This window comes from Bidens hawaiensis, unplaced genomic scaffold (assembly GCF_021521415.1).
Source record: "Bidens hawaiensis isolate Kalapana, Puna unplaced genomic scaffold, B.hawaiensis_p1.1 tig00041324_1, whole genome shotgun sequence".
Classification (NCBI taxonomy): domain Eukaryota; kingdom Viridiplantae; phylum Streptophyta; class Magnoliopsida; order Asterales; family Asteraceae; genus Bidens; species Bidens hawaiensis.
This window is the reverse complement of record NW_027505713.1, coordinates 35,574-107,150: the sequence shown is the minus strand read 5'-3', so window position 1 is coordinate 107,150 and position 71,577 is coordinate 35,574. Positions and strand designations below refer to the sequence as shown.

Below are 71,577 nucleotides of genomic sequence, written 5' to 3'. Positions count from 1 at the left end.
TCAACTAAACCCATGTCTTTCATGTCAAATCGTGCCTTTAACATGTCTTTTGTAAATTGAACCATTTTATCATTACTCCCAATGATAAGCATGTCATCCACATAAAGGCATAAAATAACATAACCTCCATTTGTGTTTATAACATAAACACATTTATCACACTCATTAATTTTGAAACCATTGCTAATCATGACTTGGTCAAACTTTTGGTGCCATTGTTTTGGAGCTTGCTTCAAGCCATAGAAAGACTTGATGAGTTTGCATACTTTGCCCTTTTGACCAGGGGCGGAGAAACCCTCAGGTTACTCCATGTATATCTCTTCTTCCAAATCACCATTTAGAAAAGCCGTTTTTACATCCATTTGGTGCACTTCCAAACTTCGTAAAGACGCGATTGCAAGCACCAACCTTATAGAGGTTATACGTGTTACAGGTGAGTAAGTATCAAAATAGTCTAGACCTTCCTTTTGTCTAAAACCTTTGATCACTAGCTTCGCCTTGTATTTATCAATACTTCCATCGGCTTTCATCTTCTTTTTGAATATCCAACGATATCCAAGTGGCTTGCAACCAACTGGAAGATCTACCAATTCCCAAGTATGATTTTGTAAGATCGAATCAATTTCATTCTTGATTGCTTCTTTTCATTGAGGTCCTTCAGGTGAGGTCACCGCTTCATGGTAGGTATTAGGTTCACCTTCAACCATAAAGCTTACGAAGTCAGGACAAAAGGATTTTGCAACCTTTTGTCTTTTGCTTCGTCTTAAATCACCATCCTCAGTCTCGGGCCGTTCATGTGTTCCTTCATGAACCAAGTCGTCATTTTGTGTTGACGAGCTTGCACCTACATCATTCGCTCGTGATGATAAGGCCTCATGTGTGTGTCCTAACTTAGGAAACACATGCTCAAAATACGAGACAGTATTGGGGCTCGCCTCCATGAAAGTGTTTACGTGTACATTTGGATTTTTGGATTCATGTACCAAAAACCGATGTGCACTACTATTGTGAGCATATCCAATGAAAATGCAATAAACAGTTTTGGGACCAATCCTAAGAGCTTTAGGAGGTGGTACGGTGACTTTAGCTAGGCACCCCCACACTTTCATGTATTTGTACGAAGGTTCTCTTCCCTTCCATAACTTATAAGGAGTCTCGTCCCTATTCTTGAGAGGTATCTTATTTAAAAGATAATTTGCCGTTAAAATGGCATCCCCCCACATGTCATGGCTCACCCCAGAACTAACCAACATGTCATTCATCATCTCTTTCAATGTACGGTTCTTTCGTTCCGCCATGCCATTTGATTGTGGAGAATAACGAGGGGTTAATTCATGTATTATGCCACTTTGTGCGCATAAATCCCGCAAATGGTGAAACTTATTCACCTCCTCGATCGCTTCTCACACGTTTAATTTTCTTGTTAAGTTGTAACTCAACTTCATTTTTAAACAAGATAAAATTTTCTATTGCTTCATCTTTACTTTTAAGTAAATATACATAGCAATATTTTGAGCAATCATCAATAAACGTGATGAAATATTTGTTTCCCCTCTTGTTGGGCACATTTTTAAATTGCACACATCGGTGTGAATTAAATCAAGTGTTTCGGTTATTCTTTCAACCGATTTGAAGGATGATCTTGTAAGTTTGGATTCAACACATGATTCGTATTTCGAATTTGTATGAATGTGGAATGTTGGTATGTTTTTTAATTTAATTAAATGATGAAGTGAATTGAAATTTCCATGTCCTAATCTACCATGCCAAACATTTGAATTTAAAGACTCAATAATATAAGCAGAAGTAGATGCCTTATTCATTTCATTTCCAATCACGGTTACATCAAGTTTAAACATACCATTGAGGGCATAGCCCTTACCAACATACATTCCACGCTTAGTCAAGACAAACTTGTCCGACTCAAACACTAAACGAAAACCAAACTTATTAAGCAACCAACCCGAAACCAAATTCTTACGAATTTCGGACACATACAAAGTGTTGCTCAAAGTAAGCCCTTTTCCTGAAGTCATCTTCAAGATCACATTCCCTTCACCCTTGATGTCGGCCGTTGCTTGATTCCCCATAAACAACTTAGCATCACTAGCAGCCTCCTTAAAGGTGCTAAAGAGGGTCTTGTCACCACACACATGACGGGTCGCACCCGTATCAATGAACCATCCTTGCGGTTTGTCCCCCACAAGATTGATTTCTTCAATCATTGCCGAGAGCTCGGTGATCATTGCCACCAACGGTTCACCATTTTCATCCACCATATGCGCACGCTCACGCTTAGGCTTCTTGCATTGGTTCACACGATGGCCATTCTCATTACAATTGTAACAAACACCTTGGAAGTTTGAAGATTGAGGTTTCTTTTTCACAACCTCCTTCTTAGGTCCAAGGTTCACCTTTCCCTTTCCTTATTCATTTTACCCTTACCCTTATGCCCCCCCTTAGAAGATTGTCCAAGTTCAACCATGTTGGCCTTAGCCATTGGCTCCACACGAGCTGATTTTTGAGCCGTTTTATTGTCTTCCTCAATTCAAAGACGAACAATTAATTCATCAATAGTCATCTCCTTTCGTTTGTGCTTAAGATAATTCTTAAACTCAACCCAACTAGGAGGAAACTTTTCAATTATGGCTGCAACTTGGAACGTTTCACTAAGTGTCATACCCTCGGCATGAATTTCATGAAGTATAACTTGTAGTTCTTGGACTTGGGTGATCACAGTCTTGGAGTCAACCATTTTAAAGTCCAAAAAACGGGCCACAAAAAATTTCTTTGTTCCCGCATCTTCGGTTTTATACTTCTTGTCTAAAGACTCCCATAGTTCTTTGGCAGTCTTTATCCCACAATAGACGTTATACAATGGACCCGCCAAACCATTGAGCACGTAATTGCGACATAGAAATTCAGAATGTTTCCAAGCGTCCAAAGCACTCACACTTTGGGCATCATCTTGGGCAGTGGGTATGGGGCTATTTTCTCCAAGAACTGTGCTAAGTTCAAGGTTGTCAAGTAAAAAACATTTTCTGCTGCCACCTCTTAAAGTGGACACCCGTGAACTTTTCGGGTTTTTCAGCATGGTTAGCCATTGTGGTCGCTCCCACATTGGCTGGGGTGATCAAATGGACAGCAGGGGTAGCATTAGAAGTGTTTGGGGTTGGTCCTGTCATTCTTGCACACAGAAAACAGACCAAGTTAGTAACTTAAAAAAAATTCAGAAAATTCTGAAAATTTGCCAGATAAATTTATCCCGTGCGAGATAGCTTTATCTCGTGCGAAATAACAAAACCAGCCCAAGAAAGAGCCTTTTCTGATTTCAGAATGCTAAACCAAGAACGAATCTGTCTAAGTCCAACTTTGAAGATCCAATTCTTGATTCTGAGACCAAAACAGAAAAGAAAAAACTGTTTTTAAAACATATACTATTTTGAAACAAAACTGGTTTGGATCAAAACAGAATAGTTTCTGAAAATTTAAACAAAGTTTTCATGAAACGGTTTTAAAAATATTGTTTTAAGATTGTAGGAACCGAATTCGTGAATTGAGTAAATAGACAGAAAATTAACAAACAGTTTTATTACTCATACAATACAATACAAGAATCTGAAATACAATACAGAATCAAAGAAATAAACCAAATACAACACAGAAAAAAAAACGGTTTGGCTGAGGATCGTGTTGAACACGGGGCCCTTAAAACAATATTTCGAGTCTCCCAAGAGAACTCGTTGTTTCCTAGGGTACAACAGCCGGAGCAGTAGTACCGCCGGAGTTAACCGTAAACCTGAAAAAGGTTCGAATAAAAGAAACCAGAAATGTAGAAGAAGAAGAAGTTGGAAAAACCTTGCAACAATGCTTGTGTTGTGTGTAAGGTTTGGTGTGTGTTGCAACTTAGTTTACCTCTCTATTTATAGAGGAAAAACAAGGCACAAGTTTTTCATCCCACCAATGTGGGATACACCACTATAGTATTTTCTTTCAAATACACACAATCACACATCGATATCTCATTCATCAATGTCTATTAGTGTGCATTTGTTGTATCATAACAACCTACTAATGCACACGTAACAAATTTTCCAACAAGTATTCCTCTTAGGCTCTATTGGGGTAATTGCTTGTATCTTCAGCAAGCATATGGATATTTCAACATTATATTATTGTTTTATAAGAGATGGATAATCACAATAATTCATTGCCCCTTTCAGAGTGGCGAAGCTTGAGTTTAGTCACAGCGGTGATTAAAGTCAAGGACCCAATACCTCAGGAATGACCGTGTTTAATACTTATAAAAAGTTTTAGACAGGATCACGTAAATTTATCCTACTAAGCGAAAAACGGCAATGACCAAGCTCACCCCTGGTCCCCATTATGCTTCGCCCTTGAGTCTTTCTCATTGTATTTTTTGCAATATATATTTACAATAAGGTGGCTCCTAATTAGGAATATTATGTCCTCAAATCTATACAAATAATATAAGATATATATACACACCAGATCTTCTATACAAATATATCAATCGATCATGTTAGTTTTGCTACACCTAGTTTGATAAATTGGTCTACCAATTCATTAGGCAAACACGGGTATTTGAATATTACATAGTGCGTCTCTAACTACTGAAAACACTTATTTTACTACATAATATAGTCTATATGTGTTTTAATAAAGATGTGCTTAAAAATCAATAAGGCGTGTTTGAATGCACAAACTTTTATAGTGGTGTAGTGTAATGTGTCACACTCTATATAGTTGTTGGTTTATTGTAATATGTGCTAATGTGTAAATTTTATAGCAATACGCCCAACTTTGTATGTTTTTTACTTTGTTATAAATTGTAATATGTTTTAATGCACGAGTTATGTAACATTGTGTCTTTAACATAATACAATGGCACGTCTAACATATTACAATGACACATCTAGTTTTTTAGGTTCAACTCAATGTTGTAATTTGATTTGTGAAGAAAATCTATAACTTTTTTAGTGCAGCTGATTTAATAGTCTAACGCACCACTGTAAAACAACATTAAGTATAACTCATTATGATGACGCGTCTAAAAGAAATATGGGTAGAGAGTAAGGGTATTAATTAACTGAATCGAACTAACAAGAGCCGAAAATTGATAATCAAACGTGAATATGGGATTTGAATATTTGAATCGTATCCTTCTTTTATTTTTTACATGTACATAGTTGAGAAGTAGTAGTGACATGCTCACATCTTAGTATTATTCAAGAGGAAAAACCTAATAAAAATAAGTTTTAAACAACTATTAAAATACAGGGTAAAGTTAAAATATAATAAGAGACAAAAATGAGAAGTGTGAAAAATATTTGTGACAACATAAAAAACTCCTTATAAATAAAAATAAAAAAAAATCATAACTCAAAATATAAATAAAAAACGAAAAAAAATTTAAAAAACTATAATGTTTCCGCCATCATTTCCGTTAAAAAATTAATAAATAAATAAAAATTGACGAAAAAACACAATGCCGAGATCAAAGACACAATGCCGAAAATGAACAAAAGACCCAATTATAACTAAAAAAGACACAATAGATCGCAAAATATAACACAATGCTTAGCAAAATGTATCGCAGTGTTGAGTAATATAACACAATATAAAGAAAAAAATGGACATAATGTCAAGAAAAAAAATACAAAATCAATGACGAAAATAAACACAAAACACAATGATAAACAAAAAAACATAATGATTTGTTTCACTCACCATTGTGTTTTTTTTAGAACGAGAAAGTCGGTGGAAATATTTTTTTTCGCTTTTTATTAAATTTTGAGTTATGATTTTTTATTTTTTTAGAGGTTTTTTTGTATAGTTACAAATCATTCTAATCTTTCTCATTTTTATTCTCATTTATAAAATAACTTGACCCTTAAAATACATTCGTTTTCTGTTATTTCATTTACAACATTATCAAAAACCTTCAACACGGTCAAAAAATATTTCATAAGACTGTTTATTCTATAAAAGGATGATAAAAAAATAGTTCTTCAGAAAGTTCAAAAGTGATGCGATACAATCCATGGAAGTTAACATCCTCCACCATACTTGCAACTTTTATCTTCTATTGTAATAAAATTAAATAGTTATATAACTATCTTAAAATGCTTTACGATATAATAGTCGATGAGTATAGTTCAGTTCGGTTATTAGCCTCCACCTAATTAACCAATCGGTTTTTGGTTAATCGGTTTGATTTATCTGGTTGGTTTTTTGGTTCTCGATTCGGTTTTAAATATCTCGGTTAACAAACTTAGGCTAAAATTTTTACTTATGAATATATAAAATAGATGCATAAATTATAAATACATGAAATGAATGTCTAAATACATGAATAAAGATGTATACATGAAATGATGATATAAAAGTAATAAACATAAAATACATGAAATGGAAGTATAAAAACTAGTTATATATGAAAATATGAATGATTTGGTAACCGAGTGTGCAAAAAATAATCTATAACCACTTTCGGTTAATTTCGGTTCTGCTTCGTCGGTTTTTGGCTTGGTTAACGGTTCTGTTATCGTTTGCCCCTAATCGACAAATAACTTAGTCGGTGACTTTTCTACACAAACCAACAAAAGAGATTAATTAAGTTGATGAAATCTTTAAAGATTAGTGTAAAGACAAAAGAGCATGTTAAGTTAGGTTTAAGCAAGTTCTTATCCACACCAAACCTAAAGCAAAATAAAGGACAAAAAAGGACAAAGTTGGATCAGCAAGTCCATGATCTCTGGTTTAGACTAAAACACTAATAAATCTAAGGTTAAAAAGACTAAAACCTAACTTGGGTCTCTTTAGTTTTAATCAAGATTTTGTTATCAACCACTCATGCTCCTCCTTCACAAGTTTTTGATTTGATGTTCTTAGTTAAGTACCCCTAATTTGTCTTCTTTCACTCACTAGTGGACAATAATAATAACGACACAATATGAGTGAGTTACTTCAAGGGCAAGCTAGGGTAGTCCGAGTTTAGTTCAGGCTCGACTTTAGAAATTTATTATTTTTAGGTCGTGCTTATAAGAAGAAGGAATTTTTGGTTTCGGCTTTAGACTGTTTAAGATTGCGAGATTTATAACTAGGTTGCAAGTTACAACTTGGAACAAAGATTGGTTAGTAAAGTAATAGCCATTAGACCAATTATCTATAACGATACAGAGAAAATTAACATGGACCGATGTATCTCATCCTAGGCAAATTTCACATCGATCGTGGACAATAGAGGTTATTGGTTGATAAGGAATGTCATGTTTCTTCAATTGTCGACGCATTTTGGGGTTAATGCTACTGGATGAAAGGAGAACTCCACGTGCAGTTAATTGTGACCTCCTGGGAATCTCCACCTGGACAACCAAAAATAAATATGTGAGCAAATCGTTCCATGAGTACTTTGTTGACAATATTTGCGGTACAAGAGGTCATATGGTACATTATCTTTAATATTGATAATTGGAATATTGGTTTTTATTAATCCCAACTACCGTCTTTTGGTCACTGCCGATCCCAACTAACGAATTGGCTGTTGACGGCCCAACTTTTAATGTATTTGTTTCTAACAGTCCGCGACTAACATAATCCTAACACTGTTAGTTGCAGGTCGCCGAAAAAACGTTTTTGGCCGCAAAACTCACATTTTTTCCCGAAAACTCAACATTTTCATCCCAAATATCTTGGTTACTTTGTATCGGACCACTAGAAACTTTTTTCTAGTAAAAGTCCAATTATTGAGGTTGCGGAACCCTAAAACAATCGTCGGAATCGGTTGATGGTGCTCAAGTGGTGGTGGTTGGTGGCGGTGAGTCAATTGGTGATGGTGGCGGTGTTCAGGTGGTGTTTTCCAACAAAAAATGTGACTTTTCCGGCCAAAAATGTTTTTCCATCAACCTGTAACTGACGGCGTTAAAATTCTGTTAGTCGCGGACCGTTAGGAACAAATGCGTTAAAAGTTTTGACCGTCAGCAACCACCGATTCGTTAGTTAAGACCGGCAGTGACCAAAAGATAATAGTTGAGATTAATAAAAACCAATATTTCTCGATAATTTGATATAGTGTTAGGTTAGAGCATGTTAGGACAAAGAGTATCTTGATTTAACTTTGTAATACGTGATTGGATAAGCTTTTGTACTTACGAAGTACATGTCCAAGCATATAGGGCCCAAATGCACATGTGCATTCACTAAAAGACTAGATTAAGTGTGGGTTAAGTCACAAACTAAAATGATTAGTAGTTTTATCAAAGACTAAAAAGAAATATTGATATGTGCCATCATTGAGTTGTCAACATGCATACCATCATCCTTTTTAGCAACCTTTGCTTTCTTTGTTTTCTTGCTAAACTAGACAACCTTCACTATGTGACAATAGCTTATGGCCAATGGCCAATCATATCATCATGTTAACCAATGCTTGTCGTTTATCTAAGGTTCGGCTCGACTGTACAAAATATATGTTGAAGCATAAAATGTTGGTTCCGCCGACAAGACATCCACTAGCCCAATCAAGTGACTTCTGGTCCGTCTATCTGACTTTCTAATTATGAACGTATAATCCAACTCTACTATGTGTGATTGTGGACATTTTAGAAATCGCATACAGAAATTGTGCCATCATACTAGTAAAAGTAATGTATATATATATTTATTTTTTACTAAAGAAACTAGATTTTATAATCCATTTTAGGCCTTTAAAAGGTTGAGTCGGCTCTATTTTTACCTTTTAACTATTCTTCTATTATTACTATTATTTAATAAGTTGATTGCAAATAAAATTGGGGTTAATAACTTTTCATTCATGAGATGGTATTTAGCAACCATGAACTTGTAATATAGTATAAAATTCTCGAGTTTGATTATGATCAATGACTTTTGTTTACAGTTTACGTGATTACCTCGTTGATATTAACTGTTTCACAGGCTTGTAAAGGTCTTGGAGGGTACTTCAGCATTAAATATATTTTCCTAAAGCGTGTAAAACCGAACTAAATTAATGGAACTCCTAACACGCCAATACTTTAATTGAGTTCACAATATCTTAATGACCCTTTAGAAATCTTGATCATCTAAACAAACCCTAACCCAAATTAATTGTGATTTGTCTTATACATCAACTACATATGGACAAAAGATACCAACCCTAACCACAAGCGGTATTGGTGGCCAAAAGACAACCTTTAATGATTATAGTGTGCAACCACAAATTTAGGACTTAATTTGAGTGGTTTTAAAAGTTATGATTTGATTCTTAGAACCCACATTATTAAAAGTACTGTGTCATTAGGCTTTCATGCACTTACCTCCACAATCTATCACATGGAGAAGATCACTCTTTGTCTGTTATCACTTAGTAAAATTCTTCAAATGCTATTGCCTACTCACATGCTCTTCATTGCCACTTCTCATGTCTTTCTCTTAAGGGTACACCTTAGAATAATATGTGATCGTATCGAATGTCTTACATCCGCTTGTTATGTTCGTATTATATGGTTTGGATGCCTTCGGGACCAGTCTAGCTCTTCTTATTCTTTTTGAGGCATACTTTCTTTTTGAGGTATACTTTCTTTTCTAATCGTATCGTTTTGTTCATCTATATTTGTTAATATCATGTTTGTAGTATCGTATTGTTTCTACTTTCTAACATATTCGAATGGTGAGAGGTCAATGGAATGATTGAATGGTGGTATATTGTTCTACTAGGGTTTAATATATTCGACAGTTATGGATGATCGATCAAACCTTCGATCAAGAGCGAAAATGTTTCCTTTATGAATCTTGAAATAGTTTAACCCCTTAATTTGTTTTTTTTAATTAAATTAATCATCGCTCTCTTTATAGAATCAAATCATAATTTTTAAAGCCACTCACATTAAGTCCTTATGTGATTACATCATCATACAGGTACGGGTTTTGAACGATTGAGTGATATTACATGATTTTGTGAGTCTACACAATGTAGGACTTATGTGATTACATCATCATACAGGTACGGGTTTTAATCCTACCCATATATTTATTTGTGTTGTATCATGTTGTGTCGAGCTCATTTAAAATTGTGGCGTGCCTGTGACGTGTTTCATGTCAACCCGTTTAGTGTTTGTTCATGAATATAAGTAATAGCCAGTGACTTTGTAACAATCTAAGCACTCATTTACCCGTTTATTAAAGATTGACGTGAATAATAAAGCGCGTTGTGTTAGCCAACCCAAAACATTTATTCATTCGTGTTGTGTTTCGAGTCATGTCAGGATTTACCACCCGTAGAGCGTAGCTGCAACCCATAGCACATCCAGGGGCTGCAATTATGTGTTACAATAAATACAGAATTTTAATAAAATCTATAACTTGTATTTCACAACTCACACACTCTAGTAAGATGTGACATGAAAAAATATAATATTTCATTTTTCTTATATTAAATATATAGGGTTTCATAAGTGTTTATGACAAGTCAAAGCTGAAAAACGTGAAAATGACATTAGTTTTTCTTGTTTCATAGGATCCATTTTCATAGGATCCCTTTCTTGGTACATAAAATGTATAACTGTCATGCTTAAACCACCAAATTCAATTGTCAAACGAGTCGTTTTCATGTTTGATACTTATGTTAATCGCGTTGTTTCTAACCTGTTAAACGCGTTAAAACACGAACTGACAACCCTAATCACTACTGAGATTACCATGAAATTACACGACCGACAAAAGCCATTTGTACCCTCATGCCTTGTTAGCAATGTTGTTGGAGGGCCAATCCAGCCCATCATAAAGGGCCTCACCAGATGTTGCACATGTGCTCTGAATGTACCTGAAGATTAAACACACCAAATCAATCTAAACCCTTAATTATATCTATGTGTTTGAATATATAATATCCACTATGTAACGTAATTTACCAATGGCGTTGATGGAGCGAATGAAGGCCAAGCTTATCGGTGATTTCAGCAGCATTCGTGGCATTTGGTTGATCTTGTTTGTTAGCAAAAACGAGAAAAACATCTCTAAGTTCATCCTGAAAATAACGAAAATAACTAACAAATATAATGATATTGTAATAATACTTTTAATAATTCAAAAGATGTAATATCATAATACCGCGTTTAACATCCTATGCAACTCATCTCGTGTGCCTCCATAATGGACGAATCCGATAAACAGTAGAAATGCGCTATTTCATTATGCACACCCGAAAAAAAAAGATTTAAAAAAATTGAATAATACGAACCTTGTCTTGACCACCAACATCCTAGACAGTGAATCTGATGTTCTTATTAGGGCTGTAAACGAAGCAAATGTTCAGTGAACAGAATTTGTGAACTGTTCGGCGGGATGTTCGTTTAATAAATGAACCAACATGAACAAGAAATTTTGTTCAATCAGTTAAACAAGTGAACATGAACATAGCTCCCGTTCGTTTAGTTGTGTCCGTGAATGTTCAGTAATGTGTTAATGAACGTCCGTTCATGTTCGTTTGTATATGTTGTTCATGAAAGTTTTTTGTACATTTATTTATTTTATCTAAACATTATATATTCTTTAATTTATTACCTCTAACGTAATATAGGAAACCATATTCTCTTCTCACATTATTTTTGTATTGTTCTCATTTCATATATCATTATTCACATTTATGAATAACATTAATCACAATCTTTAGGCTTTGCCGAGTTATTAGTGTTCGTGAAGCGTTTGTGAACACATTCATTTCCTTAGTGAACGAACACGAACACCGTCAGAAAACTATAATCTTCTTTCTTGAATTGAACAAATAAACAGAAAAACGATACAGATCTTTAGTTCAACACAAAGTAAGGATATAATCAACCATCACGGAAAAGACTAAACATCACGAGGCTAGTACGCAAATACAAACGAACTCTCTATACAAATTAGGATCATCAACGTGGCGAACCCTAGATTCAACAAGAACGAGGATAAACGTTCGGAGAGAACAGGAGAGAGACTTGCTAAAACGAGTCAGTCATATAAACTTATATACTGGATCAGCCTTTTACTTCAAGCCCAACAACCACTATCTTTAAGCCCAACTTCTAGACCAACAAAGCCCACCAGCTGTTATCCAAGCCCATCAGCTACTAGACCGACTCCAAGCCCATTTATCAATTGTCCAACCCTCGTTAAAGAACAAGAACAAAGAATTAGACCTAAAACATACATCATTTTGATTAAACACAAATATTTCGATTATACGAATTGAACTTAGATATATTTCAACAAACACGCAATGTGTTCTCTTGTAACAAACTTATTTATTGTCATTCAGCTGCGTTAATTAATACTCCCTCCGTCCCAATTTAAATGTCCTATTTTGACTTTTCAAGTCTTTCTTTTGCAACTTTGACCGTAAATATTTTTGTTCGTGTCGTATAATACTTGATGAAAATTATATCAATGTAAAATACATTTAAAACCCAATCCATTCATATAACTTTCATCAATTATTATACGACACGAACAAAAATATTTACGGTCAAAGTTTTAAAAGAAAGACTTGAAAAGTCAAACTAGGACATTTAAATTGGGACGGAGGGAGTAAGTTTCTAGCATTTTATTAACTTGGATGTCAATGTCACTAGTGATCATTCATAAAACTCTATTGATAAATATGATCTTACTATCCCTATGCATGTTTCATACATACAATTATTATGTACGTTACGTGTTCAATAATAACAATAATAATAACTCCTCTGCCAGTTAGTCGTTCAAGATAAAAATAATAATAGAGCTAAACGTACGCCAATGATCTCAATCTAATGTTTGAGATAATACACCAAAACAATTCACTTAGGAAGGTCCATGTTGGGAGAAGGTTTTTTCAGTCAGGGCCGGCCTAGGGGTGTGGCCGGGTAGTCGACGGCCACAAACCCGACACCCCACTAGACCCGAAATTTTTAAAAAAAAAAATTTTTATGTATTTTTATGAAAAATATTTATGTATAAGCAATGTTTCAACATAATTTTATAACCACTAGCTTGGTCTTGTGGCAAAGAGGTATGATATCTAACCAATAGGTTGTGGGTTTTAGCATTAGTTGAGACAACTTTATGTTTATTTTTATACACAAGTTTTTTACATAACTCAAATCATAACAAAGTAAGACCACTTAAAATTAAATTTTTTAAAACCCAAAAAAATGTTTCATTTACTTAAGGTCCAAAAAAATTTTCGCCTTTGGCCCAAAAAAAATTTCGTGTTTTCGGAGCCGACCCTGTTTTCAGTTATTGTTAGGGGTGCAAACGAGTCGAGTTAAGAGATCGGCTCGTGAAAAAGCTCGATCGAGCATATCTTAATCAGGCCCGAGCCCAAGTCTAAAAGTAAGCTCGTTTAATAAACGGGTCCGACCCTGAACTTCATTTATCGAGCTCGAGCCGGATCGCGAGCCTAAATGAGCTTGTCATGTATATAATTTTTTAATATATGTATTTAATATTATTAACTAATATATATACTTTTTATAAAATAATAACTAAATAATATATATAACTTTATACATAGAATTATAAGTAAAAAATATATAAAAACAATTAAAAATATATTAACAAATAGAAAACGAGTTGAGCCCGTGTTGAGCTTGAGCTTCAAAATCTACTCATGAGTCGAGTTCGAGCTTTGAAAATATAACTCAAAACGAGATGAGCTCGAGCTCCATGTAAGTTAAACAAGTCGAGCTTGTTTACACCTCTACTTATGTTAAGGTAAAATAAAGATGATCAAGCGAGTCTGTTCGTGTCAGTGATTCAAATGGTCGAAGGAAATAGTAATAATAATAATAATAATAATAATAATAATAATAATAATAATAATAATAATAATAATAACAACTCAGACGGTACGGACAACGACTCAGACGGTACAAGCAACGACTCGAACGCCACTAGCATCCAGTCCGAATGTGCCAGTAACAAGCCCGGTAACATTTTCTTATTCTTCTTGTATTTAATTTAATTTATCTGTGACAAAGACCTTGTTGAACCACATTTTAATTTTAAATAAACAAAGTTAGAAATTGACTCAAACAAGTTTTGTTACCCGCGCGTTGCGGTGCGGGCGTGTTTGTCTACATGAAGTCGTTAAACCAAAGCAGTTTCAACAATAGTGTTGAAGGAAATTAAATTACATGGAAATGTAAAATGACAAATACGTGTGCGAAAGTGAACATCGGCTTATATCCTCTAAAGCCTGAAGTAATATGTTCATTATCCGATACTTGGTCCTTTACAAAGCTCAAAAAATAACATTAATTTCCTTTTTAACAAATTACATAAACTAATATATTTGGATTCACTTTTGTATAACTACTTTTGTATAGAAGAGATCATTTTCAAATTTTACAAACGTAATGAATATCAAAAACCGAAGAGATACAACAAAGAATGAAAGGTCGTTGGATCACAAATACAGTCAGATACGTCATCATTGCAGCTATCATAAAAACTGATCTATACGCCACCGCCATAGACGGCTTGCATTTTAAACAATAAACAACTTATACGCGTAGGCTCAGATACGTGATCATCATCGCCCGCATCACAGATGGACACATATACGTCTTCATCTTAGTCATTGCATATATATTAAAAAGTAATTATAGCATAAAAAACCATCGTAAGATTTTAATATTAAGCAATAAACCAGCTAAACACATAGGCTCAGATACGTGATCATCATAGCCCTTATCAACCAAACCGCCACAAACAGACAATACACTGAGTCACAACCGCCCGTCCACTTGACATTAGCATGAAAAACAGATGCAGGCCCTGCCCAAACAGAAAAAGTAAACTCCATCTGCAGGCTCATCAGATAATAATCAGGAGAAGAGAGGGTGATCGTATACGTGTAAGGCGGAGAAGAGATAATTTCATGAATAGTGATTTGTGTGAGTAACTCAAATGTTACTTTTTGATATATATATAATTAAACTTTATTTGTCATTCAGTTTTAAGTTTTTAACTTTTAAATGTTGTTGAATATGTGTGTTCATAGATTTTACTTTTTTAGGGCCCAACCGCTCGCCGGATACTCGAGATCTAATAATAGTTATAAAAAAATAAAAAAAGCTTGAAACCGGCTGAGCTTTATTAAATAAAAAAATGATTAATAAAACCCGTTTAGTTGTTAAGCCCGAGTTTGAGACTTTCATTGGAAGATCGTTTAGGTTGGTCGATACTTAACGTGCCTAGTGCATTTTCATATTTATATATTTTGTACTTTTGTGTATTATGTATTATGTACACATGGCACAGCCGAGCTTGACCCGAGCTTTGGCTCGTTAAGGTTTTTCTCAAAAATTATATAAAATAGTTAAAAAATGTGTATAAATTATGTAATAGATAATAAATGAGTCAGGCTCGAGCTTGAGAAAAACGACTCAAGCGCCAAGCTCGGCTCGTTTACACACCGAGGTTTTGAGTTCATTTTTTTTATCATTTAATTTCTTTTTCCTGGAAAATTTTCTCAAATTCAAATTGGTTTCAAAATGTTATATTCAAACGCTCGTCGCTCGAACTCACTCGCCACTCGCTTGGAAATTGCTCGTAAAATGCTTGCTCGTTTTTTCGCTCGATTGTAAACCAGCCACTCCGCTCGGTTTGGTTTGTAAGCGAGCCAAGCAACGAGCAAAGGTTCGCTCGGTTTGGTTCGGCTCGAATATTCTTTATTTATTTTACATATAATTATATATGCACAGATATATAATTCGTTTTTATAATTATTTTGAATATTAAAATATTGAATATTAAATATATTATTTTTGTTTTTATTGTATATCTTCAAGTACTTTAAATAATTAACAAGTAAAAAATAATTGTGTTTTGTAATCAATATTTCAGTATTCAAGATTATTATAAAAATATAAATAAATTATATATTTCTGCATATATAATTATATAAATAAATATCTTTTAATTGTTTATTGTTTTATATACATTATATCCAACTTCAAACTTCAATTTTATAAACATTTGCAAGTTATTACTGGTTTTTCTAAAAACTACTAATTTATCATTGCACTATATATTTAACTTCAAACTTGTTTCTTATAAAAAAATTTAAAGGGAAAAAAAGAAAGAAAAAATAATGCTCAGACACTCACTCGATACTGTCCGAAAAATGCTCGTTTGATTTTGGCTCTGCTCGATTCTGAGTCGATTGGCACAGTTCGATTTGTAAACGAGCCAAGCAAGGAGCAGGCCCTCGCTCGGTTCGGTTCATGAACAGCCTATAATTCAACTAATCAAAGCTGTTCTGATAAACAGTTATGTGTACAAGCATCTCATTATGTTCTTTGGCTTATTTTTTTTAATATTCTGATCATGTATCCAAATTTGTTAACAGGTGATATAACCGAATTCAACCGTGATAATGTTGAAATCTCGTCTCGTGCACTTGTGTCTGGCGGTTTTGGAATGACAACTTTTATGCTTGTGGACAATGTGTCTTGATCAATTACTTTTTGATGCAGAAGAAGACGAGATGTTGTTGAAGTTGATGGATCCAGGTTCTCGTCTCTCGGGAAAGAAACGCGGATCTATAGATACAGGTCGTAAAGATGGAGACACGCGTCTATGGAATGACTATTTTGGCCCTGATCCGAATTTTGATGATTCGTACTTTAGGCGAAAGTTTCGGATGAGTAGAGTATTGTTTAATCGAATATTTGAAGGCGTTTCTAGCCATTCTTCGTACTTTACACAACGATACGATGGGCTTGACAAAAAGGGTATTTCTCCATTACAAAAATGCATATGCGCCATGCGTCAGTTGGCGTATGGCACGTCTGGTGACCAAGTTGATGAATACATACGGATTGATGAAAGAGCTGCAAACAATTGTTTGCAGGAGTTTTGTAGATGTGTTGTTGAAGTTTTCGGTGAAGAATATTTAAGAAAGCCGAATGCTAGTGATATACAACGGTTAGTAGAACGGCATTCAACCAAGCACGGGTTTCCTGGAATGCTGGGAAGCATTGATTGTATGCATTGGGCTTGGGAAAATTGTCCCGATTCTTTTAAAGGTTGGTATACACGAGATGCTGATGAATATCCAACAATTATGCTTGAGGCGGTTGCATCTCAGGATCTTTGGATTTGGCATGCATATTTCAGTGTAACGGGGTCTAACAACGTATAAACATGCTCAATAAATCTACGTTATTCAACCATATCTTAGATTGGGGCGTGTCTAAATGCTCGTTTATAGTGAATGAGACGGAATACACGCAAGGGTACTATCTTGCAGATGGTATATATCCTGAATGCAGTACTCTAGTAAAAAGTTTTACAAATTCTAAAGACCCGAATAGTATAAAGTTTAAACAAAGACACAAGGCTGCAAGAAAGGATGTCGTCAAAGCCTTTGATGTTTTACAAGCTCGATGGGCAATCGTGCGAGGTGTAGGAAGAGCTTGGAGCATGAAAGTAATTAGCGATATACTGTACACGTGTATTACATTGCATAATATGATTGTAGAGAACGAAGGATCAGACGTAACAAATTGGTCGAGTGGTGATGAAGATGAGGATGACGACGACACTGAGGACGACGACGATGATTCGTCGAATTATACACGAGGAGCCGTAATGGAATTTGAACAAAGCCTAAAAAAGTTTGATGATCTGTGTGATATGTCGATGAATCGTGGACGACGAGATGGTTTGAAGGAGCAGATTTGGAAACTTGAAAACTAATTAAGTTTATGTTTTGTAAGAGTTTAGTTTCATGTAATGTTTAACAAATATTTTTATCATTTAAGTTATGTACTGATTTGTCAACCAAATGGATTGTGGCAAGGTTGACTTGAGACTAGATGGTCAACTATGTTTTGTTTAGCAGTTTTGTAAAGATGAGGTTTTTTGTGCCTAAAGTCTAAACATACTTGATTTTGTAGACTTTGATTATGCAGCATAATGTGGGTAGAGGTGCACAAGCTAACCGGTTAGTAACTGGTCCACCACTAACTGGTTTTTACCCGGGTCTAACTGCCGGTTATAAACAAGTTTATATTATTGATCTCCAAAACCGGTTAATTGAACCGGTTTTCTGGTTTTTTTTTTAATTGTTTTATTAGAAAACCTTTTTTTTCGAGTTATTTACCAGTTCGGTCATAATCCCAAAAATAGGTACCGGTACTGGTACCAAAGGCAAAAATTCGGAAAAACACTGGTAACGTACCGATCTCGAAACATAAAAAAGTCGGTATTGAATTGTTACCGATGATACCAGATTCGAGATAGAGTGATTCGTGAGTATCTGACTTGGTTCCACATGAAGGACTATTGAATGTTTGGCAATGGTGTGGACGGTGGGAACCGTTGAATTTGGGAAGACAATTAGAATTTGTAAGTTATATACACCTAAAATATTTTTTTTTTAAATTAATGTTGGGCATATGGGTATATATATAACTGCGTAAACAAGTATGTGTTATCTAAGTAATCGAATCGGGTAAACTCATAATCTCATGCCCACAAAAAATTAGAAAATAATTTTATACCCAATAACCCAACCCTATTCCCTACACAAAGATTTCGAGTTTCGAATTTTCTCATCAGGTTCAAATTTCATTATAACATGTAAATTACAACCTCTAGTCAAAAAGAGTTGACGAAGTCAAACATTCTAAAGTCTAAACCAATCATACATGTATAAGAGTAAATTACATAAAGGTCCTTAATGATGTCTTTTTTTTCCTGACTTTACTAAGACACTACTTTAGATATCTTTAATAAATGAAAGAACATTTTAACATATGTTAATGCTAGACTCATTAGTCATTATTGTTAGTTTGTTACACGATAAAACCACATAGCGTAAATATTTAACTTTTGAAACTTAAACCTCAAAGATGTTACTATAACCAAATCACATGGACTATTTGTATAATTATCTCGCGTAATAATAGAGGCGCGTGTAGTTTGTAATGTTCACTAGCGCGTGTAGTGAACATTTTAATACGTAAAGTATATTAGTATAGATTAATTTATTACAAAAGATTAGAGTTTAAAAGTTTGATACGGTACATTAATCGTCTTGAATGCATCTAGAAAAAATCTTGAAGATATCATTGTTGAAATTTGTTACCCGAGTTAGTTAGACGGAGGGTCCCCGTGGTTTAGACAAAGTAACACATATGGGTTCTAAGGTTTAAAACTAACAAGTTTGAGGTATATGGTTTAACTAGATGTATCAATTATGTAGCTAACTTTATTTTGAGTATAAGAGCTATTTATGTAAGTTATTTAATATTAATAAAATTCATATTTTTTTATGAGAAGTATGGATGATAATGGGTCAGGTTGGATACGAGTTTAGGTGATTCCAACGCCTCACCTGATTATAAACGTTGAGTAATGACCCAAACATGTCGGGTAACTAAGTATAAATCAATTATATTTGAGAATGGCATGAGACAATATGTATATATCGTGAATTGTGGGAAGACAACTAATAAAACAACAAAGAAGAAAGTCACGTCAATTGTATATTGGGTAAACATGTATATGTTAGGTAATCGGGTAAGATAAACTGGTATATGACCGTATTTTATACGCGTCTCTTACCATGGAAAATTTAGAAAATAATTTTATACCTACTTACCCAACCCCACACCCTTTACAAATACTTTGGGTTATGGTCGTGATGCAGTTAAACATTTTAAACCAATCATATCTCTACATGATAATTTACATAAAAAGTTATTAATGATTTTAGTCATTTTCTACTGATTTAAATTTTAAATAACCTTTTAACATATATTAACGCGAGACTCATTCTTGTTGCAAAACATAAACACATAGCCTATAAAATACAACTTTTAAAACTTGAACTCCAAAGATGTTACTAAAACCAAATCACATGGACTATTCGTGTAACTAAGTCACACAATAATAGAGGCACATGTACTTTGTGTGACGTCCACTGGTGTACCAAAATGGGACGTGAGGAAAAACTATTTACCAAAATATATTATTTAAAAACTATTAACCAAAATAATTATTTTTTATGAACACTTTTATCTCTTTTCAGATCTCATTACACAAAAATTAATCTATTAATGACTAAATAACAAGGATTACGATTTATATACACATTGAAATTGCATGAAAACAAAAACCTTCAATTGAAGAAAGCAAAAAACAAAATGAATAATTCAATTGATTACCCGTTTGTCCAAGTGTTTGACGATGATGAACTGAAAAGTAAACCTATTTGCCTGTTAATCCGTGATGATATCAAGATTATACAGGCAGAAGAACTAAAATGGTTTTTTGGGAACTAAAATGTAGTAGTGTGCACTGTGAACGGTTCGGTTTGGTTCGGACACTGAAGTAAGAAAACCGAAACTTTGGTTTTTGAGTTTTTGAAAACTGTTCGGTTTCGGTTTTTTCGGTTTGGGTTTGGTTCGGTTTTGTAATATGAGCTTGAAAATTTGGGGCCGAATAAAATTTGGCTCAAGATATTGAATTTGGGGTGAATCATGTGTAATATTATGATCTTCTTACCTACTTTTTACTCTTTCGATTGAATTAATTTCATCGATTTATAGTTTTAATTTGGTGATGTGTAGTCAGTTGGCGATATTTTCCCACAATTTTTATCTCACTAGTTTTTTTTTTTGATGCATTTTGGATAATTGCTGCGATTTTGGACTGTTTGGGGTAAATTTTGTTGAAATTGGATTAATTTTTGTGTTATGAGATTTAGTGTTTTTATTGTTCGGGCGTTTTTGATTGTTTAATTTTGAGAATTAGATGACTTGAAGCTTTCTAGGGTTTTGATTGTTATTTGATAATGCAGGATATTATTAAGCTTAAATTGGGAACCAAAATGTAGTAGTGTGCACAGTTCGGTTTGGTTTTTTGTTAACACCGAGCCAAAAACCGAAACTTTGGTGGTTTAGGTTCTTTCGGTTCGTATTTTTTTGGTTTTGTAATATGAACTTGAAAATTTTGGGCCGAAAATATTTGGCTCAAAATATTTAATTTATGTAAATCATGTGTAATATTACCCTTTTTACCTATTTTTTACTCTTTCGATTGAATTAATTTAATCAATTTATAGTTTTAATTCATTGATATGTACCCGGTTGTTAATAATTTTCCCCCAATTTTCATTTCACTAGTTTTTTTATGAGTTTTGTTAAAAAAAAATTATTTTTGGTGCAGGTTGTGTTAAAGGTGTTGCATTTTGGATAATTGCTGCGAATTAGCTGCGAATTTGGACCGTTTGGGGTAAATTTCGATGAAATTAGTTTACGTTTTGTGTTTGGCTTTAATCTAAGGTTTTTCTTTGCGGTTTTTATCGTTTGGGGTTTTTATTGTTTAATTGTGAGAATTAAGTGTTGATCGGGTTGTCGGTGGGCGTAAAGCAGATGGCTTGAAGCTTTCTAGGGTTTTGATTTTGTGTGGTGTTTATATATTGTTTTTGTGTTAGTTGATGATACAGTATATTGTTAAACCTAAATTTGGAACGAAAATGTAGCACTGCACACTGTTCCGTTTGGTTCGGTTTTGGGTTAACACCGAACCAAAAACCGAAACTTTGGTGGTTTCGGTTCGGTTTTGTAATATGAGCTTGAAAATTTTTGGCCGAAAAAAAGTTGGCTTAAAAATATTGAATTTGGGTCTAGATCATTTTGTTAATTAGTAATTATTAACAAAATATTTGAGTTACACATATTAGATTCTTATAAGTTACTTAAAATAAAAAATGAAAATTTATAAATTCGGTTCAGTTCGTTTTTCGGTTTTGTTAACATGCAAACCAAAACTGAACCACAAGTTCGGTTTTTACAAAAACATAAAACCAAAAGGCTGGTTTTTGTTTCGGTTTTCTCGGTTTCGGATCGGTTTTTTAGTTATATGCACACCCTTAAAACTGCTTATCTTTGTAATAATAATTGTTTCTAATGTTGTTAACAGATTAAGAGCTCTCATTGTGCAAGACTAAAGGTTTTAGTGAAATGGTACTTTCTTTTGATACCATATTATAAAGTGCTCGTTTATGAATTATGTTTTATAATTTGTTAATTTCATTATCTTTGGTTTCTTCTTGTATGTGATTGTGATTTCTTTTTTTAAGGGTGACAATGGAAATGTTTCTGGTGATGACTATGAGAATAATATCGATTGGGACACTGACGATGAACTTGAAATTGAGAACATCGTCCCTTCGTCTTGTTCAAATGGGGTCGCTCGGAATGGAGAGGCTATTGTTAGTAATGGTAACGGGGAGGTAAATAGTTTGGTGTTAGAATAAACTTATTATGCATTTATGCTTCTGATTATTTGGTTATTCAGAGGCCTAATTTTTTTTTGTTTTCATGTAAAGGCGAGCACATCAAGAGGCGTTTCGAACTCCAAGTTAGTTCAACATTTTCTTGGCATGGGGTTTTCTGAAGAAATGATTGCAAAAGCAATTAAAGAAAATGGTATATAAATATTATAAATTATATATATATATATATATAGAGAGAGAGAGAGAGAGAGAGGATTCTTTCTCCCTCACATATCTACTATTCATTTTACTATTCAATATTTTTATATTTTGTTAATTATTATAACTACTAATTCATTAACCATAATTTCATAAATAAAAATAATGGTTTATATTTTTTTTACGACTAATTAAAATATTTAACAAACTTTATTTTTAACACAAAACTTGGGCAAGTGTGGGTTTTTACATGTTTTATTTGTCGGTTAAACGATTTTCTTAAACGTTGCTTTCATATTTTATATAGTTCTTTTTACAATGACCGAAACTTTTTTCATGATTTAAAATATCCCATCGTCGCACGGTTTTATATCCGTGTTTCAATGTTTGATACCTTGCCTTTAAAATATTTTTATTGGCTTACTAATATATGTTTACGAATTTGTACGGGTTCGCAGCTGTAACGTGCCGGTTTTTTTAGTTCTACATGGATACTTTGTTGTATTTTAACATTGACCGGTTTATTTCTTTTGCTTAGTTTCAATGTTGTTACTTGATACAAAATGAGTTCGCGTCGACTTGTAGTGAGTTTATGGTTTAATGTGTTTAGTTATGTTTTTGTCAATATGTGTAGGGGAGACTGACACAGAATTGATACTTGAATCCCTACTTACGTACGGGGTAAGCATAGTTTTAATATTATTTTTTTTCCAGAAATGTGTTTCGTATTTATGTTGTATTGATTTATTATTACAGGCTCTTGCACTTGAAGAGTCTCACGATGAATCAAACCCGTGTCATATTAACTCACCTCCGCAACAGCAATTTGTAAATAATGGTCAACAGTTGTCTTCTGACTATGATGAGAGTCTTGCTGATCTCTCTGACTCTGATGACAGCTGGTCTGGTGGTGAGGCACTTGTAAGTTAATTCTTGTATTTTATTTATTTATTTATTTTTTATGTATTTATATATGGATTTGGATGAAATTACTAGCTTTTTTTTAAGTCAATAATGATACTTGGTGTGTAACACGAATGGAGGATGTTCGTTTAACTTAAACCGAACAATTAAACAAATGGTGTATTCTTGTTCGTGTTCGTTCAATGAGAAAATGGACGTGCTTGTATTCATTTACGTGCATTTGTTAACAGTATAAACGAATGGTCCAAGAATGTAAATTAACTTACATTATCAAACATATATGAACAAACATAATCGAGTTAAAATCAATTAAAAGTAAATGTAAACCACAATGTTTTGGGCCTAGAAAGTTACTAAAAGTCGACTAAACGGTAATGGGCCTAGAAAGATCTAAATGAACATATTAACGAACGTAAGCGAACGAACTTATGAACCTAAATGAATATAAATGAATTTAAATGAACGTTGGCGAACATAACTGAACGAGATATGTGCTCAAGTTTGTTCGTTTACGTACACGAACATAAACGAACTTCCCGCCAAAAGGGTCACTGAACATTTGGTTCTTTTACAGGCCTAGTGTTTAATATATTATATATGATTGTTTATGTTTTTGTATAGTTTAGTTTTCTAAATATTTGTTAAATTTGTCAACGAATCTTGATATTTGAAATGTTTTTTCTTTTGCAGGAAATTAGCAATTCTTTACCTGCTCATGAGAAAGCAATATTATCTTTATCAAATATGGGGTATACTGTAGAAGAGGCTTCAGCAGCTATAGCTAGATGTGGTAAGTAACTAAGAATATGTTTTTTAATCCGTCATATGTTTACAAAACATACTCTTTTAAAGTTGTAAAGAATGTTTAACGCGTTATATAAAACTTATTGTCTAAATCCATAAAAAAAAATGTTTTTTTTTTCACAGAAAAAAAATGCCATTTCACTTTTGTTCAATATGGAAACTTTACCATTTTTGTGCCATCGAGTTACTAAAAGATGTTTTTTTTGTCCCATTTGAGCCATTGATATCTGTAATTTTCCTGCTGAGCTGGCACCGTGACATTGCGCTTATGTGAAATTTTCTTGATTCGTTGATGGACCAATTTTGCAGGTCCAGAAGCTTCAATCGCAGAACTAACTGATTTTATTTGTGCTGCTCAAATGGCAAAGACAGAAGCTGTATTTTTTGAAGAAGAGGTATTTGTTGTTTTTTTAATATATATTTTAGTTTCCGATACTAAAAACCTCAACACGTCAATTTTTTTGTATTAAAAAAATGTTTTTTTTCCCGTCTAGCGTATTTTAAAGATGGTCAATTTCAACATGTTTATCTAAAATTGAGTTGGTTTGGGTTATATCTGTTACATTAACCGGTCAAACATTTATTTAAAAGAGTTCTTTTTGACCCGTTTGAGATAAGCTACATATTTTTTTTTCTTTTTGTCTGATTTCAGAAACCCAAAATCTCACTCAATGGGGACCTTAAAAAAAGAAAACTATACGAGCTCGAGATGTTGAAACGAAGAAAATGTAGGGGGGCGCCAACCGAAGACGATGAAATGATCCGTCTTCCAAACCCGATGATTTGGTTCGGAACCCCGTTAGAAGGTATTGTACTAAGCCGCCGAACCCTACCTGAAGCCGCCATCGTGCCACCATACTTTTACTATGAAAACGTAGCCCTAGCTCCAAAGGGCGTTTGGGACACAATATCCCGGTTCTTGTACGACGTGGAGCCGGAATTCGTTGACTCCAAATACTTTTGCGCGGCAACTCGTTTCAGGTAATAACCAATAAATATATTCTTATTTACATGTTAATGTGTCTATAATTTGTTAATTGACACTAGAGTGGTAATGAACCATAATGGGTCAAATCGGGTATTTTTTTCGGTCTAATTGAAAATTTATTTCTATAATAATTTATATGTAATTATTAAATTGTATTATATTAGATTACATTATTACAAAAATAAACTCATTTTTTAATAAAAAAATGAAAAAAGTCAAAAGTCAAATGTTTCCACCGTCTTTCTCGCTCTCATTAAAAAAACACACACATGGTCAGTTAAAAAGTCGTCGTGTCTTTTTGTTTATCATTGTGTTTTGTGTTTATTTCGTCATTGATTGTCTTTTTTCCTTGACGTTGTGTCTTTTTTTCTTTATATTGTGTTATATTACTCAACATTGTGCTATATTTTGTTCGGCATTGTGTTATATTTTGCGATCTATTATGTCTTTTTTTGGTTATATTAATTGTGTCTTTTGTTCATTTTCGTCATTGTGTCTTTGATCTCGGTATTGTGTCTTTTCGTCAATTTTTTTGTATTTTTTTTGTATTTTTTTAGCGGGAATGATGGCGGAAACATTTTAGTTTTTTCGTTTTTTATATTTTGAGTTATATTTTTATATTATTTTTTTGAATTTATTTTTAAGGGGTTTTTTATGTGGTCACAAATCCTTCACACTCCGTTTGTATTTTAACTTAACCCTATATCATATTACATTATTAGAACAATAACCTCATTTTTTAATGGAGTGATATTTTATGTTTAGTACATTAAAAAATAGACTTTGTGCAGCTTTCAACACGTTTAAGCGGTTGGAAATAGAACATAACCCGAATCGACCCATCATAAGTAAACGGGTTGGGTCGGGTAGGGTAGGGTCAGGTTGTTGCTAGCTCATTTAAGTTGAACCGCAAGTTTTATTATATACATATATATATGTGTGTGCGTGTATGTGCATTTATTATCTATATATAATTACATATAAAAATATTGAAACAAAAACTAAGAGAATACATTTAATAATTTGAATCTGCCTTTTTTTATAATAAAGCTTATAAAACCTAAAACAAAAACAATACATATAATGTTATAAAAGTATTATAACAGCCCTATATTGGTAAAAAAAAAGTACTATTGTTTTTTTATTATTGTTACAAAAAAAAAACACTTTAGGTGAGGTTGAGCTAGACATTTCAGCTTTGTTATAATAAACGAGCCGAGCTAAGCTGTGGCTCGTTTAAGCACAAGCATAAGCCCCACCTAGGTCTGCTCGGCTCGTTTACAGCCCTATATTGGAAGGATGAATTTTCTAATTTATAGGTCACACGGGTATTAATTTTGTTTATATCAATTCTTGCCAAAAAGCATGTTAGATTGCTGAAAATGTTCGAAATATTTGAAAGACGGTTATATCTGTTTTGACTCATTTTGTAGGTAGATACTGTTGCATATCATCTCTCGGTTTTAAAGGAAATATTCCCAAGGGGTATAAATATGCTGTCTCTCTTCTCGGGTATTGGCGGTGCTGAGGTGGCACTTCACAGGCTCGGGGTCCCTTTAAACAACGTAGTGTCGGTTGAGATCTCAGAAGCCAACCGAGATATTGTCAGGAGTTGGTGGGAACAAACCAACCAGAAAGGCCAACTAATCCACTTAACCGATGTTCAACAAGTGAACGGTGACCGCCTCGAGCAACTGATGGGTTCGTTTGGCGGGTTTGATCTTATTGTCGGTGGTAGTCCGTGTAACAATCTTGCAGGTAGCAACAGGGTTAGTCGAGATGGGCTTGAAGGTGAACAGTCGTCATTGTTTTATGATTATTTTCGTATCTTGGATCTGGTTAAGTGTATTATGAACAAACAATGATCCGGGAGTAGACTTGGTTGCGTGACTAGATCTGTTGGATGTTTCTTTGACTTGTGTTTGACTTTTTTTCGGTTAAATTTGTTGAACGTTGGAACCGGTTCGGGAAATAACTAATTAGAGAGGCTTCTCTAGAATGATAATTTGTATTGGATGATTATAAATGAAGTTCTGCTGCAAATGCAGTGAGTTTCAAAATTCTATATTGTGATGTTTCTTTGACTTCTGTTTGACTTTTTTGGTTAAATTTGTTGAATGTCGGAACCGTTTCGGTAAATAACTAATTAGGTCATGTTTGCGATTCAGTTTGAAAACAACTTATTGACTTATTGTTTTTTTTTTCAAAAAGCAGCAAGTTTAAAAGATGTTTGGTAATCTCAAAAATCTTTTTTATTTAAGCATTTTAAAAATGTTAAAAGTTGTTTTCTAAAAGTCATAAATCCTGTCTTTTCAAAATGACTTTTCGAAAAGCCAGTAAGTCAATAAGTTGTTTTGAATCTCGGTCTCAATCATGCTCTCTCTCTTTACGAATTAAAAGAAAATCACGAGAATAATCACGTGTTTTAGTATTACGTTTTAAATAAGTGTGGTTTGCGGTATGATACCTGATAACATGCACCACACGAACACGACAAACATAAGGGATGTGTGAATTGTGAAGTGTTAAGCGGGTAGTCAAAACGTCACAAAAGTCGTCTTCCACATGAGCTCACCGCACGCTCATGTGATTTTATGGGTTCATTTGGTGCTTGTTCAAAGAGGTGTATATGTGGATGCTTAATTAACATTCTACATTTGTTACATTTATTATATCTTGAAAATTAATTTGCCAAAACGCTTGTTATGGTTTCAATTTGTTGTAAGACTGTTTTTGGGATCATTCTATTGTATTTCGGTCGCTAGTTTCTTGCTAAGGCTTCTTTATATAAAAATACTAGTTTAGAAACCTTTGTATTACACCTGTTATATGAATGTTTTTTTTAATATATATTTTTTATAACATATAATATATTTCTCATAAAATTTATAAAAAAAATTAAAGAATAAAACTTGTGGTGTAATCATATTATTTACCCGATTAAATAAAACTAAAACCGTTATTATTTAGTGAGAGTGACGAAAAATTAAAATAGATTTCAACAAAATTAACTTGTGGTTGAAGAGAGAGGCATGATAACTAACTTTTTAGTGGCCTACAAAACTAAGGGTGATCGAACCAACTCAGACTCATTAATGGTAAAGACTATATTTGGGAACTGATGCTAGTGTTATTTGTTAATACTCGGGTCAGGTTCTAGACAGGTTTCTTGGTTTCTAGAACTGTTTGATAGTATTTGAACCGATTTGTGCATATTCTAAAGAGGCACACAAAAAACCCGAACTCGGAACCGGGTTTTTATACCCAGGTTTTTACTACCTGAACATGTACCCGACCATATCCGTAATGTACAAATAGGGTAGGCATTTCATTACCGAAACCCATACATAGAACCTGACCCGATTTGTATCCGGTAATATCCAATAACCAGAACATGTTCCAAACCCGTAGGATACAAATAGGGTAGGCATTGCAGTACCAAAACTTGTACTTGGAACCAGACCTGACTTTTACTCGTTACTACACGAAAACCGGAACCGGTTCCATACCCAAAACATGGTTTCTCAAATACCCGATCTATACCAGAAATTGCCCGAAAAATACCTAAAAAACGCAGCCCCTTAAAATCCCAATCTATACCCGAAACAAACCAAATACCCCCGAAAATAAGGGTTTTTCAATACCCAAACTCGACCCGGGTATGGCCAATACCCATTTTTCCGATACCCGGTCATACTCAAACACGATTCCATACCCGGATCCCGTTATTAGGAAAAACCCGATTTGTGCACCTCTAGCTATTCCTATAGACCCGGACTCAAATTTTTTAGTATTTGTAGGACCCGGAGCCGGCCATATTGTATTCTAAATATGATCATTTCGTGCTTGACCCGGTTCATGCTCACCCCTAATGTCTACTCAGGAACGAATCGTCATGCTTTCTAATGCACAAGCAGATTCAATGCCACTATTGTATCTCCAGGTATTATTATTATTATTATGTTAACTTTCTTCTTGATCATAATTTGACAATAATATTGTTTATGCACACCAGCTGTTTGTGAAAATGCCATCTTTCTTATTGTATTATTATTATTATTATTATTATTATGCTTGCAAGTTTTATTCTTTGTGGTGATATACTGATATACCCTATGTTTTCAAGTGATCTTGAAGCTAAACTATAGTGTTCTTCATATATTTGCTCAATCATTCACTTCATATCATCATATGTTTCAAGGTTAGACTCATCATTCATATGCTTGAAGCATTCAATACTTTTGTATGGTTTTTAATATTTAACTGGTTCATTTAGTATATTAGTTAATGCACAATCTTAGACGACCTCCAACGCTCCATTCTTGGCTGATGTGGAGGCCGCGTGCGCCGGTCCCTCTATTCATTTATGTTCGTTTAATTTTTAATAAATATATAAAGTATGTTTAGGGCTGCAAACGAAATGAACGAAAACGGACAAGGCCTTGTTCATGTTCGTTTGTTAAGGAAATACTGTGTTCACGAACGCTTACAGAATGAGATTTTATGTTCGTGTTCGTTCATTAAGGAAATGAATGTGTTCACGAACACAAATAAAATCGGCGGAGCCTAGAGATTGAGATCGATGTGAATATTGAGAAAGGTAATAGGAATAATTCAAAAACAGCTTCACCAGTTGTATCCCAGTTTTCCTAGTTTTTGGAAGTTTCCCAGTCAAGTGGCAGCTTCACCAAATTCGTTTCTCGTGAATCATACTGAATTATACGATCCATTCAATGCATATCAAGCTGCTACAACATTTAACTGTTTCAATGATCAGATTGGTTTATATGCTTCAAGTCCTTTCGTGCCAAATGATTTGCATCAACCGCAAATCACTCAGGCGCAGGCGCCACCTGTGCTTGAAAATCACGAAAATGCAAACGGGAGGAAGAGGAAGAATGTTGGAAAAGTTACTATTAGACACCGATGGACTGAACATGGAGACGGGTTTGTTTCCTTGGTGTTTAAATCTTTTTTTTTTATCGTTTTTATGTTTTACGTAAATCTTTTTCTCTTTATTCTTTGAGTTGTTTAGATGTGCGTTTTGAAATTAGTTATTGCAACTTGAAATCACAACAGTCAGTTTTTTAAATGCTTGATCCGTTTTTTATTATGAGTTTCGTATGAACCACAAGAAAACGTGTTGCAGTGAAAAAAACGACATGCATACAGTTGAAGAGACACTTAGGTCTTACGGGTTGTTTGGATTTGCGTTTTGAAACTGATTATCAGGTTTTATGTTTGGATAAACATATTCCACTTATGGATTATGATTATCAAAAGGTATAATAAGATTCCAAACACACCCTTATCATCTAAATTATCAAAATTTGCCATACACTCGATTACCGAAACATGTTTAAACAATAAAAGCACAATTCAAACGCTGTCATATGCTGATCACTCGATATTACCATAACCACTTTGAAAACGCACATCCAACCACCCTTTCATCGCTATTTATGTTTTAAATAAAAATCTATGCTTTCAGTTTGCTGGCGCAGTTGGTGGAAGAATATGGAGAGGGCAGCTGGGCCCGTGTAGCTGCAAAGCTCCATTTGAGGACTGGGAAACAATGCCGAGAACGATGGCATAATTGCTTGAGTCCAAACAATGTGGTACTACTTCTATATGTTATTTAGATTGATATTTTTAATAGTATAGTTTTTTTTAAGGAATATTGGTTTTAAATAATCTCTACTATGCCCTGTTGGCAATAACAGTCCCAAGTTCACTCTTGGCTAGTGGCAGTCCCGACTAAATGTGCATTTTTTAACAATGGTCCGCGACTAACGGAGTTAACCATCCGTTACTCACGAACCGTTAAAAAAAATACACCTTTAGTTGGGATCGCCACCAGCTACGTGTGAAGTTGAGACTGTTATTTGCCAATAGGGCATAGTTGGGATTTTTTACCAATTTTCTCAACTAAATGTGTATTTTTTACCAACGGTCCGTGACTAACATGGACCGTTAAAAAAAATACACCTTTAGTTGGGACCGCCACCAGCCAAGTGTGAAGTTGAGACTATTATTTGCCAATAGGGCATAGTTGGGATTATTTATAACCAATTTTCCTTTTTTTAATCATATAAAATGCTTCAGTTATTTATAAAAGTCAATAAAAAGGTGTAGCATGTCAACTGGACCAGTGTTAAGTTAAAGATCTACAGTTTAATTATAATAAGGTTACTTTTTTGTATATGCAGAAAAACGCATGGTCCGAGGAAGAAGACAAATTACTCATTTCATTACACAAACAACATGGAAATAGTTGGGCAAGCATAGCGAAAAGCATGCCCGGAAGAAGCGAAAACAGCATAAAAAACCATTGGAATTCAACCAAAAGAAAGCGGTACGAGTTTACATCCTGTATTTTAAAAGACTACATCACAAGTCTATCCTCCTCATCCTCCAATAATCAAGTTAATATCCAAGAAAGCTTGAACGCCGAGCCTCAAAACCATGAATCCCAGATCAGCTTAAATGCCAGGCATGTGTCTTTTTCGGGTTCAGTGGTCGGTTTACATGATGTGTCTTCTTCGGTTGATCAACTAGAGTTTGATCCACTGAGTGACATGGATTTTCTCAATTCACTTTTTGACACCCCGGTTATCTGATTTCATGTGATTTATGAGCTGACTTAGATCAGATTATGCTAGGAATTAGAAGAGTTTAAACTTGTGATTTTGTGACATTTTTGGTGGGAGATATAATTGTGTTTTTGAGGTTTGTTTGTACTTGGTTAAGGTTTTGGATTTTTATGTTATGGCTATTGTTTTTGAGTATTTGTTTACATTTAAAACTATTATTAAAAAGAAAACTTTACTTTCTTATTTTAACAAGAAAAAGTGTTTTTACCAAACCAATTTTGTATAATAAACTCTCACAAATTTGGAAAATTCCTAAATATTTATAATGACTTGTTATATCTTAAATAAATTAATTTGAATATATAGTAATGGTATCTTAGTGTATTACATGATGTCCGGATTAAATGGGGTGTGAGTTTCTATTATGATAAAAGAAATAAAAAATATTGATTCTATCTTGTAAAAGTGTTGGTGCAATTTATTAAATTTAACAAGTTTTATCGAACTTTTATTATAACTACTTTTGACGAGTTTGATGGTTATTTTATTTACCCTTTGTAAAATCAATAACGTCGAACCTTTGCAAAACAAACCAAGTCTTTGAGATTACATTCTACCAACGCTTGTAGAAAACAAGTACCCTTAGTTATTACAAACTTGTTTTCTATATCATACAGCTAAATCTCGCTTGTGAATTATTTTATAAAATATATGACTAAGACGAAAACATTACCATGTTGTTGAAATGCAACCTAAAAAAGTTGTTTTTTCTCATTAACATATAAGTATAACCAAGAAGAAACACTCATAATGTTGTGAGATACTCCTACAACTTGCTCGATATTATTCTTTTCTGGTGTATTGTTTTTTATTAATCATAGTTATCATCTTTTGGTCACTGCTGGTCCCAACTAACGAATTGGCTGATAGCTATCTCACTTTTTATCATATTTGTTCCCAACGGTTCGGGAAATAAAGAATTCTAACAACGTTAGTTGTAGATCACTGAAAAAAAAAACGTTTTTAGTCGGAAAACACACACTTTTTTCGGGAAACTCAACATTTTCATTATAAAACATCCTTGTAACGTTAGATCGGACCTTTATGAACATTTTTATAGTAAAAACCCCAAATTATTGAGGTCGTTGAAACTCTAAAACCATCGTCGGAATCGATTGGTGGTGAGTCAGTCGGTGGTGTTAAATTTGAGTTTTCCAACAAAAAAATGTGATTTTTCTAGCAAAAATGTTAGACACGGACCGTTGGTTATAAGATATGTTAAAAAACGAGACTATCGCAGACAATTATGGTTGAGACCAACATGACACTCCAAGTTGGTCAGCCCTAGGGGTGCAAACGAGCCGAGCCGAGCTCTATTTTCAAAGCTTGAGCTTGGCTCATGAGTAGATTTTCAAGCTTGAGCTCGGCTCATTTATTATTTATCAATTAATTTTTATTCAATTATAAGTATTTTTTATATATTTTTTTCAACTATAAGTTTATGTATAAAATAATATATATTATTTAGTTATTTATATTTATTTTTTCATAACATTATACATATTAATTAATAATTAATAAATATATATATTTTTTAAATTTATATAAATGACAGACTCGTTTAGGTTCGCGAGTCAGCTAGAGCTCGATAAGTGAACTCGGGCTCGTTTATTAAACGAGCCTACTTTTAAGCTCAAGCTCGAGCTCGATTAAGCTCGACTCGCTCGAGATTTTTAACGAGCCGATTACGAGTAGCTCGTGAGCAACTCTCGTTTGTACCCCTAGTCAGCCCGACAATCTGTCCACTCTTCAGTAAAATAATAATAATATTTATTATTATTATTATTATATTTTGTTTTAATGGAGCAGCGAGCACAATGTTTACTTTAAATAAACGGTCTGATATTTTTATCAACTCACTCACTCACCGAGTCACCACCACTAGCAAACCCTTGGCCGCCGCTGGTTCGGAATCGGATTGAAGTTTGATTCGATACACATACAATACACACAAAGGTAGCCAGCCGTATATCTATACTCTTTCACTCATTTCATACATACATACATATATGTGTTACACTAACACGATTCTCTGATAGTCTGATACATACATATAAGTAATTTGTATTGTTTGATAGAATTAAACTGAAATCGTATGTATTGTTCGTTATTTGTAGATGAAGTATTCTATTTTTTATTTTGTAAATGAGAATTAGATTTTATTATTATTATTATTATTATTAATCGATTTTTAGGGTTTGCGTATTCTCAACGCTGCCAATTTATGACTTACTGATAGCTGTAGGGCTGTAAACGAGTCGAGCCTGCGTGAGTTTGGGCTCGACGTTGAAATTAAAACGAGGCAGCTCGGCTCAGTTCGAGCATGAGCTCAAAGTTAAACGAGCTTAAGATCGAGCCAACGAGCCGAGTCGAGCTTTGGCTTGGTTACAAAAAATGAGCCAGCTTGGCTCAAGACGTTTATAAAGTAGTGTTTAGACGATTAATAAAATTTCGAGGATTGTAAGCTTGTTTTATGTGGTAATAATTAGTTTATTCATTTCACATAAGTTTTATGATTCTATACTATTAATTGGATTGAATACCTCTATTATAAACTCTATCTATATATTTATATTAATTAAAAACATCGTTTTTCTATAAATTTTGTTTATATCCTAAAAACATCTCACGTCCCATTCTCTATTTCTATCTATATCTTACTCACAAACATTTATTTTATTATTTTGGCTCACTCTTACACACTCACATATCTATATAGAATGATGAATAGTAACTTTTTTACTATTGCTATCTGCTATATATTTTTTAAGTATGAAGAATGGGACGTGGAAGCTAAATAAATGAAAAAACTATATTTTTCTTCATACTTTAGAGATGAAGGGTAATATAGAGTATGGGATGTGAACAGGGCTGTCTCCGAGAATCGTGAAATTTTTTTTGGGTCGAAGGCGAAAAATTAGTTGAGTAATTGGGTTTAAATATTAACACATATATTTTTTTTCAAAAAAAAAGAAAGAATTTTTAATAAAAAAAATTTCGGTCCGGGGCTTTGGATGTGAATACTCTGTTTTACTTTTGTGGTGATTAATTGGATTTAATACTTTTTTATGTTATACAGTATGCATACCTGCAGTGGAGCTATCATGGGTTCACTTCAACAGCCTGCATGGATTAATGAGTCCGGTTATCTTCCAAAACTACACACCGCCAGTGGGTTGACTCGGCGAGTCAGTTTTGGATCGTTTAAGCCATGTGGAATATCCAGAATTGAAGCCAGCTTGGTTACTGGAAAGCAATCAGCCTCTTCTGGACCAGTCACCATTCCCGAAGGAGGTAGTTTTTTTTTAAAATAGATAGATATTTATGGAAATATAGTAATTTGTTAACTTTTAAAACTTTTTTACTTTCATAGGTAATGGGATTAACTTTGTAGACCTTGAATTGAGTAACATTGATCCTGAAGTTAGTGAAATAATATGCAACGAGAAGCAACGCCAATTTAGAAGCTTAGAGCTTATTGCGTCAGAGAATTTTACATCTCGAGCTGTTATGGAAGCAGTCGGGTCATGTCTTACTAACAAATACTCTGAAGGACTTCCCGGAAAAAGGTGAATTTGCATCACTCATTAATTGTTATAACTTATAATAATATCATTGATTTTTTGTTCTTATTGGTTTGCTATACTTTTGCAGATATTATGGTGGAAACGAGCATATTGATGAACTTGAAACACTTTGTCAAAAGAGGGCGTTGGCAGCATTTCATTTGGATGAAAATAAGTGGGGTGTAAATGTTCAACCGTTATCTGGTTCACCTGCTAATTTTGAGGTGTATACAGCTGTTCTTAATCCACATGACCGTATCATGGTGAGTTTTTTTTATCAATTATGTTAGATTAAATTTTTTTTGCATATTATTTTTTTTAACTTTTTCTAATTTAGGGACTTGACTTGCCACATGGAGGACACTTGTCTCATGGATTCATGACTCCTAAACGAAGGGTTTCGGGAACATCCATCTATTTTGAATCTATGCCTTATCGTCTTGATGAATCTACAGGTGCTGTTTTATTACTGTTTTTTTAAGTCTCCGTTTGACTACATAAAAATAATATGTGAAATGTTTGATATGAATGTTTACTCTTCGTGTCTTTATAGGTCTAGTTGATTATGACATGCTTGAGAAAACCGCTACATTATTCAGACCGAAACTTATAATAGCTGGTGCTAGTGCTTATCCACGTGACTTTGACTATCCTCGTATGAGAAAGGTGTACTTTTTAACTAAAAAGTCAACGTTTTTTTTATTGGTTAAATTAACTAACTGCTAATGTCACTTGACTGTGACAGATTGCTGATGCTGTTGGTGCGTTTCTGATGATGGATATGGCCCATATTAGCGGGCTTGTAGCTGCTTCCGTGGTTGGAAATCCTTTTGAATATTGTGATATTGTGACAACCACAACACACAAGGTAGTATTATACACCGAGTTACAACATAAGCATAACTAGATTTAAAATCTGATTTCTACTATCAACAGTCTCTTAGAGGACCGAGAGGTGGCATGATATTCTTCAAGAAAGATCCCGTTTTGGGAGTCGAATTAGAATCCGCCATCAATAATGCTGTTTTCCCAGGTTTACAGGTAAGTTTGAGATTACCTTTTCATTAATCACAAATAGGGGCAAGATGGTCATAACAAAAAATATTGTTACTTTAACAGGGTGGTCCACATAACCATACGATAGGAGGACTTGCGGTTTGCTTGAAGCATGCTCAGTCTCCAGAATTCAAAGCTTATCAGAACCAGGTTTTTTTGCATCTCATTTTGTTAGCATGTATTTTGACTTTTTTTTACCGGTTTAACATGGCATTATTGCAGGTTGTTTCTAATTGTCGAGCTCTTGCTACACGATTGTTAGAGCTAGGATACACATTGGTTTCTGGTGGGAGTGATAACCATTTGGTTCTTGTGGATCTCAGACCGTTGGTAAGTTTTTTGTTCTTTGAAAACATCTCGCTATATTATATATTACTCCTGTTTTGGTAATCACGGGCCAGTAGTTGACCGAGACTTATTAACGTACCTGTTGACCATTTCGGTTTTTCTCAAACATCTTTTCGTGAATATGCTAGGGTCTTGATGGTGCTAGGGTTGAGAAAATTCTTGACCTAGCTTCTATAACCTTGAACAAGAACTCTGTACCAGGTATTCTTTTATCTGTTACTTGCAACCACTGTTATTATTATTATTATTATTATTATTATTATTATTATTATTTATTATCATTTATTATTATTATTAATATTATTTATTATTATTATGTATAAAAATGTGTCTAAAATGTCACATTCAGGCATCATACAAGTCATACTCACAGTGTCTTGGTTTGAATGTTACAGGGGACAAAAGCGCGCTTGTGCCAGGTGGCATACGAATCGGCTCGCCAGCTATGACAACTCGTGGATTCACCGAGAAGGAATTCACTTACATTGCTGAATTTATCCATGAAGGGGTGCAGCTGACACGTGAGGTTAAACAAGCCGTCTCCGGGTCAAAGCTCCAAGATTTCATGAAGTATGTAGCTTCACCAGATTTCAGTTTCACGGATAAAGTTTCAGATCTGAGGAAGAGAGTCGAGGCGCTGACAACCCAGTTTCCAATCCCGGGTCTGTGAGAAGTGGACTGATCTTTTACAAAGTATGATACACGACTACACGTGACGTGTGAAGTCATCGCTAGTTGTTTAATGTTGGTTTTTCAAGAATCTTGAGATGTTTTGATCAAAAGTTTTGTAACTTAAAAAGATTTTGAAGTTTAGCATATGACCTTATGACACCTTCGTCCCAGCCGGTTTTGCGCTCTGGTTTTTGTCTCGGTGGGGTGTTACCCTCACCGACAATTACAAAATCTTGTTACGTACCCGTTGGGTTTACTGTTTACGAGTATACTTATTTATTGTCTTATATTGTCCATTTCTCAAACAAGGTCAATATATTGTCCACCGACCAAAATGTCCATCTTAAAACAGTCAAAACCCACCATATTTGTATCATCAGACGCCGTTTATTAAATGATATCACGCCACATGTCACATAAACCATCGATCCGACGGTATTTGTGAGACAGCGTTATTATCTTGTGAGGTCCAATACTATTTATAGTGACGCAACGATATTTGACTGTGTTAAACTATTAATAGTTAGATTCGACAGCATTATCTATGAATAATGAATCCCGTCGGGATTTTGGTTAGTAACATCCCATAGTACAAGTTGGTTTAAAAAAAAAACTGTAGCTGTGATTAGAGGTGGGCAAAGGAACCGTTGAACCAAACCACCCAGGAAATCAAACCGGTTTGAAACCAGTTATGTAGAAACCAGTTTGAAACCGATTGAAAACCGTAAGTTCGAAACTGGTTTGCAATTTTCTTCACCGAAGATGGTCAAAAACCAGTCAAAATCCGAACCGAAACCAATCGTATCCTGGTCAAAAAACCGGTTTCAACCCGAACCGAAACCGATCATAAACTGGTTTAAGTCCCACCGTGTATTACCCCATAGAAAGTTATCCTCTTCTATGCAGTTGATATCGCCGATATATCACCGATATATCAGTGATATATCGGTTATCGGTCCCTTTGCGATATATTAATCAAAATATCGGTTCAGAATATCGGTACTGATAATATCGACGATATTGACCGATATTTGGCCGATATAGGACTAATATTTGACCGATATATCACCGATATTCCCAATATCAGTGTTTTAAGTCTTAATTATCAACTTTTAGTGTTCAATGTTAGTGTTTTACATCTTAATCAATTCTTACTTGCTACGATTGTTAGTGTTTTTATATTTGCAAAAGGTTAATTTGTTAATGGCAGAAGACTATACTTAATTATTAGTATTAAATTACTATATATATGAAATTTACATGATATTAAATTACCATATATTAGATCCTCTTGTAACGTTAAACGACTCTCAAGTGGTGGCCAGCAGTATGAGTTCTTAACACGCCCAAGCCAAACTTTAAAGCCAACGTAAACCCGGTTAAAACAAAATAATCTAGCTATAATAAGACAAAAAAGCTCTCTAGATTAAAGAGTGCGGTAACCTAAACCCAAAATCGCACAGGTGAATAATAATAATAATATTTAACCGTCGAGTCCAAGAATATTATTAATTTTGTAAACTTTAACTCACAGTAGTCAGTGGCTTAAACCCTAAACCCTCTTATCAAACCTTCACCTTCACCATCACCACCATGGCTTCAATGGCAATAACCCGAAACCACCACCTGCTCTCATCTCTAACCCGAACCTTATACCGTACCACCACCACCGGCTGCCGTACCTTCACAACCTCAGTTTCCACGTCATCAACCGATACCGAACCACCTCCAATTTCCAGAACAAAAGTGCTTGAAACGTTTAGAGAAGGATTTGAAATCGGATCACGGTTAATTACATTGGAGACTGGTAAGATTGCTCGGTTTGCTAATGGTGCGGTTGTGTTAGGGATGGAGGATACTGATGTGTTGTCAACTGTTTGCTCGGCCAAAGGCGACGGTGTTCGTGATTTCCTGCCGCTTACTGTACGTATGTTTCTGGTTTATTTGTGCTTGTATTTTGACCTAGGTGTATACGGTTAGGTTAGGTTAGGTTAGGTTCGGTTCGGTTGGTTGTTACTTATTAGCCTCAAGTGAATAACTAATCGGTTTTCGGTTAATCGGCTAATCTGTTTGGTTTATTTGGTTAGTTTTTAGGTTTTTGGTTCGGTTAGTTTTTGCTCGGCCAAATTGCCGCTTACTGTACGTGTGTTTCCGGTTAATTTGTCTTCACATTTTGACCTAGGTGTAAACGGTTAGGTATGGTTTATTCAGTTAGTTTGTTGGTTTTCGGTTTGGTTACTTTTGGTTAATAACCAGAATCAAACTTGGGCTAAAATACTGGTTAATTTGTGTTTGCATTTGACCTAGGTGTGCATGGTTCGGTTGTTCGGTTATTACTTATTTGCCTTAATTGAATTAACCGAACGGTTTTCGGTTAATCACTTCGGTTTATTCGGTTGGCTTGTAGGTTTATGGTTCGGTTAGTTTTGGTTAATGACCAGAATCAAACTTGGGCTAAAATTGTAGCTTAGAATACATGAACTGGATGCATAAATACATGAAATGGTGGTTTATTCGGTTAGTTTGTTGGTTTTCGGTTTGGTAACTTTCGGTTAATAACCAGAATCTAAGCAGGTAATGCGGAAAAATAGCGGATATCGGTTATTTTAGTATCATGTAAAATTCATATATATAGCAATTTGATACTAATAGTTCAGTATACTCTCCTACTACCATTAACAAATTAACCTTTTGCAACTTGCAAAATACTAACAATCGTAGTAAGTAGCGACTTATTCAGACTTAAAACACTAACATTGAACTTTAAAAAATGATAATTAAGACTTAAAACATTGATGTTGTGAATCGGTGACTTATTTGTACCGATATTTTACCAAGGGACCGATGTAGGTGATATCGACTGCATAGACCAGAATCAAACTTGGGCTAAAATTTTTGCTTAGGAATATGTGAAATGGATGCATAATACATGAAATGAATGCGTAAATTCATGAAATGGAGAATTGGAGATATAAAAAACCTAGAATGGAGGTACAAATACATGAAATGGAAGTATAAAAGCTAGAAATATATGAAAATATGAAGGGTTCAGTACGCTTTGGTTAATTTCGGTTAACCGAGGGTACAAAAGAAAACCGATAACCAATTTTCATTTCGGTTTTGGTTAATGCTCATCCCTAGTAAAAAGAACTTGTTTTTTTTATAATTATTATAATTTTTAAAATTAGTATATGTTTGATTTCTGTTTATTTAATAATAAATGAGTAGAGTTTACATCGACATTGAAGGCGGGCAACAAGTTGTGCCACTGGCTCTTTTTGGATAGCAAAACTACCAAGTTACAGAATAAAGGCAATGAATGATAGGACAACTATATGCTACATGTTTATTGTTATCTATTGCTCATAAACTGTTTGGTTGAGTCATACATACTGGGATTAAGTTCAAGCTTGAAGTGTGAATTGAGAATTTGATTTCTCTTTTTGTGTAATCTAAAGAGTTTATGATATTATGAATCTTCTGATTGATGATGTTTGTTGGTTGATTTATTCAGGTTGATTACCAAGAGAAACAGTTTGCCCAAGGAGTGATTCCAGGTACATATATGAGAAGGGAGGGTGCTCCAAAAGAACGGGAGCTTTTATGTGGACGGCTCATTGATCGGCCTATCCGGCCTCTTTTTCCAGCTGGATTTTACCATGAGGTTCAGGTGTGTGTGATATTATTGTTAGTTGTTTCTTTTGTAGTTTCCCCCTTTTTGTAGCTTTTTAATTATACCTTCATCTCACAATTGTTTCTGTTTGTTAATAGGTGATGGCTAGCGTGCTTTCTTCAGATGGAAAACAAGATCCAGATGTAATGGCAGCTAACGCCACATCTGCTGCTCTTATGTTATCAGATATACCATGGGGTGGACCCATTGGAATGATACGTGTAGGAAGGATTGATGGCCATCTTGTTGTAAATCCAACCATGGATGAGGTATTGATCTTTTCTTCTTGTACATTCACTATCCATATATCCACATGTAATCATTTATTAACGGTGGATCAACACAGCTTAATCTGAGTGATCTCAACCTTGTATACGCTTGCACACGAGATAAAACTATGATGATAGATGTACAAGCAAACGAGATTACTGAGAAGGACCTTGAAGCTGCATTTAGGTTTGCTCATCCTGAGGTAAGTCAAAGAGGTCAGCCATTAGTATCGTAAGAACCATACATCATTCATTGGAATCTAAATGAGTTATCTAAATTGTTCAGGCAGTTAAGTTCATCGAGCCCCAGTTAAAACTGGCTGCCAAAGCAGGTAAACTAAAGAAGGAATATAAACTGTCATTGGTGTCAGATAGAACAATGGACAAGATCCGTAATTTGACTGAGAAACCTATTGAAGCTATTTTTACTGACCCTTCTTATGGAAAGGTATGATTATTATTACTATTATTGTTATATATATGTTTGTATATGTGTATATATGTATATGTATGTATGTATGTATGTATGTATTCATTTTATTGCATGTAGTTTGAACGTGGAGAAGCATTAGATAAAATTGGACAAGATGCTAAAGTTATATTAGAGGAAGAAGGTGATGAAGAAAGCTTAAAAGTTCTATCAAAGACTGTTGATACAGTGAGAAAACAGGTGTGTTGATTTGTTTAAAAAAGAATTTAGTTTTCCAACTATTAAAGGGTTTAAATATCTTAAAAAATGTCTTTATCAGGTTGTACGCAAGAGGATACTTAGTGAGGGATTTAGGCTTGATGGAAGGCGTCTTGATGAAGTCAGGCCTATATATTGTGAAGCTGGTAACTTACCTGGATTACACGGATCAGCTCTCTTTTCTCGTGGAGATACTCAGGTTATTATTGTTATTATAATTATATAGTTATATACAATAACATATTATGATCCTCAACTTTATATGTTATAAAATTTAATGAGTTTATTCAGGTTTTATGTACTGTTACTCTTGGAGCACCAGGAGATGCTCAACGTTTGGATGCAATTGTGGGCCCTCCCACTAAACGTTTTATGCTTCATTATAGTTTTCCACCTTACTGTATTAATGAAGTTGGCAAACGAACTGGTTTAAACCGCCGTGAAGTTGGACATGGTGAGTTTGTTTTTTCGCTACTTTTCGTTATTATGGTAATGGCACTTGTGAAGTGTATTTATTAATATTATGGTTACTTCTTTTTTTAGGCACTCTTGCCGAGAAAGCTCTTGTTGCTGTGTTACCTCCTGAAATTAATTTTCCATATGCTGTGAGAATTAATTCTGAAGTTATGGGCTCTGATGGGTCAACATCAATGGCAACCGTCTGTGGAGGTATGTTGACCTTGACCTGCTAATGTTTTCAAATTTTTTGTTATATTTTTTTCAGATTCTTTTAAATTGTCATTTCACTTTAAACCGTAGGAAGTATGGCTTTAATGGATGCTGGCATACCTTTAAAAGAACATGTTGCTGGTCTGTCGGTAGGCCTCATTACTGAGGTTGATTCTTCAACTGGCAATGTTGATCAGTACCGTATACTAACTGATATTTTGGTGAGCATTTGTTTACAATATCTTTTTCCATTGACTGATTCGTGAACCGTTCGGTGGGAAGTTCGTTTATTTAATAAACCAACGCATGAACAAAATTTTCTGTTCATTTAGTTAAATGAACGAATGTAAACACGTCTTGTTTGTTCATTTATGTTTGTAGAAACTTTCGTTTGCATTCATTTGCTTATATTGTTAATGTTTTAAATTTATGTTTTTTAGTTTACGTTTGTTTAAGTTCTTTCCATTACGTACATTTATATGTTAATTTAGTTTAGTTTTTTTTTGGCCTATTACAATTTAGTTAAGTTTTAGTAACTTTTTAGGCCCAATACATTATTGTTCACATTTACTTTTAATTGGTTTAGCGCAGTTAGCCGTTTGCGCTCGGGAACTCTTTATTTATACTGTTAACGAACAAACATAAACACATTCATTTATTAACGAACGGACGCGAACAAGAAACCCCTGTTTGTTTAATTGTTCATGTTCAATCGTTTGTTTACAGGCCAAGTGTAGTGTGAATTGACCATTTTATTCTTGATCACTTCATAACAGTATTATGTTCATGTTTAGGGTCTAGAAGATCATCTTGGTGACATGGATTTCAAAATAGCAGGAACACGAAACGGAATTACAGCAATTCAATTGGATATAAAACCAGCTGGAATTCCTCTCGAAATTATTTGTGAATCACTTGGACCCGCATATAAAGGTCGCCTTCAAATACTTGAACATATGGAGAAAGAAATAAACTCAGCACGCACTCAGGATGGAAGAAATTCTATTCGATTAGGTAGACCCATGCTTAATTTCTTAATTATTACAATTACAAGTTATCTTGTAGCATGTCAAATAATAATATTTTGTCTTGCAGTTACCTTAAAATACAGCAACGATGATCTTCGCCGCCTAATTGGTCCACTTGGCGCTTTAAAGATGAAAATTGAAGAAGAAACGGGTCCGTGTTAACTTGACAATGTTTAATAGATATATGATGGAACATTAATCATATATTTTAATACAAACAATTACTTACATATGTATGTTTTTTCAGGTGCCCGGATGTCTGTGAGTGATGGAACATTAACTATAGTTTCAAAGAATCAATCTGTAATGGATAAAGTGCTAGAAAAGGTATTTAACAATCTTCCATACCATTTTTGTTAACAGTTAGTTCTTTAATACATGTTCTATTTCTATTATTAATCATCAGGTTGATTTAATAATCGGGCGGGCAATTGAAGTAGGAGGTGTTTACAAAGGCATTGTAACATCAATAAAAGAGTATGGGGCTTTTGTGGAGTTTAATGGTGGTCAACATGGCCTCTTGCATGTTTCTGAATTGTCACATGAACTGGTTAGTCACGTCTTTTAAATTGGAGTTTTTTTGTTCTTTTTTCCTACTGGGTATTTGTTGCTGATTGTCCAATCACTCAGTGCCAACTTGGTCTATTTTTGTTGCCGATCTTTTTCCATGTAGCAACAGATACTATTGATTGTGAAATAGATTGGTCGGGATGACCCAAAATACCTTTTGTTCCAAAAAGCTATGATTTTATAAAGTAGTCTGTGTGTGTTAAATATGATTGAAAATAGTTTGTCTGTGAACCGTTTATCGAGAAGTTCATTTATGTTGTATTTAATAAACGAACTAACATGAGCACGTCTTGTTTGTTCATTTATGTTTTCGTTTGATTGCTTATTCATTAAAAAAAATTGGCCGATTACAATTTAGTTTGGTTTTATAAAATTAAAATATCACCAATTACAATTTAGTCTAGTTTTATTAATTTTTAGGTTCAATGTATTAATGTCAATGTTTCCTTTTAATTTGTGTCCGCTCAACGATATCTTTGTCCATTTATGTTCGTGAACCATTTTTTATACTGCATAAACGAACACGTTCATTTACTTAATGAACGAACACAAACAAGGAACTCCGTTCGTTTAATTGTTTGTGTCCGATCGTCTTTTTGGTTTAAGTTTAACTAACACGAACGCGAACATGAACATGCCCTATTCGTTTTCCTTTGGTTCGTTTACAAGTGTACACATTTTTTAAGCAGTGTTTTTTAATAAATAATAGTGTATCAAATATGACTAGATAACTGTTGCATTTAATAATCAATCTATTGAATAAAAGAAGTTACAAGGTCTTATGGAATAAATACATGTTACTATCAACTTGTTTTTTTTCAAGTAATTTTTTTTAAAATCACTCTGAATTTACTTTTGAATGGAAATCTTTGACTTGCTTTGTTGACTTTTTGATGAACATTTCAGGTATCCAGAATTTCAGACGTGGTTTCAGTTGGTCAGCAACTGTCATTAATGTGTATCGGGCAGGATCTACGCGGCAACATAAAACTTTCTTTAAAAGCTACTTTACCTCAAAAGACCAAAAAGTCTGATCCGGTTGAAAAATCCTTAAACCTATCAAAACAAAATCTCGATAGCTTGACACCTGGCAAAGATTCGCTGACTCAGGAAGAGGGCCACAATTCCGCTGTCAAAGATGTACCAGAAGACACGGACACGAGTACTAAATTAAACCCGTCTTATTCTTCAATGTCACCTATTGTGATTCGCAGTGCGGTTGAGTGTGATGAGGAGGAAAAATCTGCCGGTTTGGTTGCTAATTTAAAAAATAACAGCAACCCGAAACCGCAACGGGCTCAAAAGTCAAAGCCTTCTCAAAAGCTTAGAACTTTGAAGTCTTCAAGCAGTTCTGATTCTGGGTCGGTTTCATCTAAAAAAGCCCGAATTGCAAAACCGTATTTGTTAACAGAAAAAAGAGAGAACTATGGTGAAAACTATGCAAGCTCGGATGAGGACAAAAACGAGGTTAAACATAAATCTATGCTCCTTGATTATTTAGAAGATCAAGAATGTAAAGTTGAGGGTCCAATGGATGCAAAAAAGCTCAAACTCGGAATGAAAGTGACTGCAAAGATTCTTCAAGTTCGGGCCCGTGGTTTGGTTTTAGATTTGGGCGGTGGAATCAATGGGATGTATAGGTTTGAGGTATGAGTTGTTTGACCGCCTTTTCAATGTCAAAATTTTGACTTGACTTGTGATCAGTAAATAGGGGTGCAAGCGAGCCAAGCCCGAGCTCGACTAAGCTCAAGTTTGCCTCGTTTAACTTACACGGAGCTCGAGCTCGGCTCGTTTTGAGCTCTATTATCAAAGCTCGAGCTCGGAAAATGAGTAGATTTTCAAGCTTGGCTCGGGCTCGTTTACTATTTATTAATTAATTTTTATATAATTATAATTATATATATTTTTTTTCAATTAAGATTTTATGTATAAAATAATATATATTATTTAGTTATTTTTATTATTTTCTCATAACATTAAATATATTAATTGATAATTATTAAATATATTTTTAAAAATTTATATAAATGACAGACTCGATCGAGCTCGGGCTCGGGCTCGATTAAGCTCGGCTCGATCGAGCTTTTTAACGAGTCGATCTCGAGTAGTTCGCGAACGGCTCGGTTAGTTTGCATCCCTATCAATAAATATAACATATATATATATATATATATATATATATATATATATATATATATATATATATATATTTGTTTGTAGGGTGATGATGGTAAAGAGAAGTTTGAAGCGGGAAATGAGGTACAAGCACAATGTACAAACTTTAACAGCAAGGGCATTCCTGTAATGTCTATCATACAAGATTAGCGGCGAGCTATTATCAATGATTTTTGTGTCCTTGCTTGTTATTCTGAGAAGTTGCTGGCTGGCTCGTTTCATTTAGAGGTGGTTAGAGACTTAAGAGTAGTCGTGATTGATCATCAAGACCCGATGTAGTCATGGTTTTGGGCCCTCAAGTTTTTGACAGAACAGAACAGTGATTATTATAATCATCTAATACATTCACTATTGCGAGTTTGATTAGATGCCTTCGGTTAACTGAACTGTTGTTCCGTGAGTTTTCAAAATATAAACTTTCGTCGAAAAACAAAAGTTTTAACATTTAAGTGCCATATAAATGATTCTTTTTAATCAAGAAATATAAGAAAAACATGCAGTGAGTAATAATCATGGTCCGAAACGAGTTACTTTGGTAAAAGGAATTGCGTACGTGTTTCCTTGATCATCTCAAAAAATCACTCGAATTTTTGGTAAATTCGGAACGCTCAATGATACAACAGGTCAAAACGGGCCAACCTTGTAAAGCGTACCAACTAAAAACGGGTCCAAATGGTTCGACTCGATGACATTTACCGATTTTGATGTAACATCTCAATAAAACATACATATTAAGATCAATAAAGATGACATTTTCCGGTTCCTGCACAAACTGCACACTCATCTGCATCTCCAGCTACATGGCTTAAGCAATGTTTAATCCTATCATCCACTACATCTTGTTCCAAGAAAAATAATAATAATAATAATAATAACAATAAAAAATCAATATATAAAATTTCATTTGTTAATAACTAGGTTTTTACCCAGCGCGGGTAAAACCTAAACGTTGCCGGTCCTAAGCGTTGAGCTAGAAAGTCGACGCGAATTCCGTCGGTTTCGGAGACACGCGTTAATGTACCGAAATTAAAACCAAATATCAAACAAAAAATTACAAAATTTGAGATGAACCAACGGGGTGACGTCGGTTGGTAAAAATCGAGCATTGGTAAGACCTGACCGTTGTCGATCCGGAAAATAAGACAAAAAAAAAACAAAGAAAGACAACAAAAAAAATTGACGTTCGGTTGGTTACTATTGTCGATCCCGAAACTAAGACAAAAAAATAAACAACAAAAAAATTGGCGTTCGGTCGGTTACCGCTACGTACGTTACGATGACTGAACTAAAAAACAAAAAACAAAATTTGTGGACCGGTTCGGTGTCGCCAAGTGGCCCAATAGGGCACTTGCGGCGCCAAACTTCTTATTTGTATTATATAAATATAATAGTTCTTGTAAAGATAACCGTCCGTACCACAAGAAGTGGATGTAGTCCAAGTGGTGCAGTTATCATATACGACACACCCGGAAAGTCTTTTGCAGCTTCAGCAGTTAAGGAAGGGATGTCCTGCAAAAACAAATGTTTAGCAGATCAAAACCATAAAAAAGAAAACAAAAACCTAATAATAATAACAGTAATAATGATAGCATTATGTTAGTACAATACCTGGTGCCAGTGTCGCCCTGGGAACAAGAAAAACGGGCTAACAATTACACGATTCGCGCCTTGTTGAACGCACGAATGAAATGCATCGCGTATTGATGGTTCTGCCAGCTCCTAGTTATATTCAAAAAAAATTATAAATATTCATTTTATTCAAGTAAGCACATACAAATCATAAGTGAAAACATTCATCTTAAAAACAAAGATTTTGAAAAAAAGAAAGTACCATGTGCGCAGGCTCAACGATCCGGTACCCGGTTTTCTCCACAAACATTGCCACAAATTCATCTGCAAGACATCAGAGTAGTAAAACTTTATATAACGAAATGAAGGAGCATATTCAGGCCGGTAAACGAACCGGACGTTCAGTAAACTGTATGTGAACTGTTCGGTGGGAAGTTCGTTTATATTCGTTCATTTAATAAACGATCGAACATGAACAGAAAATTTGTGTTCATTTAATCAAACAAACGAAGATGAACACATGTTTTGTCCGTTCATTCATGTTCGTGAACGCTCGTTTGTGTTCGTTCATTTATATGCGTGTATGTTTGTTTTTGTTTGATCATTATGTTTTTGAACTACTTGTTTAGAATTTAAACGAACGAACATAAACGCACACGAACATGTTCATTTTTTAAACAAATGAACATGAACACAATTGTCCGATTAAGTGTACGTGTTTGTGTTCGTTTAAAGTTAAATAAACGAACACAAACATGCAGTGGCGGATCTTTATGTCGGTGGCCCACCCAACTTTTTTCCTCATAATGTAATTTTTCCGAAAAAACCATAAAAAATTTTATACGCATTGAGTCCGGCACATCCAAATTATTGTTCAAGATCCTCCGGCCCACCCATATTATATGTTCAAGATCCGCCACTGCAAACAAGCCCTTGTTCGTATTCATTCAGAGTAATAAAACTTTATATAATGAAATGAAGGAGCATATTTAGGCCTGTAAACGAACTGAACGTTCAGTGAACTGTTCGGCGGGAAAGTTCATTTATGTTTGCGAACTGTTCGTTTAGATTTTGAATGAACGAATATAAACGAACATGAACACGCTCATTTTTTAAACAAACAAACGTGACCACAAATATTTGTCCGATAAAGTAAATGTTACGGAAACGATTGGTTATGCTTACTTAGCATATGATTGGATTCTTTTCGGCGCGAACCGTGATCAACAATAATCAATCCATCCGTGTTCATAACTCCTCCATGTTTAACACCACCACCACCATTCCCATTGGTCAAACAATGCGTTGACTTTAACCCTCTTGAATTCCGGGTCGGGTCATGCAATTTTACATACCCTAGCTTATTCCCATTATGGTTTCGGGTTCTTACGGGTTCAATTGATAGAGGGCTTTCAATTACATGATTCAGAAACAATTGATGAATAATAATAAGAATAATAATAATAATAATAATAATAATAATAATAATTACAATTATACCTTTTGATGCATAAATTGGATGGGACAGAGCAGTTCATTTGGTGAGTTTGTGGGTTCGAAAGTTACTCACATAAATCAGCTTCTTTATTTCTGGGTCATGAATCGGGCACCCGGTTCGGGTTGGAACCGAATCGTTAGGTCGGGTTAAATCGGGACAAAACCGGTTTGAGGAGAAACTGGTTTAGGTGGAAAATATTCGAACCTTGTACAAATCGGTTTGGGTAGGTTTAAAACCGGTGGTTTGGTTGGTTCGAAGCCAGTTTAAGGAGAATTGGGTCGGGTTACGAACTGGTTGAGGCTACAAGAAAGGGGACTGCATGGTTGTCTCTAAGAATCGTTAAAAGTTTTTGGTCGAAGATGAGTATAAATACGAGTCTTAAGTAAAATATAAATTTGATAATTCATATATAAAAAGTAATTGAGTATTGTATATGATTTGGATTTGAGGAGAAACTGGTTTGGGTGGAAAATATTTGAACACTATACAAATCAGTTTGATTCAGTTTAAAACTGATTTGGGTATGTCAAACGGTGATTTGGTCAATTTGATCAGTTTAAGATAGGGATGACATGTACTAAATAAATTAAATTTTCGAGATCGGTACCTGTTGGTACCGGTACCATCCCGAACTCATCGCTAGTTTAAGGAGAATTGGGTACTGGTTTAGGCTACAGGAAAGGGGGCTGGTACCGAAATTACCGGGTAGGGTTGGATTGGAGTCGATTTGGGTTAAACCGGTTTATGTGTTATTGAATTGGGTTAAAACCGACCCTTTAATTTAACCTCTGGTGGTAACGGGTAAGTGGTAACCAACTAACCGATGCTTTTTCTACACTACATACATTCTACAAATTTGATAGGAAATAATTTATTAAATACACACTCTTGTCTTCCAAAAAAATAAAAATAAATAAATATAATTGCTACTTTGCTAGGGCTTGGAGTCCAACTCAAGTTTGAATAAAAATATTTAATTAGTAAATTTATATAAAGTTCAATCGAGCTTATAAAAACGTAACTCCAGTTCTTGTAAAGCATTTATTAAGTTTTACAAAGTATGCAACCGAAGCAATTTCTATATTATTATCTAATAATAAAAGAATCTTCAATGTCACATGTGAGCTTCATATCCCGAATGACTACTTGCAATTAAAGTTATGGACTTTGGGCTCAAACAAGCTTAACTCAAGCTAGTAAACAAGCTTAGGCCGAACCAGTATTTTAAAAATAAACGAGCTTAGACCATTCACATTAATGAACTAGTTTGGGTTGAAACATTATTAAAAAAAGCCTCAAATTAGGCCGAACCACTTGTGAAATCAACCTAGTTTGTCCACCACTTGCTTGGCCACATGTCACTAGATTATTGGTTCACATTTTAATTTATTTTTCTTTTTTCCTTTTCTTTTCATACTAATTAATTTTAACACTAAAAATGTTTTTCTTTAATAACTTTTAATTAATAAGTTTTTAAAAAAAATCTAAAAACACAGTCTTGTTTAGTTTTTTTTTGTGAACACATTGGGATAAATTTTATTAAAAAACATAAGATCCTAAAAAAATATTTTTATAATAAAATAAATATTATTCATTATTGATTTTCATTATCCGACACTTGACAACTCCATATTAGTCTTAGGTTAACCATAGTTGATTAATTATTCACATAGAGCTTGTTATCATTTCATACACTTTAAATTTACAACTAATTGGTTTCTTGTAAAAGAGAAAGGAAATGATGCTTGACATGAAAGTTGCATGAAGCATCTAATGACAAAGGGTGGCATGTTGCCTTCAAAGCTAGCAACCTCTCATCTACTTTTATTTACATACATACATACAAATCATGCATTTATTCCTAAGCTATCTTAGTTGCATTCTTAAAGCAACACATTACTTTTGACTTTATATTTCTTTAGATGTCATTTCAATTTTGTTTTTGAAAAGGTTAAATCCTAAGTGATCTCTTGCCCATATTCCAAGGTTTTGGGATGCTTTTCCTTTGTTGTTTTGTTTGTTAAGAAAGCTAGATTTTAAATTATAATTAAACTATATATGTATATTTTGTTTGTTAAAATTTATATTTATGTGTGTTAAAATCGATTTTAAATATTTGGTATTAATTATTAAAACAATATATTCCTTGGTTAATATGTCAAGATAAATGTTTCATTAACATGAGCATAACTACACTTATGTATAACACTATTGTGTTTTTACTAAACTACATTAGACTATTACCAATCATTATAATTTATCAACTAAAACATGATAAATAATACCAATTATAAACACGTATCAACTAACATAAATAAGAGTCCTCTAACGCTATTCGGATTCTACATATATAATTACGAGTCCCAAGTAAAAACTTATATGTATCGTATAAGTGTATAATTGTGAATTATCTGTCTTTCTATCTCTTGATACATTTTTAAAATACAACATGCAGATTTTATAGTATTCCACTCAAGTTAGTACCATTATTAAAAATGATTTCTATTTCCAAAGGTTATAAGTAGTCAGTTTTAGGGTGAATGATTTGAGCTATGCCTTGCAAGGTTGTCAGTATAAATCTCGAACCCATCCGGGTCTTTGTCCCACCGTGTTACGCTAGAGAATAATGCTCTTGTAGCTGCACAACAAAGTGACAGCCGACGGTGGGGTTTTCCAAGTTAACGCCCAAACCAAACTTTAAAAACAACGTTCGAAAAAAAAAACAAGCTTATAATATAATCAAACAATTATACCGAAAAGTACCCCTAACTAGAGGTGGACAAATAAACCGGTTAACCGAACTGATCCGAAAACTGAACCAGAACCGAACCGGTTTGAAACTGATTATGTAGAAACCAGTTTGGAACCGATTGAAACCGTCGGGTTGGAACCGATATATAATTTTCTTCATCAAAACCAGTTCCAAACCGGTTAACCGAACCGAAACCGGGCAAAAACAAGTCAAAACCCGAACCAAAACCGACCGTAACATGATAAGAAACCGGTTTTAACCCGAACCAAAACCGATCATAAACCGGTTTTAACCTCTACCCCTGACTGACATACCCAATGCTTTGTTTGTTCGTTTTCGGATCCCTAAACGGGTCACCCATCAATATTATTATTATTATTATTATTATTATCAACCTTCTTACTTCCATTAATGGCGTATGCAGGTCTTCATTAACTCCACTCACAACCTTCTCGCCGGAGCATACGATCTCATTTCCCACCGCCACATTTCACGGACTTCAATTTATCAAATTCAGCAGCTAATATTACTGGATTAGATCTCGATGAAGGACGCCGTTGACTGAGAGTTGACTAATCAATTGAATCCGTAATGAAGCAGCGGAAGGTGATGATATCGCCTAAGCTACGGCATAAATGGAAGACGAAGGTGTTTGCAGTGATATTATTATTATTATTAGGTTTTTGCTTCTCCACGTTTCTGTTAATGGAAACACACTACTACACTCGAATTGGAACCAATGCGTCTACGATATTTCCACGATTCGTTCAAAAACCTAAAATCGCGTTTCTGTTTCTCGCGAGAAATCGGCTTCCGCTTGACCTAGTTTGGGATCAATTCTTTCAGGTAGTAGTCGTTGTTGTTGTTAATTATGCAATTCTGTTGTTAGTTAATAGTTGTTTAATTTGATTGATAATTGAATGCTGTGTGTTGAAATATGTATAGTTAGAGTACATATATTTGTTAATGTTGTTGTTTTTAGAATATTGATGGAATATATATATATAGGGGAAGGTTAACGTACAAATGAAATTAACGTGCTAAACATGATAATCAAGTAGAGTAATTATGTAATTACATAATAGAGTAATTATCATAGCGTAGTTACATAATTACTCTAGTTGATTCTCATGTTTAGCAGGCTAATTTCATTTGTATTTGGTCCAAACCCTATATATATATATATAGTTTTAATTGGATCAAATTTAGATATGCATGCCTAGGTTGGGATCAATTCTTTCAGGTAGTAACTGTTAATTAATTTAGGTTTAGTGCATTGTGTTGTTAGAGCATTCTCATCCCATTCCCTATAATTATGTGAGGGAAGTTTGCAAATTATAGGGTGAGGTTGTGAGTGTAAATTATAGGGTTGAGAGACAAATGTAGTGATTTTTTGTAAATTTGGGGAAACATTGTTTCCCCTATTTATTTTTTAATATTTGTTGGATTGGTTGTGAGTATATGAGAGAGAAAACTGTAATGATGAAGGTATAAAAATATTATTTAATTGAACAGGAGAGAGAAATGTAATGTTTTTTAGTGTAATGTTTTTTATTCGGTTAATTATGCAATTCTGTTGTTAATACTTAATAGTAGTTGTTTAGTTTAATGAGAACTGAATGCTGTGTTTGAAAATGTGTATAGATATTTGTCCTTAGATGAAATCTATTTGTTGTATGATGTATTTTTTTTAAGCTATGATGTATTTAGGATAAAAATAGTAAACTCAGGTGACAAATGTTGCTATAAGATTTCTATTTTCAGAATATTATTTGTGAATGGTTTTGATTGGGTCTCTATAGTTTCAGTTGTTAACAATATTATTTGAAAACTGGATAGGATCTTGTAAATGATCTGTTTATCCAATATCTATTGATATAGGGGCTTAGGATATGATTAGTATTTAATATGGATAAATAGTTCATTTTACAATATCATAAGCAGTTTTCATGTGTGCTAGTGTGTGCATATCTGAATTTGATCCAACTGCGACAAATTTGGCATTGATATTCTAAAAATAGAAATGTATGCTCTTACATTTGTATGCACAAATACTTTTGATAATGTCAGATAGTTGAAATGCATGTTCTTACATTAAATATACACAAATAATGGTGATGATGTCATATAGCTGAGATGTATGTTCTGACATTAAAGATTATTTCCTTGTTTGCAGGGAGATGATGAAAATCGCTTTTCAATATATGTTCATTCTAGGCCTGGATTTCTGCTTAATAGACTTACAACAAGATCTAAATACTTTTTGGACCGCCAAGTTAATAATAGCATACAGGTTAGTCTTATCTTTTCCCCAAGTTCATTGCTTGAGTTCCTTGTTTTCACATTTTGATATTAATTTGTCAAAGTTTACTCAAATCTTGTAATAGTCTGTAATCAATATGCATCTTTGTAGATATATTGGGGAGAAGCAACTATGATACAAGCAGAGATTATTTTGCTTCAACACGCACTTAAGGATCCTTTTAATGAACGATTTGCTTTCCTTTCAGACAGGTGAAATAATGTACTCATTTACTATAATGTGAATAGATTATAACTTTAATTGATTATACTAAAAGCTTCTTCATCTTTTTTCAGCTGTATTCCTTTGTACAACTTTAGCTACACATACGATTACATAATGTCAACATCAACTAGCTTTGTGGACAGGTAATTATTAGACGTTAAGAAATATTTTATTGTAAGTTGTTGGTTGTTTTACTCTTTTACCATAAGTTTATATTTTGCAGCTTTGCTGATACAAAAGAAGGCCGTTACAACCCTAAAATGGATCCAGTTATTCCTGTTCATCACTGGAGAAAAGGATCTCAGGTAATTAACATGTCTGTTTATGTGACGGTAATTAACTTGCAAATTGCAATATAAGTAACCCTTTTTATAATACTATTATTACCTAATTTCAGTGGGTGATTCTGACCAGAAAGCATGCAGAGATCATTGTAAAAGACGAGGTTGTCTTGCCTATGTTCCAGCAGCATTGTCAGGCAAGTGGAACCATAATATTTGCATATGAAACTGCATTTAATTGACTCTGTTAGTTAGTGACTTTTGTTTCTTGCTTACAGAGGAAATCACTACCTGAGTTTTGGCGGGATCGTCCTGTTGTGAGTTCATATTTTAGGCTATTTATTTTATTATTTGTTTGTTTTGTCTACTAATTTCTTATTTGATTTCATATAATATGTGTCCATTCTGTTTATGGTCATTTTAACGCATTTAGTAGCAATCTTGTCAACTGCAAAGAGCAGCAAACTACAAGAAACTTGTATCAGTGCCATTAGGCCTATAAACGAACCCAACAAACACGAACGGGCATGTTCGTGTTTGTTCGTTGAACTTAACGGAACAAAAGATTGAACATGTAAACGAGCGAGCTTTTCTTGTTCGTTTTCGTTCGTCAAGAAAATGAATGTGTTCTCGTTCATGGATGTCCATTCGTTAATAGTATAAACGAACGAACCTGACTGAAGTTCGCTGAACATAAATGAAGGATATAAACTAACATAATTGAACGAACACCAACTAAATGGTAAACGTGAACATCAATTTTAAAAATAAAATAAAACTAGACTAAATTAAATGAATATATAAACGAACGCAAACAAACAAACTTAAATAAACGTTAACCAACGAACATAATTGAACGTAAATGAATGAACATAAACAAATTTAATTGAATGTGCGCAAATGAATGAACATAAATCAATTTAAATGAACGAACTTCACGAACATAGATGAATGAACGAGATATGTGTTTCTGTTCGTTCTTTTTAACTAACGTTCCTTCGTTTATTAAATGATCGAATTCCTGCTGAACAGTTTATGAACGTTTGGTTCATTCACAGGCCTAATGTCACTTCAATGAAGATTATGACAAACTGCTCTTTTTGTTTCTTTGCAGCCGGCTGATAATTCAAAAGAACATAATTGTATACCTGATGAACATTATGTTGCAACATTACTAGCTGTAAGTTTATTTATGCTACATGATTATTTCCAGTTATCTTTAGCTTCTTGTTTTTATCATGTTTATTAATGAGTTTTAAATTTTGTATTACAATAATTAGCATCAAGACCTTGAAGGTGAACTCACGAGGAGGAGTTTAACTCACACGTCATGGGATATTTCATCAAGCAAAGGTCGCGAGAGGCAAGGATGGCATCCCGTTACCTACAAATTGGCTGATGCTACTCCCATGCTTATTCAATCCATTAAGGTAAACTAATAGAGTATATAATATTCTAAACTTGAGAACTGTATATAATCTTTTTTTTAAATTTCAGGATATCGACAATATCTACTATGAGACAGAATACCGAAGAGAATGGTGCACCAGCAAGGGAAAACCGGCCCCATGCTTCCTTTTTTCTAGAAAGTTCACACGGCCTGCCGCAATGCGTCTTCTTAATATGGTAATTGTAAAAATAAAAAAAAAACCTGTTTCAACTTTCAACATGTACCAAAAAACATATCTGTTTTTAGGGGTGTGCGTGGTGTGGTTCGGTGCGGTTTTGTGCTAAAATTAAACCGAAAACCAAAACTTCGGATTTTGGATTTTTTGAACCCGTTCGGTTTAGGCTTTTCGGTTCTCGGTTCGGTTTATTTAAGCTTGAAAATTTAGGCCGATATAAAAAGGTTGGCAAAAAATAATGAATTTTGGAATAAATAATTTTGTTAATTGTTAACTAATTGACTATTATACATTTGACCAAAAGTATTTGAGTTACATATTTATTAAATTCTTATAAATTAAAACAGAAAATAAAATAATAAAAATTTAGGAATTCGGTTCGGTTCGGGTTTTTCGGTATTATTACATGCAAAACCAAAATCGAATCGTTAGTTCGGTTTGTACAAAAACATACAATTAAACCGTCGATTTTTGTTTCGATTTGGATTTTATATTTGGTTTCGGATCGTTTTTTTTTCTTTTTTTGGTTTCTTGCACACCCCTATCTGTATTGACTATTTTGCCACGTATCTGACGGGTTGTTTTTTCTTTTCTGTTATCTAGTCAGCACTAGGTGTTTCTAAAGAAGCAAGCAGCTACTCCTACATGAGGTAAAGTGTATAGAAGAAGTTAATATGTTTGATAACATCCACTGCCAGCTAGATTTTCATTGTATTAGATGTGTGTAATTTGTAACAAAATAAAAGAATTGAAGAAAACAAAAAAGAAAGTTACTTTGATGCGGTTTGTACAAAACTGGCAGTGGAGTATGAACAAAAGTTTAAAAAAATTACACCAAATTAATACGAGAAATTAAAAGTCCGTAAAAAAAGTTATTAGAAGGGATGTGTAAGACTCGTATCTGACCACGTTGGACCTTTTTACATACAAAACTTGATGTCCATCTCGATATGCTTAGTCCGTTGGTGTTGAACAGGATTTTCGGGCAAGTAAATAGCATTTAGATTGTCACAGTAAACTATATTGTTCCAAGTCTTACGTCCCCTTAACCAACTGAGCTACACGGCGGGGACTCACAGTAAACTACAGATGCTAGGGTAGGAAGGTTTTTCAATTCCAACATTAAGTTCCATAGCCAACAAATTTCACCCATGACATTAGCTACTACGCCTTTGAACTCGCTTTAGCACTAGATTTCAACCCAAATAGTATTAATAACTTCAAGCATTAATTGTCCCTACTTGTTGAGACATGCCATCACAAATGAGACGGACCTTATAAAATTTAAGTGACTCGTCTAAATAGTTTTCATGCTACTGTGTGTATGGGGTTGGGAGGGGGGGGGGGGGTAGAGGTGCATCGGGTTCGGGTAGGGTATAGAACCGGGTATTTTAAACCGGGTATTTAAATACCCTATTTTCGGGTATTGAAAAAACCCTATTTGTCGTTTTTTCGGGCTTTTTTCCGGGTATTTTTCGGGTATAGATTTCATTTTTTAAAAGGTTACACTTTTTAGGGGTATTTTTTGGGTATACATCGGGTATTTGAAATACCCGGTTTCGGGTATTGGAAAAACATGGTTCCGGGTATGAAACCGGTTCGGGTTTTCGGGTATTACCAGGTACAAATCGGGTTCGGGTTCGGGTTTTAGTGCCGAAATGCATACCCTATACGTACCCTACGGATAGGGTCAGGCATTAAAAACCTGGGTATTAAAAAACCAGTTCTGGGTTTTTATTTAGGGTCCGGTTCTGGGTTTGGGTTTTTTGTGCACCTCTTGGGGGTCGGTCGGACGAAGCGGTTGTGATGGAAGTTTGGGCTACTGGTGTAATAAAATAACTGAAGAAAACATGGGCTTTAGTTTTGTTGGTGGGCTAAACTTAAGGGCTAGAAAGAAAAGACAAAGTTGGAATAAAAATGAACTTTGGGTGGGCTCATTTAAAGGAAGATGTACTAGATTCGGTTTTCGGTTATGTTCGGCAATTACCCTATTCGAATTGCGAAAGTTTTCGGATCCGATATCGGATATACAAACGGTATGTTCAGTTTATTCGGTTAAACCAACTAAACTGAATAACTTACGTTTTTTTATTTATGATATTTATATTTTTTGTTTAATTATAGTCTATGTTTGTAAATGACTCAACCCAATTAAGCCCATATAGTAAGTAGGTAATCTAATTACACATTTAATACACAAACTAATATAATTTCTTATTAAGTAATCTTATCTAGAAAACTTTGCATAGTAAATCATAGCCATTAAAATAAAACAATAGTCGGCCATTTGATAAATGATACGTGCATCAATCAAGTCAAAAAAGAAACTTAAAAATAGTAAAAGTAAAAATTAAAAAAGCCATGGGTCCCAAACTTGTATGCGTTTTTTGACATCAAGTTTTTTTTTATTATTATTGTTAAATATTAAATCTTCCAATCTAACGTTCCAAATGGCATACTTTTGATTTCTTATATTATCTAAAAAGTCGGTTAGTTAAGGTCAAAATCAGTTAGCTTTTTAATGTTTTTTTTTCTTAACGACAATATCCTTCAATTTGACTCCAGTCCGTTAGACCTGCCAATCACCAACACACAAGTTCGAGCCCTGAGTCAGGGTTTTAACCGTTTATTATTAGTTTGGCACTTCAAAGATTCAAATCCAGGTCCTCATTAGTAGAAAACGAGCTGAGCTACTTGAGCTCGGATCAATAAAAAGCTCGAAACAAGCCGTGCTTTTTCAAGCTCGAGCCTTAAATAACGAATGATCGTTTAGTTATTGAGGCCAAACTTGAGTCTTGTTTACGAAGCTCATTTAGGCTCATTGAGCCTTAATGAGACTTGTGTATTACTAATTTTACTTCTTTTGGACTTCCATGTATTAAGTTTACACTTCACAACTGAGCTCAAACCGAGCTTTGACTTGTTCAAGGTATCGAACGAGTTGGACCCTAGCTTAGGCTCGTTTGAGGTTTTCTCAAAATATATAAAAAATAAAAAAGCAATAGTATATATATATATATATATATATAGAGAGAGAGAGAGAGAGAGAGAGAGAGAGTTAGGTTAACGTACAATAATCCTTAACGTACCTTCACGTACGCGAATCACGCTCAATGCAAAAGCAAAACGCTTAAAGGCAAAAACAAAACGCTCAAAGACAAAATACAAAAACGCTCAAGCCAAATTACAAAAAACGCTCAAGAAAATCGTAATACACTCAAAACGGGTTTCGTGAAAAAAAGTAAAAAATTGATCGATTAACGACCCAAAATTGTTTTTTTTTTTCGGTGAATCGGTAATTGATTGAGTATGTATTGATGATTCCAAGATGTTGAGATGTGATTTCATTGATCAATTTCATGAATATAGGTATTTTTGTACGTTAAGGTACGCTAATGATTATTGTATTGTATCATTTATTTATATATATGATATGTAATAAACAAGCCGATCCCGAGCTTGAAAAAACAAACTCACGAGCCAAACTCGAGCTTTAAAAAAAGTGCTCGAAACAAGCCTAGTCAAGCTCTGACTCGTTTACACATTTAAGAAAACCCTGTTAGTCTCTTAATTTTAATGTTTTTTTTTTACACCACAAATTAATTGTCGGCAGTTAAAAAGTTGACAAGACTGATTTATGGCCGGAAATTGAGGTTAGACTTGACTGACCCATGTGGGCTAACCTAACCATATTTAACCTAGTCAACTATTGTGAGGTCAGTGGTCGGCTCCAGATTTAATTACTTGTGGATTAAGTTAAGTGGTCGTGGTTTAATCTAGGCATGTTCAAAACGGTTTGGGACTAGGAACCGGAACCGGTTCCTAACCGGTTCCTATATTCAAAACCCCCTTTTAAACCGGTTTCAGGCTCGAACCGGTTAGGGAACCGAACCGGTTCTCCCACCCTCGGACCCCTAACCTATCTAACCGGTTCCTAACCCGGTTCCTGTACCGTAACCGGTTCCAACCGGTTACAGTGTAAAAAATTTTTTTTTTTTTCGTTTTTCGTTTGCGATTTGGATTCTAAACTACGATTCGTATTTGTATAACATGAAAAATAAAAAAAAACAATTAACATAAAAATAAACAATTAACTGATGAAGAAAAGACAACTACTGAAGATGTTTGCCACTGAAGACAACTACTGAAGGTTGCCACTGAAGACAACTACTGAAGGTTGCCACTGATGACAAGTTGACAACTACTGAAGGTTGCCACTGATGATAACTACTGAAGGTTGCCACTGATGACAACTACTGAAGGTTGCCACTGATCACAACTACTGAAGACTGCCACTGATGAGGAATACTCATCAGTGGGAAAGCTGCCACTGATGAGGAATACTCATCAGTGGGAACAGTCATCAGTTGAATCAGTGGGAAAGCTGCCACTGATGACAACTACTGAAGGTTGCCACTGATGAGGAATACTCATCAGTGGGAACATTCATCAGTTGCGACTTCTTCCTCGGAATTACTTGTAGAGATGCCTTCTTGTTCGTTGTGCACTCGAACATCAAGTGGTGTTTCATCTTCGAGAGTGGTTACGTGTTGAATACGATCGATTGAGTCCAAGTGATCCTTTAAGCAAATGCACATCTCCACCGACTCCGAATTTAGTCTTGTTCTTCTCACCGATATTACCCTGCCACTAAGAGAAAAAGCGGATTCCGAAGCTACCGTAGAAGCTTGGACGGTTAGTAAATCACGGGCCATGGTGGCAAGAATCGGAAACTCGGTTTCCTTTACCTTCCACCAAGCCAAAACATCAAAAGTGCCATATTCCTCTTCGGATAAACCGGTAGAGTAATCATTTGCACTATACCTTCCTAGTTCGCTTGAAGGGGTGTTACCCCTTTGTTTTTTAGCCGTTACGTTGTGAACGGTGTTCATAAGGCTAATCATGGGATCTCGTACTCTAGTAGCACTTGAACTTGATGAAGACCCCCCCGGCATAGGCATGTGTATGTTTGACCCATATGTATTTAAATAAAAGTCATACATAAATTTTAAATTCAAGTTAAAATCATTTTTTGCCTCTGTTGAAAAGTTTGGGTCAACTTCATGCATATCTAAGGCTGAAAAAATTTCGTCTATCACACATTCAACCCCCGTAACATTTAACATTGGGTTTAAAGCGGCAGCGCAAGTAAAAACCGGTGGCAATTCAAGAAAGTATTTTTTTAATTTAAACTTCATTGGTAATATGATGTTTGAAAACATTGGACTTTTATTTTCAAATTCTTTAAGATTGTTAACGATTAAAAATAACTTCGAAAGAACCAAGGGACTTGTCGGATAATACGTTCCCGATAGTTTCGTAGTTGATGTTTTAAAAACTTCAAGAAAAGTCGATAAGTCATTGATAATTTCTCATTTCTCATTTGAAAAGGGGATTGCCAAATCATTCTCGGCAAGACTAGAATGAAACATTTGTAAAGTTTCTCTTTGTTTCAAAGCACTTTGAAACATTATGCAAGTGGAATTCCATCGTTGAGGTACATCCCAATTAGCTCCCAAAGCTTTTCTTCCCGTATCTTTACAAAATTTTCTATATTCCATTTGTCTTTTTTTACTTTTCTTAAAAACTTCATGTATCATTAGTCTAAAATCGTTTATAACCGATGTAACCTCATCCGAAGCAAGTCCCTCTTGCACGATTAAATTAATGATATGTGCAACACACCTTGAATGAAAAAATACACCATTGCAAATCGGCGTATATTTTAATTTTAATTTATCAACCGCCGATGTATTATTCGACGCGTTATCAAATGCCATTGAAAATATTTTATTTTCTAGTTTATAAGTTTTAATAACATAATCTAAAATTTCAAACAAATTATCTCCCGTATGTGGATACTCAAAGAGTTCGAAAGCAATTGTGCGTTTCATCATTTCCCGCGATGACGGGTCTACCCAATGAGCGGTGACACAAAGATAAGATTCGGGTAGACCATGTGGAGCCGACCAAACATCACTAGTTAAGTTTATTCCCGTATTTATATTTTCAAAATATGCAATTAGTACCTCTTTGGCCTTCTTCCACAATTTTAAACAATAACGTTTAAGAGTATGACGACTTACGTGAGTGTATTGTGGTTGAAGTGTATCTCGAATCATGGCGGTTAAGCGAAGGTTGTCGAAGTGGCTAAACGGCAAAGCTTCTTGAATCACAAACTTCGTCATACGATCTTGAACTCGATCAATTTGGTATGTAAATATTCCGCCTTCACTATCCATTTGCGTTTGTTGCGAAGCGACGTTCTTTTTCAACGCCTTGCAATACGGTTTTTCGATGTGTTTCTTCAAATTTGAATTCGAAAGTGGGTTTAAATAAATCCCACAAAACTTGCACCGAGCCTTCAATGAATGGTCACTCAATTCAACCAAATCCCAATTGCACCAAATCTCTTGATTACGATTATGAGGTACAATACGAACGAAACTTGGTTCGGCGTTGGAACCTTGACCAACCGATGATTGTGAGGCAGCCATAACAACAAATATGAATATAGAAGAAGAGAAAACAAGAAATTAGAGAACTCAAAACGTTGTAATAGCGTTTTTTTGTATTTTTTTGCGTTCGGGTTTGTGTTTTGAGTGTTGTGATGAACCCATGACACCAAATACCTATTTATACTAGTAGTGGGGTGCTTAGGGGAGCCAAAAAAACGGCTATTTTTGACCCCAACGGTCAAAAAACGGCCAAAAAAAACGATTTCCAACGACTATATTCGATCCAACGGCTAGAGCCGGTTAGGAACCGGTTCCGGATGGTTCGGTTCCAGAACCGGTTCCGGTTCGGTTCCGGTTCCTACCCGCCCCCACTCAGAAATACAAGAACCGGTCACGGATCATCGGGTTGAATTAGATAGGGTCTGGTTCCTACAAAAAACGGGTAGGAACCGGTTCGGGTCCACCGGTTCGGTTCCAGAAACCGGTTTCGTTGAACATCTCTAGTTTAATCTGGTGTTTACACCACACATGTCTCATCTAGATGTCAGTGGGTATGGGCCTACTTACAAAGCCCAAATAAATGGGCTAACTGTGTATCCACTAAGAGATTGTCACGTGGTTAGTGGTAGTTGTGTTTTCAAATCCACTTGCCTTTGTCTCACTCCATCCCAATAAATATAATAGTTTTGTAATTATAGTTTTATAAATACTATAAAGACATAAAGTAAATTTGATGGTATCCTAACTAACATGAGACTAAGATATTTATAATCAAGTTAAATATCATATTCATCTAGGTTTTTTTTTTGGTTCAACAAGAGTGTTTAGATTATTATTTTTATTTGGCGGAAATACATCAAACCCGCATCATACATAATTTGAACTCTCAACACTTTTAGTTATAGTCGTATAAGACAACATTTAACCACCATCATTTCTTTTTGTGAATGTATATGTATAAATGATTAAATGGTAAATATTTTGTTAGTCGTATTAATCGATAAAAATTAATGGCTATTTATTTTTATTTTTATATATCATTAAAATAAGAGTGGGTGATCTAAAATGAATTACTATGTTGAAACTAGTATTGGAATGCTTAGATTAAGTAACGTGTTTATTACTTTATTTAATGTGTTTCAAGTTAAGAAACATTAAAGAATATAGTAGAATTAAGTGAACACGACAAGAAAATGATTAGATTTTGTATCGTTCTGATTAGGGATGAGTAAAGTTGAAAGACTAGACTGAACGAGTAGCATTTTATTTACCGTAATTTAATTCCCAAGCATGGGCAACATGTTAGTCCCTAAACACTTGTTACATAGGTATGCGAACTAGTTTCGAGTGATTACTCATGGAGAATGTTTTTTTGGTGAGGTTGATCAGCTAGCCTCAGTCGCACCGGTTTTTCTCTACTTTGGACCGTACTAGAGCGAACTACAAACCAAAAAACGCTTACAATCAACACCGAGAAATGTTCAATAACAACTCATGTTTGAGTTGACAACAATGACCCAATTAATAATAATTCAACTTTTTAACTCGTCTATTTTAAGTTTTAATCATATCAAAATAAAAACATGTTTAAAAAATTAAAATTTGTACATCTTATTATATCAACTCGCTTGCTAAAGTTTTACATCTTATTCTTGTGATAGGCGGTGTTTTATTTGTATTCCTTCATAAGAGTTCAAAGTTTGATCATAGTTGCTTACGGTTCGTTAACTTTATGTGCCATACGTTGCTAACTTCTTGCTAGTTTGTTTTAATGGGTTTTATTTTCTCCGTAACAAAACAAAAAAAACATTATATTTAGTTAAATGTTGTACAGTTGTACTTCACCGATTGAGTGCCACATTACTTATCAAGTTTGTGAAGATTGACTATATGTACATAATATATATGTATAAATATATGTTTATGTTTAAATATTATTTGTCACCTAAATGTGTATGCAAAAAAACAATTAAAAAACATGCCTACAATTGTGAAGAAACTTCTCGTATCAACATATGCCACCTAAGTCCTAATGTTCACTATAAATTCCATCATAACTACCACCAACTTCTCCCAACGGCAATACATAATGTTTTTTTGCATACCCTCTATATTTTCACATTCTTACAAACACAACCCTTTAGTAATAATATTTCATTTTCATAAATGGCACCAATTTTATTCGATTTCGAGTCCGATGATGCGAAGGTGACTGGTGGTGTTAATCGTGTGCCTTCGGTGACGTTGGTTGGATCAAACTTCATGGCTAATGGCCATGTTGTATTGTCTGATGTCCCGTTGAATATTACCACTTCTTTAACTTCGGATGGTTGTTTTGTTGGTTTTGATGCTTTGGAAGCGAATAGTCGGCATGTGGTCCCCATAGAGAAGCTTAAGGGTATTAGGTTCATGAGTATTTTTTGGTTTAAGGTTTGGTGGACGACTCATTGGGTTGGGTCAAATGGACGGGACCTTGAGCAGGAAACCCAGATGGTCATGCTTGAGAATTCTGACTCGGGTCGTCCTTATGTTTTAATTCTTCCAATTTTAGAAGGTCATTTTCGGGCTTCTTTACAGCCTGGAAATGATGATTTTGTGGACGTTTGTGTTGAAAGTGGGTCCACAAAAGTATCTGACACTTCTTTCAAAAGTGTCATTTACATGCAGGCGGGCTATGACCCGTATGTTCTAGTAAAAAAAGCAATGAAAGTTGTTAGAGAGCATCTTGGAACTTTCAAGCTATTGGACGAAAAACCCCCACCTGGTATTGTTGACAAGTTTGGGTGGTGCACATGGGACGCGTTCTACCTTAAGGTGCACCTTCAGGGTGTCATCGAGGGTGTCAAGGGTCTAGTTGAAGGCGGATGCCCACCATGGCTCGTGTTGCTTGATGATGGATGGCAATCCATAGCTCATGAAGAAGATCCAATAGACTCAGAAGGCATGAACCGAACAGCTGTAGGCGAACAAATGCCCTGTAGACTTACTAACTTTGTTGAAAACCGCAAGTTTCGGGAATATCAAAGCCCGAAACCAGACGCTCCTAACAAGGGCATGGGAGCCTTTGTTAGGGACTTGAAGGAGAATTTCAAGAGTATAGATCATGTTTATGTTTGGCATGCCCTTTGTGGATATTAGGGTGGGCTAAGGCCCAATATACCTGGGCTCCCAGAGTCGAAGGTAGTGAAGCCCATATTGTCGCCAGGACTTCACAAGACTATGGAAGATCTAGCTGTCGACAAAATTGTTAATAATGAAGTTGGGTTGGTCCCACCGGAGAAAGTAGTTCAGTTGTATGAAGGCTTGCACTCGCCTTTGGAGTCGGTTGGCATTAACGGTGTCAAAGTTGACGTCATTCATGTACGCCTTTAATTACTACTCTTTCACGTTATATTTGGGCTAACACATGTATTCAGTTCAGTTCATGTTTCATATCAACCTATTTTTCTACGTGTACATATATACCCATTCGGGTTTTTGTACTAGTGAAAAATCAGGTCGGTATATACACACGTATACACATATACACACACGTAAACAAAACGAAAGTCAATAATAATATTTGTTAAATAAAAACCAATTACCAAGCATAAAATTATATATGCGTAGTGTCAAAAGTTAGACCCATATGAAAAATAAAGAAAAATAATAATATTTCCATTTTTGTCCTTAGTTGTTAGAGATGTTATGTGAAGACTATGGTGGAAGAGTCGAGTTGGCAAAAGCATACTACAAAGCATTGACTTCGTCCGTACGAAACCACTTCAAGGGCAATGGCGTAATTGCGAGTATGGAGCATTGTAACGACTTCATGTACCTAGGCACCGAGGCCATTGCACTTGGTCGTGTCGGTACGTTTCTTTTTACCTTTACCTTATTACAGATATAGACACGTTATATAGATAAAGCAGTTTTAAATAGAATATCTTGAGAGCATATATATTTATAATTATAACGAATACCTGCTTAGATGTAACATGAGTGAAAAAGAGAGGTGGTTATATGATAACCTTATTAATATCACTTGAAAATAATATTTATATGTATTGCTATTGTTATCATAACTTTTATTCAAAATAGATTGTTAATAGTTTTATATTATTCGTTTCTAATATTTATAATGTTTTTTGGATTTTTAACTTTATTTATAGTAAGAAAATTAATAATACACTTAGGATTTGATAATGAAAAAGTTTCACAAACAAATAAGATGTTATAACCCGATTTAAAAGCTATATGGGTTTGGTAAGACCCATGACGCACTTATTTTTTTTTACTATAAAGTTGTTTGTTAATTATAAATAATATATTTTCTTAAAAAATCAGATATTAATTTTTAGTATATTCCTATTTTATAAGATTTTCATATCAAATATTTGGTGAGATTAATTTTGAAATTAATAAGATGTTATAACCCGTTTAAGGGATATTTCGGTTTGGTGAGACCTATACCCGTGAATTCGGGTCAATGCATGAAAAACCTTCATTTACAAATAAAATAATCTGGTAATTTGAGAGAATGTATGAAGTTTTGTTTATATATATTTAAGATATAAAAGTATATATTGTATAAGAATAAAATTGAAATTTGGATAAAGTTAAAAGCATTAATAATTATATATTTATATATACCTTTTATTAACAGGAGATGACTTTTGGTGCACTGATCCATCTGGTGACCCAAATGGTACATTTTGGTTACAAGGGTGTCATATGGTGCATTGTGGTTACAATAGTTTGTGGATGGGCAATTTCATACAACCAGATTGGGATATGTTTCAATCTACTCATCCTTGTGCCAAGTTTCATGCCGCGTCTAGAGCCATTTCGGGTGGTCCTATTTATGTTAGTGATTCTGTAGGACAACACAACTTTGACTTGCTCAAGCGTCTTGTTTTGCCTGATGGCTCGATTTTACGTTGCCAACACTATGCGCTTCCAACGCGTGATTGTTTGTTTGAGGACCCGTTACATGATGGCAAAACCATGCTCAAAATATGGAATGTAAATAAGGTAAGCATGATAATAATTAGAAATGCGGCCTAGTTAAATCATATATTATAATTACAGTAAAGAATTAGTAAAGAGTATTAAAATAAATCTGACTGATATATTTTATCTGATACAGTATACCGGAGTTATTGGAGCATTCAACTGCCAAGGAGGAGGATGGTGTCTTGAGTCAAGACGTATGAAATCCTTCTCTGAGTGCTCTCATGCCGTGACATCAACGATTTGCCCTAATGACGTGGAATGGCAAAACGGTAAATCCCCAATCGTTGTCGACAATGTCCAAGCATTTGCGCTATACATGTTTCGTGACAAGAAGTTGATCTTAGCAAAACCAACCGATAACATAGAACTCACACTAGAGCCATTCACCTATGAGCTCGTCATAGTCTCCCCAATCACTACTTTGGCCAACAAATCGGTCCAATTTGCTCCCATTGGTTTAGTAAACATGTTAAACTCTGGTGGAGCGATCCAATCGCTTGCATTTGAGTCGGGTGTTGATGGAGTGTGTATGGTTCAAGTTGGGGTCAAGGGTGCCGGAGAAATGAGAGTTTTTGCATCTGAGAAGCCAGGTGAATGTCGCATTAACGGGGAAAATGTTGATTTTAAGTACGAGGAGCATATGGTCATAGTTCAAGTTCCTTGGATTGCTACAAGTTTGTCCATTATTGAATATGTGTTTTGAAAAATAGGTTCAATTTACTAATTTTATTTATGGAATGTGACAACATTATGATCATGTAACAACTTATTATTCTTGAATTATATGTGAACTGATTGTTGTAATTTTTCACATTGTAATATATTCTTTTTCATTTCATAATTTGATGTGTAAAATTAGTTGTAAACAAAACTAATTAATTATATTCAAAGGGGTCAAATGGGTCAAAATAAGAACCAACGAGTCCATATTCTATAATGAACATCTAATTGGGATAAATGAGTACCAATAAGTAAACATAATTGAGACATGTTTAGAGGTTTATTGTGACTAAATTAACTAGATGTTAAGAAATGTCGAATGCGCACACGAATTAATTTTCATATGTTGAGGATGCCCAGGGATGGACAAAACGGTTAACAGAAAACCAGTTAGAATCAAATGGTCAAGTAACCTGTTAGACCGGTTAATCGGGTCGGGCATTGTCCGGTTTTGAGTCAATAAACCCCTACCCGGTATAACAAGTTTTGGGTGTAAGTGTGTAATCGAACCGGTTAATCGGTAAATAACCAGAAAAAAGGCGATTTAGTATTGTAAGCGGACACTAATAAACAAACAAACACCAATGAACACTAATGAGCGTTAATAGACAAACAAAGATAAACATATCAAAATACTTAAGATAAACACTAATGAATATTAACCACATGATATCTAAATATACGTAACATGTAACATAGTAACCAAACACATAATCATATCAAAATAATGTTTTAGTGTTCAAAATCTACAAACTTCTATTACTTCATGAGAAACAAGCTTAAAATTCTTCATTCTTCAAGGAATTTCAGCATACACAACACTATTAAACGAATGTTATCGGACAGACATTACCAGACATTCACGAACACTATTGAACGAACTCGGCATTTTCCCGTGTTCATCTGCTAAGCTTACCGGACACAGTTTTTTTTTTGTCTCGTATGGTTCGTTTATTAAACGGACGAACATAAACAAACTTCCTAGCTAGCGGATAGCCTGACGTCTGGTCCCTAGATTGGGTATTTTGTGCTCCTCTATTGTATTATGACACTAAAAACCCAAAAGCTAAAAATATCAGGCTGGGGACTAGTCAAGTACAATATTACATCATTACAAATAGAGGTGCACAAATCAGGTATTAGAAAACCCAGGTTCGGGTATGAAATGGCTTCGGGTATGATCGGATATTTGAAAATCGGGTATTAGCAATACTCAGGTCGGGTTCAGGTATTACCTCTAAAAACCATACCTTATGTATCGGGTTCGGGTCGGGTATAGAACCGAGTATTTGAATACCCTATTTCCGGGTATTGAAAAAAACCATATTTTCAGGTTATTTCGGGTTTTTTCCGGTATTTTTCGGGTATAGATTGGAATTTTTTAGGGGTTGTAATTTATAAGGGTATTTTCCAGTTATTTTTCGTGTAATTTCGGGTATAGATATGGTATTTGAAAAACCCGATTCCGGTTATGGAACCGTTTGGGTTTTCGGGTATTGAAGGGTACAAATCGAGACAGGTTCAGGTTTTCGGGTATTGCCGAGTACAAATCGGGTCCGATTCGGGTACGAGTTTTGGTACTAAAATGCATACCCTATCCGTACCCTACGAGTATGGTTGGGTATTAAAAACCCGCGTATAAAAAAAACCGATTCCAGAGATTTTTCGGGCCCGGTTCCGGGTTCGGGATTTTTGTGCACCTCTAATAATCGTGGTTGCAAAAGTCGATAGGCGGACCCTTGGCGGCACACTGAGGAGTTGGGTTACTCGGAGTACTCGAGGAGTACTCGGAAATGGTAAATATAAAGAAAATTAAGTTTTAGATATTATATATATGTCAAATATCAAAACTTTACCAATTTTATATCAAAATAAGTGAATATCTATATAGATAAGATAAATACAATTATAAATACTAAATTACTCAAAAATTTGCTAATCATTAGTTAAAAAAAGTGATATTCCTGTTTTAATATTATAGAAATATAAATTATGTTTTATTTTTTAAATCAAAATCGGTCGAAGTTGACCAAATAGATATGATTTTGGCTGAAGTTGACCACATATGATTGTCCCTTAATAACTAGGCAGAGTTAAAGACACTTCTCTCACCCTCATACCTTGTAGCGAGTACTCGGGGATAGAGGTGCACAAATCGATTAACCGGTTAACCTATAACCGGTTTTTTTCCTAACCGGTTTTTTTTGTGGGCATTAACCGGTTATACCGGTTTTTCGATTAGGTTAGTAACCGGTTTTGACCGGCTGGAGAAGTGGTTTTGACCGGTTAGGCCGGACCTGTTAACCGGTTAATAACCGGTTTTTTATAAAATAATAATTAAAAAATCGGTTAACCGGTTTATAACCAGTTTTGAAATCAAATATATAAACCGGTTACTAACCGGCGGTTAGGATCGGTTAGGGTTGGACCGGTTACAAAATTGGTTAGAAACCGGTTTATGTGTGCATCTCTATTCGGGGAGTACCCGACCTTGTTAATAATAATACAACGTTACTAAAACGGGCTTTTGAGTAATATTATATTATATGGGCTGCTTCATAGCCCAAATAGAAG

At 34.5% G+C, this 71,577-nt stretch overlaps 6 protein-coding genes and 2 pseudogenes across 9 annotated transcripts; 7 read left to right on the top strand and 1 right to left on the bottom strand.

Moving 5' to 3' along the window:
- Positions 1-17,193: 17,193 nt before the first annotated feature.
- On the top strand, positions 17,194-17,748 carry LOC143614924 (uncharacterized). Its single transcript, XM_077088219.1, has one exon. It carries the CDS (start codon positions 17,194-17,196, stop codon positions 17,746-17,748), a length of 555 nt encoding a protein of 184 aa, XP_076944334.1.
- Positions 17,749-21,210: 3,462 nt separating this feature from the next.
- LOC143614914 (DNA (cytosine-5)-methyltransferase DRM1A-like) lies at positions 21,211-27,263 on the top strand (annotated as a pseudogene). The gene is made up of 10 exons (XR_013150375.1): positions 21,211-21,291; positions 21,982-22,025; positions 22,142-22,294; positions 22,391-22,490; positions 23,130-23,176; positions 23,252-23,416; positions 24,110-24,209; positions 24,533-24,618; positions 24,876-25,204; positions 26,645-27,263. The product of XR_013150375.1 is annotated as a DNA (cytosine-5)-methyltransferase DRM1A-like (transcript).
- A 1,819-nt stretch (positions 27,264-29,082) lies between these two features.
- Positions 29,083-31,831, top strand: LOC143614923 (uncharacterized). The gene is made up of 4 exons (XM_077088218.1): positions 29,083-29,154; positions 29,836-30,158; positions 30,703-30,829; positions 31,421-31,831. Exons 1-4 carry the CDS (start codon positions 29,083-29,085, stop codon positions 31,829-31,831), a joined length of 933 nt encoding a protein of 310 aa, XP_076944333.1.
- Positions 31,832-33,742: 1,911 nt separating this feature from the next.
- LOC143614919 (serine hydroxymethyltransferase 3, chloroplastic-like) lies at positions 33,743-37,650 on the top strand. Of its 2 annotated transcripts, XM_077088215.1 has the most exons (12): positions 33,743-33,820; positions 34,944-35,158; positions 35,238-35,433; positions 35,519-35,693; positions 35,768-35,885; positions 35,984-36,096; positions 36,176-36,298; positions 36,367-36,471; positions 36,550-36,636; positions 36,709-36,816; positions 36,963-37,035; positions 37,230-37,650. In XM_077088215.1, exons 2-12 carry the CDS (start codon positions 34,945-34,947, stop codon positions 37,502-37,504), a joined length of 1,587 nt encoding a protein of 528 aa, XP_076944330.1. In that variant the 5' UTR covers positions 33,743-33,820; position 34,944; the 3' UTR covers positions 37,505-37,650. The 2 variants fall into 2 exon arrangements, with proteins under 2 accessions (XP_076944330.1, XP_076944328.1); XM_077088213.1 differs by having other exon boundaries at positions 36,550-36,816.
- Positions 37,651-39,099: 1,449 nt separating this feature from the next.
- On the top strand, positions 39,100-46,763 carry LOC143614911 (polyribonucleotide nucleotidyltransferase 2, mitochondrial-like). Its single transcript, XM_077088208.1, has 16 exons — positions 39,100-39,429; positions 41,021-41,176; positions 41,278-41,448; positions 41,526-41,651; positions 41,735-41,896; positions 41,999-42,118; positions 42,198-42,335; positions 42,428-42,590; positions 42,680-42,805; positions 42,896-43,026; positions 43,600-43,819; positions 43,901-43,984; positions 44,081-44,160; positions 44,240-44,383; positions 45,310-46,050; positions 46,624-46,763. Exons 1-16 carry the CDS (start codon positions 39,100-39,102, stop codon positions 46,726-46,728), a joined length of 2,997 nt encoding a protein of 998 aa, XP_076944323.1. The 3' UTR covers positions 46,729-46,763.
- A 444-nt stretch (positions 46,764-47,207) lies between these two features.
- LOC143614918 (sirohydrochlorin ferrochelatase, chloroplastic) lies at positions 47,208-49,577 on the bottom strand. Its single transcript, XM_077088212.1, has 5 exons — positions 49,333-49,577; positions 48,410-48,471; positions 48,187-48,297; positions 47,995-48,087; positions 47,208-47,417 (listed from the first exon to the last, which is right to left on the bottom strand). Exons 1-5 carry the CDS (start codon positions 49,397-49,399, stop codon positions 47,316-47,318), a joined length of 435 nt encoding a protein of 144 aa, XP_076944327.1. The 5' UTR covers positions 49,400-49,577; the 3' UTR covers positions 47,208-47,315.
- A 3,275-nt stretch (positions 49,578-52,852) lies between these two features.
- LOC143614909 (glycosyltransferase BC10-like) lies at positions 52,853-57,664 on the top strand. Its single transcript, XM_077088206.1, has 11 exons — positions 52,853-53,243; positions 54,574-54,690; positions 54,811-54,911; positions 54,996-55,067; positions 55,148-55,229; positions 55,322-55,402; positions 55,484-55,522; positions 56,320-56,385; positions 56,486-56,635; positions 56,703-56,831; positions 57,434-57,664. The coding sequence occupies exons 1-11, from the start codon at positions 52,989-52,991 to the stop codon at positions 57,482-57,484; spliced, it is 1,143 nt and encodes a 380-aa protein (XP_076944321.1). The 5' UTR covers positions 52,853-52,988; the 3' UTR covers positions 57,485-57,664.
- Positions 57,665-65,250: 7,586 nt separating this feature from the next.
- Positions 65,251-69,117, top strand: LOC143614910 (putative galactinol--sucrose galactosyltransferase 5; annotated as a pseudogene). Its single transcript, XR_013150374.1, has 4 exons — positions 65,251-66,648; positions 66,962-67,139; positions 67,934-68,301; positions 68,417-69,117. The product of XR_013150374.1 is annotated as a putative galactinol--sucrose galactosyltransferase 5 (transcript).
- The last annotated feature ends 2,460 nt before the right edge of the window (positions 69,118-71,577 follow it).

Coding starts and splice junctions, on each gene's coding strand:
- LOC143614924 (XM_077088219.1), top strand. CDS start 17,194: ATGCTCAATAAATCTACGTTATTCAACCATATCTTAGATTGGGGCGTG.
- LOC143614923 (XM_077088218.1), top strand. CDS start 29,083: ATGTCTACTCAGGAACGAATCGTCATGCTTTCTAATGCACAAGCAGAT. Junction 30,159..30,702: donor TGGACTGAACATGGAGACGG/GTTTGTTTCCTT, acceptor CTATGCTTTCAG/TTTGCTGGCGCAGTTGGTGG. Junction 30,830..31,420: donor GCTTGAGTCCAAACAATGTG/GTACTACTTCTA, acceptor TTGTATATGCAG/AAAAACGCATGGTCCGAGGA.
- LOC143614919 (XM_077088213.1), top strand. CDS start 34,945: ATGCATACCTGCAGTGGAGCTATCATGGGTTCACTTCAACAGCCTGCA. Junction 36,472..36,549: donor CTGTTTTCCCAGGTTTACAG/GTAAGTTTGAGA, acceptor TTACTTTAACAG/GGTGGTCCACATAACCATAC. Junction 36,817..36,962: donor TTGTGGATCTCAGACCGTTG/GTAAGTTTTTTG, acceptor TGAATATGCTAG/GGTCTTGATGGTGCTAGGGT.
- LOC143614911 (XM_077088208.1), top strand. CDS start 39,100: ATGGCTTCAATGGCAATAACCCGAAACCACCACCTGCTCTCATCTCTA. Junction 41,652..41,734: donor TTAGGTTTGCTCATCCTGAG/GTAAGTCAAAGA, acceptor TAAATTGTTCAG/GCAGTTAAGTTCATCGAGCC. Junction 43,027..43,599: donor GTATACTAACTGATATTTTG/GTGAGCATTTGT, acceptor GTTCATGTTTAG/GGTCTAGAAGATCATCTTGG.
- LOC143614918 (XM_077088212.1), bottom strand. CDS start 49,399: ATGAACACGGATGGATTGATTATTGTTGATCACGGTTCGCGCCGAAAA. Junction 48,472..49,332: donor AGAATCCAATCATATGCTAA/GTAAGCATAACC, acceptor GATGTCTTGCAG/ATGAATTTGTGGCAATGTTT. Junction 47,418..47,994: donor GACTACATCCACTTCTTGTG/GTACGGACGGTT, acceptor TTCTTGGAACAA/GATGTAGTGGATGATAGGAT.
- LOC143614909 (XM_077088206.1), top strand. CDS start 52,989: ATGAAGCAGCGGAAGGTGATGATATCGCCTAAGCTACGGCATAAATGG. Junction 54,912..54,995: donor TTTGCTTTCCTTTCAGACAG/GTGAAATAATGT, acceptor ATCTTTTTTCAG/CTGTATTCCTTTGTACAACT. Junction 55,230..55,321: donor ACTGGAGAAAAGGATCTCAG/GTAATTAACATG, acceptor ACCTAATTTCAG/TGGGTGATTCTGACCAGAAA.